This window comes from Malus sylvestris, chromosome 15, assembly GCF_916048215.2.
Source record: "Malus sylvestris chromosome 15, drMalSylv7.2, whole genome shotgun sequence".
NCBI classification, from domain to species: Eukaryota; Viridiplantae; Streptophyta; class Magnoliopsida; order Rosales; family Rosaceae; genus Malus; species Malus sylvestris.
Window position 1 is genome coordinate 2,037,294 of NC_062274.1, and position 69,491 is coordinate 2,106,784.

The following is a 69,491-nucleotide window of genomic DNA, read 5'->3' on the forward strand; positions in this document are numbered from 1 at the left end:
AATTACCCTAATTAACTAGCCAATTAATTCCAAAAACCACCAAAACATTCATTTTATGTTTAATAGCCAAATAAATTGGCTAATTAAACCTAAATCAAACACAAAAACCCTAGCTAGGCCGGCCACTCCTATCCCTATAAATAGATTCCCATTTTCACCAAAAGATCATTCCAATTCTCTTACAAAAAATCCCAAATACTCTAAACACTATTTCTCTCTAAAATTCTAACTTTGGCATCGGAGGTTCTTCGGCCAAAGCCTCCCCATTCATCATGGGCGCGTGAGGCTTTTGGCCTTAACCTAAGGTGCTAGTTGTTTTGTAAGTGCAAAATCGTCCAAGATCGAGGAGGAGAAAATTTGCATCCACAGTAAGATAAGCCATAATAGTGAATGACGAGCCCATTGTGATTTCAAAGGTTGTGGTCTCGCAAAGTGATTTGCTACTAATTTGAGAGCATGGCACCTACTAATTTAAGAGCTCATGACGTGCTTAATTTGATCTCAAAATTAGGTAACAATAAATCATTTATCCACTTAGCTTATTAATCATGTAAACAATTACTTTAACGCTATGTTTAATTACAAACTCATGCTATTAGGTTTGACGAGAAGCCAATTGTGTAGAAAATGGAAATAATTAAAAAAAATTAAAAAATTAGAAAAGGGAAATTAGTAAAAATTAGTCATCCATCCCATCGTAAGACATACCTTAAACATCGCCATTATCCCGTGATTTTATTTCAAGGAAAGACTGATCTCCTCCGCGGGAGAGATTATCTAAAACGAGGAACTATTCAATATATATAAATCCCTTTTCGGTTTCGTTTAAATTTGCCCTATCTCTCTCCCCTTTCTTCTCTCATCATTCTTGACGGGAGAAGGTGGAAGAGAAGAAAAGGAAAGGAAAAAAAAGATAAAATCTTTCAAGGGGTTTTACTTCCCCACGAAGATTTCTTTCTTTTCATTTTCCCGGAAAATTTTCTCTTCCTCCCCTCGTCGATCAGGCCTAGTGAAAATCTTTGATCGTCTGCAATTCCAATTTTGATTTTTGGGTTTGAGAGAGATACAGAAATGGAGGACGATTATTACGTCAGTAGCGAGGACGAGGAGTATTACGACGACGAGGATGATCGCCAGAACATGGAGCTGTTGGATTACGTCGAGAATGACGACTCTCTCCCGCCTGAGGTTCCGAGGAGTAAGGTAGCGATGATTTTTAATTTCGTTGTTAGGTGATCGTAATTTTGTGAATTTCTTTTCCCGGGATTTTATTTGTTTTGCGAATTTCTGAGATTTTCGGAGGAAATTTCCTTTCTTTTTTCTCGAATTCTATCGCTAACCACAAAAGGGGTGTGCTTCCTGTTTGGTTGCTGAGAATGTGGTTTATTGCAGCTGTGTTTTTGTCCTTGTTAGTGAAATTTGGGTTTCTTTCGGGGTTTCGGTTTCTTAATTTGATGCAGAGAGTGAGAAACAGAATCATATTCTCTCAATTTTTCTGTGTTTAAAATCAAATTAATTTCTTGTTGCCTGCAATTTAGCTTATCTGCATCATGATTTTTTCGATACTTTGAAACTGTGAAAGTTCTAGTCCTGAATTCAATTACTGATGCCATCTTAATTTGTATTTACAGGTCATTCCGAAAGAATCTCTCTTGGCTGCACAGGTATGGAGTTCTGTAAATTATTTTTGGATAATTTTGTATGATGTTACGGTGGTTATGTATTTGTTAATAGAATTATATCAAATGTGGCATTAAAATGTGCAGAAGGACGACGTGCAGAGGGTAATGGATGTGCTATCATCGAAAGAAAACCATGCCCGAACCTTACTCATCCATTATCGGTGGGATGTTGACAATCTGCTTGCGGTGCTTGTAGATAAGGGGAAAGATAGATTGTATGCTGAAGCAGGTGTGACGTTGGTGGAGCACAATAGCAATGTCTCACAACAGTTGCCCTCTGAGGTTATGTGCGGTATTTGCATGGACGAAATTCCAGCTGGTCAGGTGACACTCATGGATTGCGGTCACTGCTTCTGCAACGAATGTAAGTACTCTCCTTTGCATCTTCTATACTTTTTCACGCAATGTACGCATTTTGTGATTATAGTTTCCTTTTAATGGAATCCGTTTTGTCTACAATTGTGCTTAGGTTGGACAGAGCATTTTATTGTGAAAATAAATGACGGGCAGAGTAGACGCATTAAATGCATGGCACATAAATGCAATGCTATTTGTGACGAATCCATTATCAGAAATCTAGTCAGTGCAAGAGATCCTAATCTAGCAGAGAAATTTGAGCGTTTTCTTCTCGAATCATATATAGATGATAATAGAATGGTGAAATGGTGCCCAAGTGTTCCCCACTGCGGAAATGCCATACGCATCGAGGAAGATGAACTTTGCGAGGTTGAATGTGCATGTGCGCTTCAATTCTGTTTTAATTGCTTATCTGAAGCACACTCCCCATGTTCGTGTCAAATTTGGAAACTATGGTGTCAGAAGTGCCAAGATGAATCAGAGACGGTTAATTATATTGCAGTCAATACGAAGCCTTGCCCAAAGTGTCACAAGCTGGTTGAAAAGAATGGAGGATGCAATCTAGTTACTTGTGTCTGCGGACAACATTTTTGGTGAGTGTTTGTATATATTTTCTGCATTTTGTTTAGTCTTGTGCCCTAACGTTTATGGAACTGTGGGGCTGGTTTGGGGAATATTTCGTACATTTAGATGGTCGGGCAGTGTTCAAAACTCTACCGGGGTAGGATCCTTTTCTTAGGATTTGCTTGCTAAAGGTGAATTTTATGTTGATGTGTGACTTTTCGTAGACTGGCTGCTTATAGAGTAGGGTTTGGACATAAAATTATTGGTTTAAAGCATTCAGTAATGTACATGTCATCTTCTATAACATTGCGATAAGCAGTATTGTAAGACAGAGTGTGGCTCAAAATCTTCATTGAATCAAAATGGAGCTTCCATAATTCTGTCACTCTTCTTTTTGATGAATCGTTGCTGCCATTTCTTTTGAATGGAGTGCATTTGATAATATTATAATAGTGCCTTAAAGTTTGTTTCTATACGTGTTTTGACAGTTGGCTCTGTGGTGGCGCAACTGGTTACGAGCATAATGCGGAGTCCATCGCGGGTCACAGCTGTGGGCGATTCAAAGAAGACGAGGAGATGACTCTTGAGCAAGCCAAGAGCGATCTTGTTCGTTACACTCACTACTACAACCGTTATCAAGCTCATATCGATTCTCTTAAGCTTGAATCAAAGCTGAAACAAAGCATACAAGGAAAAATATCGCATTTGGTAGAAAGAGAATTTACACGTACGGATTTTAGCTGGGCAACCAATGTACTCAACAGACTCTTCAGATCAAGGCAGATTATTTCATATTCCTATCCGTTTGCATATTACATGTTTAGCGAAGATCTATGCAAAAATGAAATGACGGCAGAAGAAAGGACCATAAAACAAAACTTATTTGAGGACCAGCAGCAGCAGCTTGAGTCAAATATGGAGAAGCTTTCTAAGTTTATAGAGGAGCCCTTCGACGAGTATTCGCCGGATGAAATTAGGGAGTTGAAAATCAGGATCTTAAATCTTTCTACGCTTGTTGATAAGCTCTGCGCAAAATTGTAAGTTTCTTTCAAGACTTGAGTTCTCCCATTTGGTCTTCAAAAATCTTGCTGGAGATGGTGTTGCAAACCTTTATCTTAATGTGGAATTGACGCGTATGGATTATTTACAGGTACGATTGCATTGAGAATGATTTGTTGGGTTCCCTCAAGTGGACAAGGCACAGTGTTGCTTCTTACAAGTCGAACGGTGTGGAGAAAGCTTCAGAACTTAACGGTTCCTAGGGACACCATGACCTCTAACTTCGAAATTGATTTGGCAACCAAGGGTAAGCATTTTTTCAACGGTCACATTTAACCTCATAAGTTTAGATTTAAAACATTACTATTTAGAAACCTATTTTTTTTTATCAGATTTAAAACATAACCGGTCGTGTTCAAATTTACTTATTTATATTTTCTTGTGTTTTAAGTGTTGAGACCTGTCTAAATGCATGATTTGAAGTCCTGCAACGTGTCGTGTAAAACATCAAATTTGATTATAATTTACTCCAAGTTTCTGGTGGGTGCTCATCTCCCTCCTAGTAGTTTGCCAGGTGTCTTATATTAACCATGGTTAATTTTTGTTTTAAATGCTCTTTAATTTTTGTACGGCAACTTTCATGAAAAAACGACTTAGTTGGATGAACTGCATTATTGATATTGTCCCTGAATATTTTATGTACCGTGAACAATATACTTGAATCATTTGTGACGACCTTTCCAAACAAGCACAGACGTATCGACATGACTATTCTATTACGAAGATCACTTGGCGACGAAGCTTATTGATTTAAGAACGAGAGAAAGAATTAATGCCCATAATGATATTTTTCGTAGAAATAGTATTCTTACTTATTTTGATGATCCTCATTAAAGATGGACCCTCCATTAAATCTTGAAATTGGCTCTTTATCTATTGGTACCTCATCATTCATACATAATGAATTGGTGTGGTATATTTCTACTATTCCAGCCTATTATGGTATTATTGATAGGGATTTCAACGATGTTGAATTTAGAACAAGTTGAGGGAATAGGCATTGTTGTATGTGCCACATTTGCACTATATTGAAACAAAAAAAACTTCCCAATTAATTTAGATTTAGATGTTTAGAGGCAAAATATATAAATTAATACACTTTCAAAAGCTCCAATACGAGGAAGTTCGACTGAAATGCAAATAGGAATAAGAAATATGATCAATATTACGAAGAATAAAGAGATACCGTCTTTACCCAAATAAAAATTGATGTTTTCATAAGGAAGATATCGAAGGCTTTCCACATATTGAGATTTGACTGTAGAAGGATCAAATTGTATCTGAGGAACAGAGGCAGGTGCCCATGGGTCATAACGAACTACGTGCACAACAAATCCACTTTGAAGTTGACTTATTCGCTCGGCTAAACGATAGACCAAACATTACAAAGCTAATAACTCTTTAATCAATATTAAAAGAGCAAAAAATTACAACGTACTAAACAAAATTAAACATAGAAGATTAACTACTCAAAGCACCCTAGAAGGCTAGAACCCTCCCAAAACCCCATTTATCCGCAAAACTTAGATTAAGCACTTGAAAGGGAACTTTATAACTCATTTTGAAAACCAATTCAAATTAAAGCGGTGTATTATAAATTTATCGTTTTACGTGTTGATCAATTTAAACACAAACACGACATGAATGTGAATGGTACATTTGAGCTTTGGTTTAGCTTATTGTTTTCACAGTTTTATAAGTTTCATACTTGCGGCCCAGTGAGCTTGGTAAAATCACTTTTTTCAGACAACAAAATTGATCGGATCCGGGTTGTTGAGCAGCCCGGTTTACAATGATTTTTGTCCTTTTTCATGTTCTAGTTTTTTCTTCCTTCCCACAAAAGAAAAGAGAAAGTTTCTTCGCCCTTATCCACCATGTCCAACAACACATAAGATTTTATCTCTCTTGATAAACTTTCCAAACCACACTTATCTGAGTAGGTATGTGTGTGGGAGGCAGATTCTCTGCCCTCCCACTTCCCGTATCTTCACGTACTCTCCTGTTTTGTATGGTCATAATTAAGCTACGTCAAACCTATCAATATATTTATTACATATAAACATAATTATCAAACCTATCAAAGTTTTGATCCTAAAAAAATCATCAATATAATAATAATAACGTGTAGCAATGACAAGGGAAAAAAACGTGTAGGAAGGAGTCATAGTCCAAAACATGAACCTTACCTCACCACAAAAGGAAATTATTACTATATATTTTGGGAAAAAAATCAATAAATATTTTTAAAAATAAGAAAAGTTGCGTTGGTTTCAAGTCGTAAATAACCGGCTTAAGCGAAACCGTGTTGACAGCGAATCACTTACCCCTTCTACCTTAATATCCACCGTCCATTGTTTCCATCACGGTTTAATCTCAGCCGTTCGTATTCACTCACTATACATATAAATACCCCCTTAGGCATCTTCCCAACTCGCTTGTTCGGATGGCGTCCTTGAGGGGTGTGGCGTCAGCGATCAGGTTTCATCGCTCTGTGCTGGTGTTGAATCTGCGTTTTTAGATTTCTTTATGGTTGTGATTTTAGGGTTGGCTGGATTCCTGGCGATGACGATTTCTCTTTCCAGGTTAAAATTTTTCGATCCCAGTCATCTGACGATGATTGAAGGTTGAATTCCCTTTAAATATTTAAGTTCTCCGGGTTTCGACTTACTTTTTGGGATTGATTAATTCTGCGTTGTAGTGCTATTGGTGTGTTTTTAGGGTTTGGCTGGATTGTTGGCGATGGCCTTTTTTCTACCAAGTTAATACGTTTAAAGGTTGTGAATTGTTGGGATTTTTATACCGATCGCGGTCTCCCGGACAAGATTTTGTGATGTTGGTATGATTTCCAATTTGTTGGATTGAGGTCTCGTTTTATCTTCTTGATCTGCTTTTGCGGTTTTTTGATTTCTTGTCCCAGGGCGGTCTGGATCCAGTAACTGGTTTAGTTTTTGTTTCGATTCGGAGGGAAAGATCATCAATTTTACCTATGCGTTTGCACCACATCGGTTACCTCTTCCGTTTTCTTTCTTTCCAAAGTTTATGACATAATAATTTAGAAATTCGACCCCCCATCTTTTGGAATAAGTGGAACGTTGTTGTTAAATTTCAGGCCCTGTTTACCAGATATCGTGTCCCTAGGGTTTTGATTCGGAGCGGAAGATCATTAATTTTACCTTATACGTTGGGGGTTACCTCTTCCATTTTTCTTTCTTCCAGAAGTTCATAATAACTTAGAAATTTCGATCCCCATCCTTTTGAATAAGTGGAACGATGTTGTTAATTTTCAGGCCCTGTTTACCAGATTGAATCAGCATCGACGAGCAGAAGGGTTAGGTATCTTACTCGACTAATATTTTGATGGTTTTGAGGTCGGATCATATGCTATCTAAATTTAAAAAAAAAAAAAAAAAATCTTAAACTCGTAAATTTTTGTTTAAAATCATGTTATGTTTTTCCTCTTGTTTAACCCTTCTATTGACAGATACTAAGGTCAGTAAATTTGGAACGCGTATGGTATTATCCACCTTCTTACTTGTAGTCTTCTTTCAGATTCTGTTTTTTGTATGTCTAATTCCCATGTCCTTCCTTTAACCCTTCTTGGTTTATTGTTTCTGTTAAATGTCCTTCCTTTAACATTCCTCTGCTTTTGTTCAATCTGCCTCTGCTTTTGTTCTTCAATGAAATTTAGTTTATAGAAGTATCTTTGTACAGCCGACCCCACTTAGTGGGAAAAGGCTTTGTTGTTGTTGTAGAAGTATCTTTGAGCTCGTTACAGTCTGTAACGCCTTTTTTCTACCAAGTTAATACGTTTGAAGGTTGTGAATTCTTGGGATTTTTATACCGATCCCGGTCTCCCGGACAAGATTTGATGATGTTGGTATGATTTCCAATTTGTTGGATTGAGGTCTCGTTTTATCTTCTTGATCTGCTTTTGCGGTTTTTTGATTTCTTGTCCCAGGGTGGTCTGGATCCAGTAACTGGTTTAGCTATGGTTTCGATTCGGAGGGAAAGATCATCAGTTTTACCTATGCATTTGCATCACATCGGTTACCTCTTCCGTTTTCTTTCTTTCTGAAGTTTGTAACATAATAATTTAGAAATTCGATCCCCATCCTTTGGAATAAGTTGAACGTTGTTGTTAATTTTCAGGCCCTGTTTACCAGATATCGTGTCCCTAGGGTTTTGATTCGGAGTGGAAGATCATTAATTTTACCTTATACGTTGGGGGTTACCTCTTACATTTTTCTTTCTTCCAAAAGTTCATAATAACTTAGAAATTTTGATCCCCATCCTTTTGAATAAGTGGAACGACGTTGTTAATTTTCATGCCCTGTTTACCAGATTGAATCAGCATCGATGGTTTAGGCAGGAGGGTTAGGTATCTTACTCGACTAATATTTTGATGGTTTTGAGGTCGGATCATATGCTATTTAAATCTAAAAAAAAAAAAATCTTAAACTCGTGAATTTTTGTTTAAAATCATGTTATGTTTTTCCTCTTGTTTAACCCTTCTATTGACTGACAGTAAATTCAGTAAATTTGGAACGTGTATGGTTCTTTCAGATTCTGATTTTTGTCCTCAAGGTCTGTTTTTAGTTCTTCAATCAAATTTGGTTTATAGAAGTATATTTGTACAGCTGACCCCACTTAGTGGGAAAAGGCTTTGTTGTTGTAGACGTATCTTTGTGCTCGTTCCAGTCTGTAACGACTTTGTTGGTTTCTGTATGTATTCAGGTGATTATTGCGTCTTTTAGGAGCAAGATTGTTACTTAAGATGGGTTTGATGCTTCTTTTTTCACATTTATTTATTTATTGGCTTATGAACAATGTTTTACGGATCAAATTTAAATTGACTGGTAGTTTAAGGAAAATGGATTGCTCCAATTTATGTCTTAATATATATATATATACACACACACACATACGTATATATCTTGATTTATTATTTTTGGGTTTGAGCAGTGTTTTTGGCGGAATAGCTCATGTATGTTCATGCAGTCTCTCTTTGTTTTCTGAGAACAAGCTGTTTTGAGGGGGGTTTTTATGCTTGTTGTCTTCTGACTTATTTTTCTGTTTCTTTACTTTGGTGATATATTTGAGTAAGTTTATTCATGCGGACAGCTTCCCACTTCTGTGTATGTTGATGTCTTAAGTGTCTGTTGAGGAGTCGCATTTTAGAGAAGTGCATGCCGATATCTAAGAGGGGGTTCTCTTGTCTTATAATCCTGTTAATTTGTTTTTTAGTATAGATTTTTCTACGTTGTCTAAGAATAAAATGCTTCTGTATGCAGACACATTCTTACCTTGTTGAAGGAAACAGCTTTGTACAGTGGGTTTGGGTGGTTCTTGACTTGTTTAATTTTTTATTCTTGAGATTTATGCCATCTGGAATCATTATTTGATCAAAGATCACTGTTTTTATCAGATGCATCCCAAAATTTTCTTGTTATGGAGTTTCACTCAGTCAAAGGAAAAAGGGCTGCATGATTGTATACGAGGGTTTGGTGTTTCTTGGCTCATGGGTTATTATCTTCTTTTTCAAAAGCTTTTACCATCTAGCACCATTTTTGAGCAATGATTTTTCTGCAGATGGTATGTTTTTTGTTCATGGAATCTCACGTTTTGAAGGAGAATGCGCTGGTTTTAGTTGGGGGTTCAAGTTCTTTCTTTTTGCTTCTGATTTAGTTTTCTATTCTTGGGCTTTGTTTGGTTCTATATTTGAGCAATTTGTGCCTACCCAGTTGCTTGTTTGCAGATACGTTGAAGCGCCTTGTTTTTGGAGTCCTTCCTTGTTAAAGGAGAACAGTGAATATTGACGGGGGTTCTGTTGCCGTATGTTTTTGTTTTCTTATCCTAGAGTATGGTTTTGCGCTATTATTTGAGCAATGTCTTTGTATGCAGACACTTTCCAACTCGTCTGTAAATGAGGTCCAACTTTGTTGAAGTAGAACAAGCTGCTTCCAAGAGGGGGTTTGATTAGTTATTGGATTATGATTTAAATTCTTATTTCTTGGGTTTATGTTATCTTTAGTATTATTTGATCAATGATCAATGTTTCATATCAGATGCATCCCAAAATTTCGTGGTTATGACGTCTGACTCGGTCAAAGAAAGATGTGCTATCTGCTTCTGAATGGGGTTCCGTGGTTATTGGTTTAAGTTTTCATCTCCTATTCTCAGAGAGCTTTTGAAATTATTTGGACAATATTCTTTGCAGATGCATTTTAAATCTAGGTTGGATATGGAATCTCACTTTGTTCAAGGGGAAAGGGGTGCTTTTAAGGGGGATTTCCTTTATCTTTTAAATGTCCATTCTTAGATGTTGTATCCAATCTTGCGCCATGAGTTGAGCATTGTTTCTGTATGCAGACACATTCTATCCTCCATCCGTATATGGCAAGCAGAGGAAGGAGGGCAGTCTGAGGGGGTTTGAGTGGTTTTTGCTTTTTGATATAATATCGTACTCCTGGTTGAGATCTGAAACAGTTATTGGAACAATGTTTTTTGCAGATCGATTTCAAAATAACCTGTTTATGAAGTCTCAAGAGTGTTGGATGACAACGGTCTGCCTGTTTTTAAAGAGGGGTTAATACTTCTTGGTCTATTTCTTGATCTCGTATTTCTTAGAGCATTGCGAAATTGTTTGAGGAGTTATTTGTGCAGATGCCTTTCTATTTTGGATCGAGTCAAACTCATTAAAGGGGAGCAGTTGACTTTTAAGAGGGGGTCTTTTGTCTTACTGTCTTCTTTTCTTTGCTTGGCTTCAGTTGTTTGAGCAATGTTTTTTCTATGCAGACACGTCCCGACATTAGTTTGTACGTGGTGTGCAAGTTTAGTGAAGGAGAGTGGGGCTGCTTCTGAAAGGGGGGTTTCCAGAGTTCCTGTCTTATGAATTTGTTTTTGGTTTTTGAGATGCTGAACCATTATACGGTCACTGTTCTATTGCAGATGCCAAACTCTTTTGTCTCACTCAGTTGAATGAAAAACGGGGCTGCCTGCTTTTAGGATGGAGTCAGATACTCTTTGGCCTTTTTTTCTATTCTAAGTTGTTCTTATGAGATCTTTATGATTTTATTTTATTTTTTTAGTTTATAAATTTGCTCTATGTTTGAGAGTACTTTTTTTATGCAGAGACATCCCAACTTCTGTCTGGGTTCAACTTTGTTGAAGGGGAGCATACTGCTCTTTGAAGGGGTTTGGGTTCTTGGCTTATGATTTGATTTCGTATTGCTTGGGGATTGTTTGCCGTGCAGATTTTTTTAGCTTGGAGTCTATCGTATGTCTACTTTATGGAACCGTCCTCACATTTGGTTTGCTATCCATCTGTTATCCTTCACTGTTTTCATAGAAAGATTTTCTTCAGTTTACGCTTCTTTGCTTCATTGTCTTCTGGCTCTGGTTTTATGCATCTTGGCTTGGTTTATGTTCAAGTACTGCACAGCCTGATGTACGACTGATGGGATTCACAACTATTTGAGAGATGCTGAAGTTTGTTTGGCTATTTAAATTTAAAGAATTTTCCTTGGATAAGATCCGGCATTTTCATTTCAGATGCAGTTGTCTTTAAACACAGTTACCCTCCTGTGGTTTGATTTCAGGAGGGAGTATGATGCTTCTTTTCTTGTGAGTAGTTTTTTCTTTAAACCGCTGTAAGATGTGATTCTAAATGTATGCAGTGATGGGGCGGAGCCTTATTTCATTGGATCCTAGAGGAGTATGGACTGCTTATAAAATGGAGTTTGTTGCATCATGGCTTTGATTTTCAAGATGGCACTATACGTGGACCGAAGTGATGAATTCTGGTTTTGTTACATCAACTGTCGTGAATTTTGGTTTTGTTTCAACAACTATGTTCTCTTGCAGTGGTCTTGTGCTGAATAATCTTAATTATCGTGGAGTTTGGGGTTGGACTGACTCATTGTCTTCTACTTAGGCCGGCCAGAATTCTTTTGGGAGTTTAAGACAGATTAAGAGGTTCATGCTTTCTGGCTTATCAAGTTATCGTTTTATTTGTTATCTTGTCAAAGTTCATACGTCTGGCAGCTATGTGGAGATGCATTCCTGCAGAGGGCCCTTGCTAGAAACTCATAGAGTTGGTGTTTAAATGTGAACTATCTGGCAGTATTTTTTGGGATATGATTATGCAGTATGGATTTTACTTTTCATGAATGAGTGCAGTGTGTCATATTCATGTTGATGGAACTGCTCTTTGAAGATGTCGTGGAGTTCGGTTCTTTTCTATAGAGTTCATTGTTTCCCTGTTTTTCATTGAAGATGTCGTGCAGATGTAACTTAGGTGATGTCTTACTTTCTATCGTTAATTTAATCACTATCCAATTTGGCTTTATATCTGGTCTATTGGTGACGTTGTTGGTGTGCAGGTTGTATTTCAAAAAGTAATGTAAATGTCATGTCATTTTGTATGTGCAACGTGAAGATAGGGATGAAAATGTTCCTGGATTAACATTTTAACTAATCAAAGTGATTAATATTTTTAATTGTGGGTTAACTCTGAAAGGAGCCGCATGAAGTGCATCAATAATTTGCAGTGAATTGATGGGTGTCTGCAATTGGCGTCTAAAGACATTGAATTGGAATATAAAGCTAAAATAAGGTCAAAGCACGTAAGGGGAATGAAGGAATGCTTGGTTCGCATTGTAAGTTAAAGCCATTCTCTGATTTTGTTTTAATTGTTATTGCTAAATGACATGCATGATATTTTGCTACATCAAAAGCACTCTGTTTTATTTCGTGTTCTAATTGTCGGTCCCATTGTTTGGGTTTATTGCGGTGAATTCATACTACGACATTTCTCTTGAACTGGATTTTGTTGTTTGTTTTTAACATTGTTTTCCGTCATGCATCATTTGATCGTTTTGAAGATTTTCACCGATCAAGTTTTGTACTGCCTGAATAGGTTTAGCCGCATGATTTGTTTTGTCTCTCATCTCTTGGGTGTTTTTTAAAACATGGATAACATGCAAAAAAGAAAAAAACGGTGAATAACAAAGTGTTTGATTCGTTTCATTACTTGTGTCTATACTCTGCTGTGTGTGCATTTGTTGTTAGGTTAGGTTAGGTTAGGTTAGAGGGATGTAGCTCAAAATGGTAGAGCACTCAGGCTTGTAATTTGTAAAAGTTACAAGGTGTACCTGAGAAGATCAAGGTTCGAATCCTTGCGTCCCTGCATTGCTCTTTGTTGCATGAACAAGTGATGTGGAACTTGTAGTGTGTATAATGCATCTGTTTGTGTTCTGCAAGACTAAGATTTGAGCCGGATATTATCCTATACAAGGTGTTTTCATTCACTAATGAATTCTGGATGTGAGCTTTGCGTTCTCGTGTTTAAGTAGCTGAAGTGATGAAATCTTGAGTATGTCGAAATTCTGCGCTGGAAAACCTGTTTCAGCATTCTGTGCAAACGGGAGAGAGCTAAAGCTTGTGTCTTGGGGCCGTTGGGGGAAGAAAAGGATTGGCATCCCAGGCACACTGAAAGCTGATGGCCTTGGAGGAAGGAAACATCAACGTCAAGTATGAACAAGTAAACTGGTGCTGCTCTTAAGCAAAATCTAGACTGGTTTTCTTAGTTTCTGTAATGCTCACTTTTGCAAGTTTTTGTACATATGAGTGTTGTCTTTCGGTTTATTATTTTGGGCTTCCAAGAAGTTGTACACGCTTTACTTTCTTCAGTAACAATTTGATCCAAATCGGTAATTGCGCAAACATGTTGGCCCAAATATTTTCTGGCAACTCACGGCGGCAGCAGTTAGGGATTCAGTTTTGGATAGGGAGAATAAGTTGATGAGAATCAAAACATTAATATCAGCAATTGACAAAAAGGAAAACTCCCCATATGTAGGAAATGGGGAATATCGGTGGGAAAGGGGATCGTTTGAAAATGCTTTTAAAACGTTTATGGTGAAATCAATTTTCGATTTAAGTGTTTTTTTGGAAGAAGTTTTAGATTTGTACTAAAAATTGGTTTCAAAATATTTTCACCAAAGACAATTTAATCATTTTAAAAAGTACTTCTAAACGAACTCATAATCATTAAGTATGATTTAATGGTATTCTTTTATATCTGTAAGTGAAATGTAATAGTTTGAAATATTTTGAATGACAAGTTGAATGAATATGTTTTTTTACGTTGCATCATTATTTCAAAGAAAAGAGAATTTAGCTTATCACTTTGTGTATATGATTTCTTGGTAGTTCCTTAACCTTCAATCATTTTGTAACTTCCCACATCGATCAGGAGTGTGGATATCTATACCTTATATGTATATTCTCATCTTTACTTAGCACGAGATTTTTTTGGACTTCACTGGCTTCAGGTTCCGTAGGAACTCCGAAGTTAAACGAGTTCACACGAGAGTAATCTCATGATGGGTGACCTAATGAGAAGTTCTCGTGTGAGTTCCTAGAAACAAAACCATGAGGGCGTGGTCGAGATCTAAAACGGGCAATATCGTGCTATCGCGGAGTCGAGCCCAGAATATGATGAGGGCTCTGACCGGGATGTGACACATTCAGTCCAAAGTTCAAATTGAATCAGATTCCATTTATGCGAAGTAAGGGGATAATTTGGCTGTAACTAAAAAGTAAGGGCTTCGACCAATTAAAAAAAAAAAAATATATATATATATATATAAGGGCTTTTTGGTAAAAAAATAAATAGTAGGGGCTTTAACGTGCCGACACATTTATTATTACCGTTTGACGTTCGACCCGTACCCGACGCATTTCGGGTCCTCTTAGTCCAAACTCGAAACTTCCGTACACCCAGCAGACCCAGCAAAGGTTGTGCAGTGCCAACTTGTACTTTCGCATTTTCGTCTCGCACCTTCTTATTTTATTTGTATTTATCCGGCAGTCTTTTATTTTACCATTAAATTACAGCAGAGTCCGATTGAGATCCACCCAGTGCAGCACCACCACCGGCGATGGCGAAATCGAGCGCAGACGACCAGGAGCTGCGGCGGGCCTGCGAGGCCGCCATCGAAAGCACCAAGCAGAGCGTCGTTGTGTCCATCCGCGTGGCCAAGAGCCGTGGGATCTGGGGCAAGACCCACAAGCTCGGCCGCGACATGGCCAAACCTAGGGTTCTCGCACTTTCCGGTACGCAGTTGAATTCTATTTTCGTCCCTGTACTTTCAATCGATTAAACTGTATGCGCTGTGGAAAATTGCAAGGGAAATTAAGCTTTTGTAAAGATTCACACTGCAGACTTCGTTTTCACTTGTCTAATTGTTAGAATCTTTTCTTTTCACTCTTTTGGATTGATTATAATGTCTCCAGATTGCGAAAGATAATCGGAATGGGGTTGAATGGATGGTAATGTATTTAGGTGCTTAGACTAGGGTTTAGGGTCTCCAGATTGCGAAAGATAATCGGAATGGGGTTGAATGGATGGTAATGTATTTAGGTGCTTATACTAGGGTTTAGGGTCTCCAGATTGCGAAAGATAATCGGAATGGGGTTGAATGGATGTTAATGTATTTGGGTGCTTAGAGTGGACAATTTCAAGAAATATAACTTTTGACTGATGTGTTTTATTCACAAGATTGTATGCATTGGTCAATCTTACAGGGAAGATAATAAATTTTTGAACTTGCCGAGTCATTTATCTGCTTTAAGGATGTAGCTAGAACTAGGTTTTACTACGATAATGTTGCAAATCAGCACGGTGGGTTGTCGGACGAAGACTTCAAAGCATTGTCTTAGTGCATATTTTAAGGGTTGGAAGATAACTTTAGTTACTTCTCGCAGAATCATTAAACAGGACTGTACAAGGCATGCCGAGCATTAGATGGTGCAGTAATGATTTTTATCAGTGAGGTTGATTCGAGAATTGTGAGCTGACTTGTAGGTGTTCTAGGGGTTAGTCTACATTTTTTTTCTTCTCTTACTACACTTTTAATAACTCGAATTTTGCCACTAATGTATCACTATGATAATGGATAATAGATAGTGAATAATGGATAATGGATAGTGGATACTACTACACTTTTCTTCTCTTACTACACTATCTGATTGTTCTAAAATGTGACAGCCATTCAATATCACATGAGGGGAAATTAAAAGACTCGTCTTTCCTAGCTTAGGTCATGGCCTGTATATGTGTGCATAACTACAAATTCCCACTCTAGTATAAATATTCAGGCAGATGCAGATCACTGTGGGCACCTTAGTCGTACTTAATTTGTGTTGGTGACCACCCTTTGTTGTTTGTGCAGTAAAAACCAAAGGCCAGAGGACTCAAGCCTTTCTCCGAGTCTTAAAATATTCTACTGGAGGAGTCCTTGAGGTGAAGTCCCTAACAGATATGTCTTATTTTGTGCTGTAAAGTTGGGCTTAATTAGGGACTGGGATTATGATTTTCAATTACTCAGAAATTTTCTTTTACTGCAGCCTGCAAAGTTATACAAATTAAAGCATCTTTCAAAGGTGGAGGTTTTAACAAACGACCCTAGTGGGTGTACTTTTACTCTGGTAGGTAGTGCTCCATCTTCCATGTGTCTATGCTCTATATACATGCTGGGAATTTGTGCAAAGAAATAGGGTTCGGTCAATTAAGAAAAACAAGAAACAATGTTTGAGAAAAGTTTCAGTCCCATCCTCCATTTTAGTCTGACTGAATTTCTTGTAGGGTTTTGATAATCTTAGGAGTCAAAGTGTTGCTCCTCCTCAATGGACCATGCGAAATATTGATGACAGGTATGCCATGGAGAATAATACCTATTTGGATGTTATCCTCCAGTAAACAAATTGATAAGATTCTGATAATTGGTTTTCTTTTTCTTTTCTGTGTAGGAACCGGCTTTTACTTTGTATTTTAAACATATGTAAAGATGCACTGGGTCATCTTCCTAAAGTTGTTGGTATAGATGTGGTGGAGATGGCTCTTTGGGCTAAGGTGCATATGATGAATTTATACACCTGTATTGGTTTTTATGTACAGATTGGATTGCATGATATTTGTAATTGAAGATTTCACTTCCTTTGGAATCACTAATCATGGTTACAACTTTATGATGATAATTTTCTGTCAATGTGAATTTCTTTTTTTTTTCTTTTTGTTTTATTTTATGTCACTACGTAGAATTATTAGTACATACACTTCTCCTAGTTTTGGCTTCATGCTGTTGAAACTCTATTTATTAGTTGTTAGTTTGTTAAATTATTATTTGCAGTTAATTTTTGCCCAACTTTTTGTAAACAATGATTTAGGAAAATACACCGGCAGTCACTAGTCAAGGAAAGGAGCAAGTGGGACCTGCTGCATCAACAGTAACTGAAAGTGACTTGAAAGTAACTGTTGAAAAAGAACTTGTCTCCCAAGCTGAGGAAGAGGACATGGAGGCACTTTTGGGAACGTATGTACCATATCCTTATTTCTGATGTTACAAAGAAAATGTTTGTGCTTCGTTTCATTGTCCTTTTTGGGATATTGGTACCATAAGATTTTAATTGAAGTGATGCCTGTTTGCAAAAGTAGAATTATTTGATTGTTTTGAAGATCTTCTGTAATTTCTTTTATCAGAAAACATAGCTATATACTATATTTTCCTTTGTTTGAGGTGGTCTCCCTATACTAAGGTCTTATGTCATTTCCTGATTAGAAATTAGACTGATAGACAAAACTTTGGTTTAGTACATGCTTAGTTCATGATACCTTCTGCATTGATGCCTGCCAAGAGTTCAATGACCAACTGGGGAATCCTAAATTGTCCCACCCTAGTCGATTACGGCTTTCTGTTTTTGAATGTTATCTATTGGTTGGGTTTGACAACTTCCAAATGGCAGGCATCAAATGCCATGTATTTATAGGGTGCTCTTAGTCACTCCTTAGTTGAATTACGTTGGAAATATCTTGATATAGTTATGAATTCTTTTGATTGTGGGTGTGTTATGCAGTTATGTCATGGGTATTGGTGAAGCAGAAGCATTTTCTGAAAGGTTGAAGAGGGAGCTTCTGGCTTTGGAAGCAGCAAATGTGCATGCCATTTTGGAAAGTGAACCTTTGATAGACGAGGTGACTATTGCTATTCAGTTTTGTTGAATACGATGAAGTTTGCTGCATTTCTTCTTTTTTATGTTTTTAAGTTAATGTCCTTTATGTTCTTTGTTTGTTGCTTGGTTTCACTCTTCCCAAACAAAGTCAAGATTTTCAATCTTCATTTTTTACCTCTCAATATCAATACGGTCAAAGTCTATTGTCTTGTCACCCATGTTACTGTATGATATAAATGGCTCTCGACAGGTCTAAGGATGCTAGTTATTGATTTTTAGCATGGATGTTTTTGCATTCATCTTCTGACCTTGTCCTGTTTACATTCTTCAACTTGCTTTTGCATAAAATGTGTTGCTATTTTACTCTTAGAAACTTTATTCATCTGTTTCAGTTACTTGCATACATTGCTTTAACATTGTCAATGTGAGATTGCTGTGCATGCTACTTTTACCTGCTTCTAGGACATTGATTGGTGGTTGTCTATTTCTTTGAAGATATGTGTTATTTATATATTCCATTATGGGCCTTGTAGGTATTGCAAGGGCTTGAGGCAGCAACGAATTGTGTCGATGACATGGACGAATGGTTAGGAATCTTTAATGTGAAACTCAGACACATGAGAGAAGACATTGAATCGGTAGGGACTCTAGCTACCTTTTAAGTTTTTAGATTTTCCTCTTTTATGGACTACAGTATTATTTCCAATGCAGTTCAGGGGAAAATTTTCTTTTTTTTTAAAAATATTTTTTTCATCTTATTCTTATGAATAATGGAACAAACATACTGTCTAAGTCGACGAATTTAGCCATGTACATCTAGTCAAAGCTTCCATTTGCTTGCTTATGGCATTGTATGTAAAAATATTAACGATAATTTCTGTGGTGATTTTAGTTTCCTTTACCCCCTTATACTTTTACCATATTACATCCAATATAAAGTTGTTTAATTTAATTTTTTTTCCCAAGAAACTTTCTGATGGTATTTTGTTTAGTCTTGTTGATTAAAAGTGTATTGATGCTAGTTCTGTGTTCGTTTCAATTTCCTCACGGTTCTGACTAATAAATGGTTGTTCTGTATGCCATGACATAACATAGTTTTATGATACTAGTGCTGGATGTATAAATGTTTTTTATGTGAATACCTGTTAACTTTTTTCTGTTGCAATGTCCAGATAGAAACCCGCAATAACAAGTTGGAGATGCAATCTGTAAATAATAGGGCACTCATTTATGAACTCGATAAGCTCCTTCTAGGTTTGCGTGTTCCTTCTCAGGTATGTTTTCCATCTGTTTAGCTGTGAGAGATAACTGGTTAGTTTTAACTTTGGCAACTTGTTTAGGCGTACTGTCTTTCTAATGGCGTTTCATTTGTGTAGTATGCAGCATGCTTGACAGGAGGTTCATTCGATGAAGCACGTATGCTTCAAAACATAGAAGCATGTGAGTGGTTGGCTGGTGCTTTACGCAGTCTTGAAGTACCTAACTTGGATCCCATCTATGCAAATATGCGGGCTGTATGCATTCTGCCCTTCACATTTGTTTCATTTTTTTTCAACAATTTGTGGCCAGATGTATGAACTTTAGAGTTCCCTCTCATTACTGAGGTGCTAGATTGATAGCTGTTTTGATTTTTGATATTGGAAACCCCATTGTGTTTATAGTTGTAATTGAAATTCTTAAAGGTTAAAGAGAAGCGAGCAGAACTTGAAAAATTGAAATCTACATTTGTCAGAAGAGCTTCTGAGTTCTTGCGAAATTACTTTGCTAGTTTGGTGGATTTTATGATAAGCGACAAGAGCTACTTTTCTCAGGTGGACTTATCGTACTTGGGCTTTTATAAATATAATCAAAATTGTTCATTTCCGGTGTACAAGTCTTAATGCTCACTATTGTGCTTGTTTTAAATAGCGGGGGCAGCTGAAAAGGCCTGATCATGCTGATCTACGGTACAAATGCAGAACGTATGCTCGCCTTCTGCAACATTTGAAGGTCAAATTTTAGCTTAATTGCATTAACTATTAGGATTTTTGTTGTTTCTACTTGTGCATATGTACCGGTGTGTTTTTCCCTAAGTTTATTCTCCCCGCTTTGCATTTTCAGAGTCTTGATAACAATTGCATGGGCACTTTGAGGAAGGCATATTGTAGCTCCCTCAACTTGCTTCTTCGTCGTGAGGTGAGAATCACAACCTTATATTCTATTCTAACATATATATGTGTTAGAAATGTATTATTTGGTTGCTGCTTTTATCAGTTATCTTTAATTTTGTCTCATATGAAAAACCTTCTCATGAGCAACCAGATTTTGGTTTTCCATCTGATCACCAGACTTTCTGATAAGATTGTGATATGGTTTGGTCGTTCAATGTAGAATAAACTTGTAATAATTTAAACTAAAATGGTGGTGTATTCAACATTGCATCAATAACCTAATCAAATAATTCTTGTTCTCGAAATAAACTTTTGTAATCCTCAGACAGTTAAGTAGTTTGATCAGTTTGAAAGTTTGAGTATATAATTTGATACCTACAGGCTCGTGAATTTGCAAATGAGCTTCGTGCTAGTACAAAGGCAGCAAGAAATCCAACCGTCTGGCTTGAAGGGTCTGGTCAAAATGCGAATGCTGCAGACACTTCTACTGTTTCTGAAGCTTATTCCAAGATGCTTACAATTTTTATCCCACTCCTTGTAGATGAGGTTAAAATGGAGTTATATAATGGTTTCTTTAATCTACATAACGCATATTTACATAATGCATATCTCCGTATTAAATGTCTATTTTGCAATGGCTCAATTGCAGAGTTCTTTCTTTGCGCACTTTATGTGCTTTGAAGTTCCAGCACTTGTTCCTCCAGGGGGTACTGCTAATGGAGATAAATATGATGACACCAATGACGATGATTTGGGAATCATGGACATTGATGACAATGACAGCAAAGCTGGTAATTTACACTACCATGCTGTAATTCCCTATGTACTTTTGATCATATTTTACACTGTCTGCAATGGGATGTTTCTGCTCTCTCTCTCTCTCTCTCTCTCGCATTTTATATGATTGTCTAATTTTGTAGGCAAAAGTTCAGGAGAGCTTGCAGCATTAAATGAATCTCTTCAGGACTTACTTGATGGAATCCAGGTAATGTGCACAACTTGTTGCCTACTTTTTTGCAGCTGCTCGTGAATTTTTTTGCTTGGGCTTCATTTGCACACACCACCAGTTCAACTGTTCTGGTCATGGCTTGTTGCATAGCAGCATGCACTATTTGGTAGTCATTAAAGTTCCTTGTTTTTCACCAATAAATATGGTTTTCAGGAAGACTTCTATGCCGTTGTGGACTGGGCATACAAGATTGATCCCTTACGCTGCATATCAATGCATGGGATTACAGAGCGCTATCTTTCTGGTCAAAAAGCTGATGCAGCAGGTTTTGTACGTCTCTTGCTTGGTGATCTGGAGTCGAGAGTTTCTATGCAGTTCAGTCGCGTAAGTTTGTGTGTTAGTGATTGTGGTCATATATTTTTTAGGTTACGTTCTGAAGATTCTGAACCCATGTAATGTGTATGCTTCTTGCAGTTTGTTGATGAAGCTTGCCACCAGATTGAAAGAAACGAGCGCAACGTTAGACAAGTGGGTGTCTTATCATACATCCCAAGGTGAACTGGCATGTCTTGGCCACATTTACCATCTGTGTAAAACAAAGCAGTTGCTTATGTTTGTTTAACCTCCCTTCTACTTAGATTTGCTACTCTGGCAACACGAATGGAGCAGTACATCCAGGGACAATCTAGGGATTTGGTTGATCAAGCGTACACAAAGTTTGTGAGTTTTTTTTCTTCTGAAGATTATTTTATGGTGGTTCAAACTGTATGAGGAAGCTTTCTTAAAATTATGATTCAATCATAATTCATACACCGTGCTAGTATTCGTCCTATGTACTATGCCTTTAAAGCTTATTATTTAGTTATCACAGTTTGATTACTCAAGTTTGAATTCAGAAGGCAACGTTCTTTTTCTTAAACCTTGCAGTCTCTTGGCCGTGTGAAGATAGATGATGATAACATTTGATTGTCTATCAGATGTTTTACCAGAAATGCATCTCCATTTTTCTTACGGTAGATCAATTGTTTGACAGGTTAGCATCATGTTTGCGACTTTGGAGAAAATTGCACAAACAGAGCCAAAGTATTCTGATCTTTTTCTATTAGAGAACTATGCTGCGTTTCAGAATAGGTATCCTTATGTTTCCTTTCTACTATGATCAATGCTTTCTTTTTTCGTGTGACTTCACCTTTGAAGTTTGCTTGCAGTTTGTATGACCTAGCAAATGTTGTGCCCACCTTGGCCAAATTTTATCACCAGGCAAGTGAAGCTTATGAACAAGCTTGCACACGCCATATCAGCATGATCATATACAATGTAAGTTATCCCAATGCTGTATATGATTTTTTTCTTCCCACCCTATCCCCTGTTCCTTTTAGAATCATGTTCATATACACTGCAGTTTTCTCAAGGGCAGATCTAGCTTTAGGATATTATATGATAACAACAACAAAGCCTTTTCCCACTAAGTGGGGTCGGCTATATGAATCCTAGAACGCCATTGCGCTCGGTTTTGTGTCATGTCCTCCGTTGGATCCAAGTACTCTAAGTCTTTTCTTAGAGTCTCTTCCAAAGTTTTCCTAGGTCTTCCTCTACCCCTTCGGCCCTTAACCTCTGTCCCGTAGTCACATCTTCGAACCGGAGCGTCAGTCGGCCTTCTTTGCACATGTCCAAATCACCGGAGCCGATTTTCTCTCATCTTTCCTACAATTTCGGCTACTCCTACTTTACCTCGGATATCCTCATTCCCAATCTTATCCTTTCTCGTGTGCCCACACATCTCACGAAGCATCCTCATCTCCGCTACACCCATTTTGTGTACGTGTTGATGCTTCACCACCCAACATTCTGTGCCATACAACATCGCTGGCCTTATTGCCGTCCTATAAAATTTTCCCTTGAGCTTCAGTGGCCTACGACGGTCACACAACACGCCGGATGCACTCTTTCCATCCAGCTCGTATTCTATGGTTGAGATCTCCATCTAATTCTCCGTTCTCTTGCAAGATAGATCCTAGGTAGCGAAAACGGTCGCTTTTTGTGATCTTCGCTAGATTGCTCCGGTCATTAGTGTGGATAAGTATATAAATGGATAGAGATAGGAAAGCAAACACAAGATGTACGTGGTTCACCCAGATTGGCTACGTCCACGGAATAGAAGAGTTCTCATTAATTGTGAAGGGTTTACACAAGTACATAGGTTCAAGCTCTCCTTTAGTGAGTACAAGTGAATGATTTAGTACAAATGACATTAGGAAATATTGTGGGAGAATGATCTCGTAATCACGAAACTTCTAAGTATCGGAGTGTGGTATCGTCTTGACTTGCCTTATCTGTCTCATAGGTAGATGTGGCATCTTCTCTGGAAGTCCTCTTCCTCCATCCAGGGGTGGTATCTTTAACTGGTGGAGATGCACAAGGTAATGTATCAATTTCACTTGAAGCTTACTTGTAGTTTCAGGCTTGGTCAAGCGCGATACAAACCATGTAGTAGGAGTCCCCCAAGTCGCCGAGCTAGGGGGTCTGCTGAAAGAGGTGACAGACAAGGTAAGCAATCAGAGCTTCGACTGATTGTTCACCTTCTCCCCATCTTGCAGCAGCATGAAGGATAAAGAGAAGAAAAATGAGAAGAGATGATATGAGATACTTTTGCTTTTGAAGAAGTAACTTTCCACAGGCTTATTCTTGAACTGAGCTGGAGGGTTTTCTGGTTTCCTCCAGAGTATAAGGCCGACTGAAGAATTTGAGGGTCAAAACAAGTCCATCAAATCTAGAGTACGTTCCACCCTGCTGATATGGGATACTTTTGCTTTTGACAGAGTAATGGATGTATCAGCACGTGTGCTGTTACGCTTGTCTCCACATGCTTCCTTGTATCCTTCGCACTTGCCCTATCTGTTCCTCAAGCAGATGCGGAATCTTCCCTGGAAACATAAGATGTTGAAGATGAGTACTCGAGAGCAATGCCAGGTAAGTAATCAGGTAAGGAGTTCCAGGCAGTCAGTTCCTGGCTGGAAGCTTGATTCCAAGTGCTGACTGATTGCTCTCTTTCTCCTTGTCTTACAGGTAAAAACAAGGCCAAAAGAAAAGACAGGGAAAAAGCATGATATGAGATACTCTTGCTTTTAACCCTGATGATATGAGATATTCTTGCTCTAGTATAGCTTGTTTGCAGAGGTATTATCGGGGGGAAAGAAAGCTGAATATTTCGAAAGGCTTCGTTGGGAGTGCCCTCTCAGATATGATAAAGGGTTGAGCATTTTTGCAGGTCTGCCTGTCCGTTGGGGATGGAGGTCGACATATATAGGAGTCTCCCTAACAACAAGTAGTAATGCTATTCCTTTACCCTGCTTGGTCATAGCACGGTAGTGGGAGCTGCCAGTTTCACATGTTTTAACTCTGTCAGAGCACTTTGAAAAAGTGGTCTGTGGTATCTGGCTCTCGAGATTCGGAGAACGATGCCTCTTTGATTTTTGAGAAAGCAATCATGCTGGGGGTCTGACTCTCGAGATTCGGAGAGCAGTGTCTCTTCGATTTTTGAGGAAGTAATCATGTTGGGAGTCTGGCTCTCGAGATTCGGAGGGCGGTGCCTCTTCGATTTTGGAGCAAGCAATCTTGTTGGGAGTGTTGTCTCGAATGTGAGTAAAGGTTGGGCATGTTTGCTAGTCTACCTTGCCACGAAGCACAAAGGTTGACACACAGGGACTTTCCAATTATCCAGCAATGGTACTGTTCCTTTACCCTCTCTTCGATTTTGAGAAAGTAGTCATGTTGGGAGTCTGGCTCTCGAGATTCGGAGGACGGTGCCTCTTCGATTTTGGAGCAAACAATCTTGTTGGGAGTGTTTTCTCGAATGTGAGTAAAGGTTGGGCATGTTTGCTAGTCTACCTTGCCACGAAGCACAGAGGTTGACACACAGGGACTTTCCAATTATCCAGCAGTGGTACTGTTCCTTTACCCTTGTGGGTAATAATATGGTAGCTAGACCTTCAAAATTTATGTGTCTAAACTTTGTTAGTGCTGTTTCTTTGCTATTCTTTTACCTTTCTTGGTCAGAGCGATGCAGTGGGAGCTGCAAGCTTCACGTGCTCAACTTTGGCAGAGAACTTTGGCAAAGTTATCTGTGGTACCCATGAGCTATTGTTGAGTGTGGGAAGTGGGTGATTGAACAGTAAGATTCATGTGCTTTCTACTTCACTAGAAGTCTTCGACAGAATGCCCATAATTTCTGCAAAGCTGAGTGTGCGTGTGACAGGTGTTGACAAGGCTAGAAAAGTAGGTGCCTCTTCGATTTCTGAGATCGGCCCTCGTGGTCTCTGGGGAGCCCAGCTTTTGAGAAAGCGAGCGCCTCTTCGATTGATTCGGAGAACGATGCCTCATCGATTTTTGAGAAAGCAATCATGCTGGGGGTCTGGCTCTCGAGATTCGGGGAGCAGTGTCTCTTCGATTTTTGAGAAAGTAATCATGTTGGGAGTCTGGCTCTCAAGATTCGGAGGGCGGTGCCTCTTCGATTTTGGAGCAAGCAATCTTGTTGGAAGTGTTTTCTCGAAATGTGAGTAAAGGTTGGGCATGTTTGCTAGTCTACCTTGCCACGAAGCATAGAGGTTGACACACAGGGACTTTCCAATTATCCAGCAATGGTATTGTTCCTTTACCCTCTCTTCGATTTTTAAGAAAGTAGTCATGTTGGGAGTCTGGCTCTTGAGATTCGGAGGACGGTGCTTCTTCGATTTTGGAGCAAGCAATCTTATTGGGAGTGTTTTCTCGAATGTGAGTAAAGGTTGGGCATGTTTGCTAGTCTACCTTGCCACGAAGCACAGAGGTTGACATACAGGGACTTTCCAATTATCCAGCAGTGGTACTGTTCCTTTACCCTTGTGGGTAATAATATGGCAGCTAGACCTTCAAAATTTATGGGTCTAGACTTTGTTAGTGCTGTTTCTTTGCTATTCTTTTACCCTTCTTGGTCAGAGCGATGTAGTGGGAGCTGCAAGCTTCACGTGCTCAACTTTGGCAGAGAACTTTGGCAAAGTTATCTGTGGTACCCATGAGCTATTGTTGCGTGTGGGAAGTGGGTGATTGAACAGTAAGATTCATGTGTTTTCTACTTCCCCAGAAGTCTTTGACAGAATGCCCATAATTTCCGCAAAGCTGAGTGTGCGTGTGACAGATGCTGACAAGGCTGGAAAAGTAGGTGCCTCTTCGATTTCTGAGATCGGCCCTCGTGGTCTCTGGGGAGCCCAGCTTTTGAGAAAGCGAGCGCCTCTTCGATTTCGGAGATCGGCCTTCGTGGTCTTTGAGCAGCCCAACTTTTGAAAAAGCAAACGTCTCTTCGATTTCTGAGATCAACCCTCGTGATCTCTAAGCAGCCCAACTTTTGAGAAAGCAAACGCCTCTTCGATTTCTGAGCAGGCGCCTCTTCGATTTCTGAAGCTCCGTCGAGTGCAGATTTTTATAGGGGCTGGCATTAAGTTCCAAAGCACACTTGAATCTCCACCAGTAGAAGCTTCATTCTTGCACTTCTAAGATCTTGATTTATCCGACCTCTTCTCTCTTCAACACATTTGAAAATGTCTGGCCCCTCCGACCGTCGTTTTGACTTGAACCTTGTTGAAGAGGCAGCCTCGCCTTCTCCAGACAACATATGGCGCCCATCCTTCGTCTCCCCTACTGGTCCTCTTACCGTTGGGGATTCCGTGATGAAGAATGATATGACCGCTGCGGTGGTGGCCAGGAACCTTCTCACTCCCAAAGATAACAGACTACTTTCCAAACGGTCTGATGAGTTAGCTGTTAAGGATTCGCTGGCTCTCAGTGTTCAGTGTGCAGGTTCTGTGTCTAATATGGCCCAACGCCTATTTGCTCGAACCCGCCAAGTTGAATCATTGGCGGCTGAAGTGATGAGTCTCAAACAGGAGATTAGAGGGCTCAAGCATGAGAATAAATAGTTGCACCGGCTCGCACATGACTATGCTACAAACATGAAGAGGAAGCTTGACCAGATGAAGGAAACTGATGGTCAGGTTTTACTTGATCATCAGAGATTTGTGGGTTTGTTCCAAAGGCATTTATTGCCTTCGTCTTCTGGGGCTGTACCGCGTAATGAAGCTCCAAATGATCAACCTCTGATGCCTCCTCCTTCTAGGGTTCTGTCCAGTACTGAGGCTCCAAATGATCCCCCTCCGGTGCCTTCTCTTTCTGGGGCTCTACCGACTGCTGAGACTTCTCCTAAGCAACCTTTGTGAAGGCTCCCTCTTGTGTGTTTATTTTGACTCATGTATATGTACATATTTGTAGCTTATCGGGGATATCAATAAATAAGCTTTCCTTCATTTCAACGTATTGTGTTAAATACACCAAAGCCTTCTTCGCTAAGTTCTTTGAATTTTCTTTTGTTGAAGCTTGTATGTTGAAGCTTTCTGAGTGGAGCATGTAGGTTGGGGTAGTGTTCCCTTAATTTCCCGAGTGAGGAAAACTTCTCGGTTGGAGACTTAGAAAATCCAAGTCACTGAGTAGGATCGGCTATATGAATCTTAGAACGCCATTGTGCTCGATCCTGTGTCATGTCCTTCGTTAGATCCAAGTATTCTAAGTCTTTTCTTAGAGTCTCTTCCAAAGTTTTCCTAGGTCTTCCTCTACCCCTTCGGCCTTGAACCTCTGTCCCATAGTCGCATCTTCTAATCAGAGCGTCAGTAGGCCTTCTTTGCACATGTCCAAACCACCGTAACCGATTTTCTCTCATCTTTCCTTCAATTTCGGCTACTCCTACTTTACCCCGGATATCCTCATTCCTAATCTTATCATTTCTCGTGTGCCCACACATCCAACGAAGCATCCTCATCTCCGCTACACCCATTTTGTGTACGTGTTGATGTTTCACCGCCCAACATTCTGTGCCATACAGCATCGTCGGCCTTATTGCCGTCCTATAAAATTTTCCCTTGAGCTTCAGTGGCATACGGCGGTCACACAACACGCCGGATGCACTCTTCCACTTCATCCATCCAGCTTGTATTCTATGGTTGAGATCTCCATCTAATTCTCCGTTCTTTTGCAAAATAGATCCTAGGTAACGAAAACGGTCGCTCTTTGGTATTTCTTGATCTCCGATCCTCACCCCTAACTCGTTTTGGCCTCCATTTGCACTGAACTTGCACTCCATATATTCTGTCTTTGATCGGCTTAGGCGAAGACCTTTAGATTCCAACACTTCTCTCCAAAGGTTAAGCTTTGCATTTACCCCTTCCTGAGTTTCATCTATCAACACTATATCGTCTGCGAAAAGCATACACCAAGGAATATCATCTTGAATATGTCATGTTAACTCATCCATTACCAACGCAAAAAGGTAAGGACTTAAGGATGAGCCTTGATGTAATCCTACAGTTATGGGAAAGCTTTCGGTTTGTCCTTCATGAGTTCTTACGGCAGTCTTTGCTCCTTCATACATATCCTTTATAGCTTGGATATATGCTACTCGTACTCCTTTCTTCTCTAAAATCCTCCAAAGAATGTCTCTTGGGACCCTATCATACGCTTTTTCCAAATCTATAAAGACCATGTGTAAATCCTTTTTCCCATCTCTATATCTTTCCATCAATCTTCGTAAGAGATAGATTACCTCCATGGTTGAGCGCCCTGGCATGAACCCGAATTGGTTGTCCGAAACCCGTGTCTCTTGCCTCAATCTATGCTCAATGACTCTCTCCCAGAGCTTCATTGTATGACTCATTAGCTTAATACCCCTATAGTTCATGCAATTTTGTACGTCACCCTTATTCTTGTAGATAGGCACCAAAGTGCTCATTCGCCACTCATTTGGCATCTTCTTCGTTTTCAAAATCTTATTGAAAAGGTCAGTGAGCCATGTTATACCTGTCTCTCCCAAAAGTTTCCACACTTCGATTGGTATATCGTCTGGGCCTATTGCTTTTTTATGCTTCATCTTCTTCAAAGCTACAACCACTTCTTCCTTCCGGATTCGACGATAAAAAGAGTAGTTTCTACACTCTTCTGAGTTACTCAACTCCCCTAAAGAAGCACTCATTTCATGTCCTTCATTGAAAAGATTATGAAAATAACCTCTCCATCTGTCTTTAACCGCGTTCTCTGTAGCAAGAACCTTTCCATCCTCATCCTTGATGCACCTCACTTGGTTTAGGTCCCTTGTCTTCTTTTCCCTTGCTCTAGATAGTTTATAGATATCCAACTCTCCTTCTTTGGTATCTAGTCGTTTATACATATCGTCGTAAGCCGCTAACTTAGCTTCTCTGACAGCTTTCTTCGCCTCTTGCTTCGCTTTTCTATACCTTTCACCATTTTCATCGGTCCTCTCCTTGTATAAGGCTTTACAACATTCCTTCTTAGCCTTCACCTTTGTTTGTACCTCCTCATTCCACCACCAAGATTCCTTTTGGTGTGGGGCAAAGCCCTTGGACTCTCCTAATACCTCTTTTGCTACTTTTCGGATACAACTAGCCATGGAATCCCACATTTGGCTAACTTCCCCCTCTCTATCCCACACACATTGGGTGATTACCTTCTCTTTGAAAATGGCTTGTTTTTCTTCTTTTAGATTCCACCATCTAGTCCTTGGGCACTTCCAAGTCTTGTTCTTTTGTCTTACTCTTTTGATATGTACATCCATCACCAACAAGCGATGTTGATTAGCCACGCTCTCTCCTGGTATAACTTTGCAATGCTTACAAGTTATACGATCCCCTTTCCTCATTAGAAGAAAATCTATTTGTGTTTTTGACGACCCACTCTTGTAGGTGATCACATGTTCTTCTCTCTTCTTAAAGAAGGTGTTGGCTAAGAAGAGATCATATGCCATTGCAAAATCCAAGATAGCTTCCCCATCCTCGTTTCTCTCCCCAAAACCATGGCCACCATGAAAACCTCCATAGTTGTCTGTCTCCCTGCCCACGTGTCCATTAAATCTCCTCCTATAAATAACTTCTCCGTCTGAGCAATTCCTTGCACCAAGTCTCCAAGATCTTCCCAAAATTTCTCCTTCGAACTCGTATCCAACCCTACTTGAGGTGCGTACGCACTAATCACATTGATAAGTTCTTGTCCTATTACAATCTTGATTGCCATGATTCTATCTCCTACCCTCTTGACATCTACAACATCTTGTACCAAGGTCTTGTCCACGATGATGCCAACACCGTTTCTCGTTCTATTTGTGCCCGAATACCAAAGTTTAAACCCTGAGTTTTCTAGATCCTTTGCCTTACTACCAACCCACTTAGTTTCTTGTAGGCACATAATATTTATCATTCTCCTCACCATAACTTCCACTACTTCCATCGATTTTCCCGTTAAGGTTCCTATATTCCACGTTCCTAAACGCATTTTGCTCTCTTGAACTCTACCCTTCTGTCCTAGCTTCTTCACCCTCCCCGTCTAATAGGATCAAAGTACTTCTTTTGTGTGTCCCGGGTAAAGTTGATAGGAGCATATGCTCCCAAACAACTTTGAGTGGAGTCGTTCGAAAAGAAGTTTCTATGGCCCCCTTGCTCATTTAACACTGCATCCGGGTGCCGATGGAGATACAGCGACCCTTGCTCACTTATCACTGTGCTCGGGCCACACAGCGCGCCACTTACGGGTGACGCCCTAGCTTTAGCGCGATTTTGTTCTGGATTCATTTTCATAAGGATTCGACGTGATAGAACCTGTATGAAACATAATATTCCAGGTGAAAGCTAAACAGTTATGTTCATAGGAACACTGAAGTTTTCACCAAGGCATGTAGCCTGTGAAGAATCAGCCATTTTAGCATAGATTTCTTGCTTAAGCCTGACATACAGTTTGGACACATTTTTGGTTACATATGCCCTCATTTGCTTTCTTTTCGCAGCAATTTGAACGGCTTTTCCAGTTTGCTCGAAGAATAGAGGATTTGATGTATACAATCGCACCAGAAGAGGTTAGTGTGTTGGTATCTCAATTATCCATATCTGATCTAACTGGGAAAAATGAAACCTCTGTTAATTACGTCATATTCCTGGTTAATTTGAAACTATGTCCAGTGATTTGCACATTGATATACTCCATGAAGAGTATCTTTACCCCATCCTGAGAATGAACTGTTATAATGTAGTTGCCCGAATGATTTATGTGGAGTTATTTATCTTCAAAGTCTTAATTTTCTGAATGTAATGGCTGATAACAGTTTCCTTCATTGCAGATCCCCTTCCAGCTAGGGTTGTCAAAGATGGATCTGCGGAAGGTGATAAAATCAAGTTTATCCGGGGTGAGTTGATTTACCCATCCGAAATTTTCATCTGTGAATGTTCGTTTCTAACACTATCGTGGATTTTCCTGGTACAGCTTGACAAGTCCATCGCTGGAATGTACAAGAAGTTGCAGAAAAACATGACTTCAGAAGAACTGCTGCCTTCTTTATGGGATAAATGCAAGGTACGTAACAATAGTTTCTTCTTCGTAAGCATGAAGAGTTTCTTCGCCTTCGCATCGAAAATATCTGATGGATGTCATGGATTTTGACAGAAGGAGTTCCTTGACAAGTATGAAGGTTTTGCGCAACTCGTCGCCAAGATTTACCCGACAGAGACCATTCTTAGCGTAACAGAAATGAGAGACCTTTTGGCTTCCATGTAAAGTGAGAGTTTGTATTGTATATCTTGATAGCCTCTATTGAGGGATGTATTTAGCTTGCCGTAATCTTTTCCGTCCATTCTTTCTGTTTCATCTTCCGTAAACGTTGTCCTGTAATTTGATTTATTAAAAAATGTAGATTTTTCGAGTGTGTCCCGTCGATGTTGATGAAAAAACATCTGTAACATTGTCACCCCAGATGTTCTGTTGCTATATTTTTCTGTTCCCACGATTTGTCGTCCCAGTGTGCCGGTTTTTTTATTTTAGATGATTTCAAGGAGAATATTAATCACCATTTCAAGTGTCTTGCAAGAAGCTTCTGCAGCAGATAAAATGACATGGAAGTAGGTTGGATAATGGTTTTTCGGAAGAGCTTTTGTATGTGCGGTAAGAAAATGTTATTAGCCATTTTGAAGCTGACTTACCATTTATTGTGGCATGCTCTAAAATATCGACATTATTCCGATATTTTTATCGAAATTTTTGTGTTTTTGGGCTACCGATATTTCCGATATTATCGATATTTTAGACCTTGATAGGAATTCTATGTGGTACCAAGTCACTCATGTATCTTACCATGCAATGTATGAAGTGTAAAATATTGTATTAATTCATTATATATAAATGATTATGGTGTGTTTAAACTTCTTTCATTAATTACTACATATTTTCTACACTCACAATGTTTGCCAGCTCGCTATATAATCAATTTAAATCAGTTAAATCCATCATGCAATGCATTTCCTTCCAATTTTTTTTTGTGATAAACTAATAGATAATTAACTAAATAAACATCCTGTAAAGTTTCAATAAAAATTTTCAAGTTTTTCTTACAATTTTCATGTTTTTTATTCAATTTTTATCGATATCGATAATATCTCGATATTTCCATCGAAATTTTCGTATTTTTGGACTACCGATATTTCCGATATCATCGATATTTTATACCTTGTACGGCATAAAGCATAGCTAGAACGGATTTTCGTGACTTCTTTTTAATGAAAGGATTAGTTGTTTTCACATATGCTTGTTTACTTATCCAAAACGGTAATTTTAATGTCATACAAGTTGCTCTCCTCCGTCCGTTGAAAGAAGGTGTCGTATAAGCAAATGAAAAACCGAGAAGAAAGCGCATATACGGATATACATTGCACTTTTATAAAAGTCAGTCGTCACTCGTCAATGGCCCGGTCAACCCGCAAGTTCGTTGCACCATCGTCCAAACTGTCTCGTTCCATGGAATTATTGGTGCTTATCTTCCAGTTCTTGCCCTTACCTCCAACTCCCCCATCATGGATTCTACTCACCACTCCAACAGCTTCCTCAGAGACGATCAAACGGCGTCGCAACAGCTTCACTACACAATCTTGAAACAAGCAGACATCAGCCAGCGCCAACTCCATGAAATCACAGAGGTCTGCTCGACACTTTGCGTGTCCAGAGCCGCCGCGATCATCTTACTCCGACACTGTAATTGGAACACCAGTAAGTTGTTTGACAAGTGGTTTGAGGAGGAAGACGAGGTTCAAAAAAGATTAGGCTTGTTTAAGAAAACAAAAACAAGCCCACTTGTTCGAACCTCGTCTTCTGATGTTTGTTCGTTTACTTGTGAAATTTGCTTTGAAACATTTGTTGGTGGTGATCGTGGAATTAGCTCCAATTTTTGTAGCCATTTTTATTGTGGAGGATGTTGGGGAGGGTATGTCAGTAAGTCAATTAACAATGACGGTCTTGGATGCTTGTCGCTGAAATGTCCGCATCCGAGTTGTGGTGCTGCTGTCGGGGAAGATATGATCTTTCTGTTGGCGGACATTGACTCCGATAAGGGTAAGTTTTCGCGGTACCTTGTGAGGTCTTACATTGAAGAGAGTTATCGGAAGACGAAGATAAAATGGTGCCCTGCTCCTGGTTGTGATAATGCTGTAGATTTTGTTGGTGGCAATAAGACTAATTATGATGTTTCCTGCCTTTGTTCGTATATATTTTGTTGGAATTGTTCCGAAGAAGCTCACAGTCCGGTGAAATGTGAAACTGTGGCCAAGTGGATGTCGAAGAACAAGGATGAGTCCGAAAATATGAATTGGATTCTTGTCAACACCAAGCCTTGTCCACAGTGCAAGCGACCCATCGAAAAAAACCAAGGATGTAACCACATGAGATGCAGGGCACCCTGCAGGTTCGATTTCTGCTGGATATGCCTTGGAGAGTGGAGCCGTAGCCATTTGTGTAATTCTTACCTGGAGGAAGTGAAGAGCAATGCGAGTGAGAAAAGGAAAGAGATGGCAAAGATGTCTTTAGACAGATACGTCCACTATTACGAGCGTTGGATAGCCAACCATGATTCCAAGCAAAAAGCTCTCCAAGATTTTCGGCTTGTGCAAGCTGTCCATCTGAAGAAACTTGATAAGAAGTATCGCCAAACCAATCCGATTCTCAGTTTTGTAACCGAGGCATGGCAAGAGATAATCCAGTGCCGGCGGGTGCTGCAATGGAGCTACGCATACGGGTTCTACATCCCTGAAAATGAGGATGGTAAGAGGCCGTTTTTTGAGTACTTGCAAGGCGAGGCAGAGTGCGGGTTGGAAAAGTTCCATCGATGTGCAGAAGTGGAACTAGAAGAGCATGTCAACGCAGATAGATCCATTGAAGATTTCATCAAATTTCGGGCTAGGGTAGTCCAACTGACCGTTGTGGTTAGGAATTACTTCAAGAACTTGGTGCGAGCTATGGAAAATGACCTTTCGGAGATAAGATCGTATGGGGATTATTGGTCTTGTGATCTCTGCACCTATGTCAATGACAGTTCTGCTACCATGTGTGTTATGTGTTCTTCAGAGTCTCCATTGCCTGCTGAATTTTAATCAAAGAAGATGAACTCTTTGATTATGTGCTACTTTAAGCTTCGTGTTGTTCTCTGAATCTACAAAAACTGAGAATAAATGCTAAATCCAATACTTTTGGTTTTGTTTACTGTATATACAACGATATATTTATACGAAGGGGTGAGGGATTTTGGCTTAGCCGCACAAGTATGAACAACAACAATTCTTATCAATCTTCTCTCATGATGAATCCCACATTGATGAACGATGGGCAAACAATCGATCTTCAAAGCAAAAAGCAATCGAGGATTTACATAACGTGCAAAGCGTACAGATCACGAAACTTGCCGGCACACAATGCCAGTCAAGATTGTATGCTCAGGTTCATTATAGATGTGTGGGCACGGACCGTTGAGTGTAGGCAGGTATTGTGATGGACTTATGCGTACGGCTACTTCATCCCCGAAAATGGGCGTTTGAAGGTGCGGTTGCTCGAGCATTCGCAAGGCCACGCAGAGTTTGGTCTAGAGAGGCTTGACAAATGTGCAGAGAGCGAACTGCAGCATTTTCTTGTCTCGGATGGAGAGGCTTCACATGAAGAAGAAAGTACACGAAGCCATCGGTCAGAGTCAGGAAACCGATATAAAGATCGCTATCAGATGAATTGGTCATCAGAAATCCGAATGACGAATAACCGTATGAACTTGGGCCGGATGTATACACTTTTGTAGAAAGCCGATCGAGTCTAGACTCTAGAGTGAGTATATAAACCCTTTTGTATATAAACAAGTCAAGCTACTTCAGGTGATCGGCTAGGAAGCTCGTCTCTTAACTGGAACGAGAAGAACTAACACGAGGCATGTCACACCCCGGATTCAGGATCGGTGGGACGAGAAGAACTAACACAGAGTTTCACAAGGCATGCACTATTTTGTTTTGAGAAGGCTACAATATGCCGTAACTACAAATTTACAAATTAAATGTTAAAAATATCAACTTTTTTCCCGATGAGATTACAACTTTGCTCTTTCTAATTCCCTATGATTATTAATTAATAGTAAAAATCTCACCAAATTAGAACAAATTATGTACAAATTGATGTGTCCTAGGACTAACAATGCGCCGGGAGGCCAGGGGGTTGAATTTTTCATCAGTCAAGAGAGAGAGCTGTGGCCCGTGGGTGTAGGATGGAAACCGAGTCACCGGAGGTTCTTTTACAAAAGGATGGAAAGCAGCCCCCTTCCCTCCTCCTTTCCAAGATCCCAAATCGGAGTGACCACCTCCTCCTCCTAAACCCCGCCGAACCCTACTTGACGACTCCCCCACCCCCACCACGAAAAAAAAAAAAAAACCCCTAATTCAATAAGAAATAAATCTTGAATGAGTTCAAATCATGTCGATAGCTAATCTAACATCTAATCTAATAAAATCTATGGTTTGAAAAAAATAAAAATAAACCCTAATTAGATTTCTTTAAAAAAAAGTTATTTTTAAATTAGGACTTTAAGTTAATTTGTTTTATTGAATTAGGGTTTGATGCCTATATAAAGGCATAAGTCTTATGTTACCGAAAAAGAAAAGAAAAAAAGGCATAAGTCTTACTTGTTTGACCAGAGTTCCAGTCCAATTCATCCTATGATTATGAAGTTAACCTAGCCCTAAACCCTAAACCCTAATCCCTTTTTTTATTTTATCAGAGTTACCCGTAGCTCTATATATACCCAACCAGGCCTCCACTATTTTATCGATTTTTCTCCCAAACCAAATTATCTATATCTAGGGTTTTCCCATACCATGGACAAGAAGGACAATATACGAGATCAGAACAATGACGAATCAGAATGGATGGATTACAGCGACCAAAGTGTTTATGATGACGAAGACACTGGCTTTGTTGAAGAAGAAGATGATGACGACAATGAGGCAGCCAATGAATTTGGTAATGTCCAAGAAGACAACATCGACACAGATGATCAGCTGAAGCAAAAGAACTCTCTTTTGAAAGAAGACGACGTTTGGCAACAACGTCAGGAGGAGGATATTGCTGGGGCTTAAAAAGACTTCATTACTTTGGAGATGTTAATCTCACAAAGAAGAATGTAACGCAGCGAAATTGATAGGCAAGAGAAAAAAGAACACTTAGACTATTACACAAAATTTTTTATTCTCACACAAACGTACAAGAGGAAACACTCAAACACTCTCACACTTCTTAGCTCTTCCTCACTTCTTGCTTCTTTGTTACACAACACCACACACCTATTTATAGGTGGTGTTCACCGACTATCCTTGTTACCACCGACTTGAGCATTGCAGCAATGACCACATGATTTGCTGCCTCTAGATCTTTCTTTAGCTTGGATATTTTTGGTGATAACCGACTGAAATTGCTGGAATTTTCCAGCTATATTACCGACATAGATTTTCTAGCATTTGCACATATTGGCTTTGGGTTGGATCACTTGTCTTGGGCCGAAGACAAGATTACCTCTTAACAGATATCACAAGTATCTCTACCGTTCTTTTGATAACAAAATCTGCTGCCTCCATCCTTCTCCCTCAGTTCAACTGGAGCATTAGTAGACTCAACGACGAGTGGTTCGCTAATGAAGACAAAACCCGAGAAAAGGTAGGGTTGTTGAGGATGTTGGGGCTTAAAAAGACTTCTCTATTTTGGAGATGTTTATCTCACAAAGAAGAATGTAACGCAGCGGAATTAATAGGCAAGAGAAAGAAAGAACACTCAATGTATTACACAAAATTTTTATTCACTCACAAACTTAGTACAAGAGAAAACACTCAAACACTCTTACACTTCTTCACTCTTTTCTCTCTTGGTTGGTTGGTTACTTAGCAATACACACACACCTATTTAAAGGCATGTTTGCCGACATTGGACATTGCTAGATCATTCTAGCTATTTATTATGCATGCAACCGACATAGGCTTTGCAATATCCATACACTACCTTCTAGTATATTCTTTAGCTTAGATATTTAGGTGGATAACTGACTTAGATTGCTGGAATTTTCCAGCTACTTTTGCCGACAAAGATTGCTAGAATTGTCTAGCATATTCAAGCATGCACCATCAATTAGCTTGTGTTGCCTTTTCGGCATGGGCTGGACTTGGCCCAAGACTGGATTAGAATTCAACAGAGGAAGCCTGTGGTTCAGTTCAATGCTGCAGATTTAATCACTTGTAAAATATGTTTTGATGAATTTTCGTATGGATGCGGGAGTGTTTTGTCCGCTGTTTGTGGTCATCCATATTGTCGAGAATGCTGGACACGTTACGTTAGCACAGCGATCAATGACGGTCCTCCGTGTTTGCTGACGAGATGTCCCGAACCATCCTGCAAAGCAGCAGTTGGTCCGGATTTAATTGGTGTGGTTACAGCCAAAGAAGATCATGAGAGGTATAAGCACTTCCTATTAAGATCTTACATCGAAGTGGTGTCCTGCTCCGAATTGTCAGTACGCTGTGCAATTTAATGCTGATGGTTCAGGAAACTATGATGTTTCGCCTTTGCTCGAACAGTTTCTGCTGGAACTGCACTGTGGAGATTCATCGTCCCGTGGACAGTGCGACGGCGGGGAAGTGGACTGCGAAGAACCAGGATGAACGTCACAACGCAAAATGGATACTTGTGAACACCAAGCCATGTCCCAAATGCAAAGGACCGATCAATAAAGACGGAGGGTGTAATGTTATGAGATGCAGTGTTTGTAGGTTCCAATTTTGCTGGTTATGTCTCTGCGAATTCAAAAAATGTCATTGCCACAGTGATAACCGTGGTAATTTTGTGGCTGAAGAGAGGGGAAAGAAAGAGGCAAAGAAATATCTGGAGAAGTACATTTATTACTATGAACGTTGGGCAAACAATATATCTTCAAAGAAAAAAGCTATGGAGGATTTCAATAGGTTGCAAAGTGATGAAATTCAACTATTTCTGAATACAATGTCAATCAGGTCTTGAGCTCAAGTTCATTATCGAGGCCTGGCAACAGATCATTGAAGGTAGGTAGATACTCCGGTGGAGCTATGTGTTGGTGTATAATCCTTTAGCTGAAGCTTGGCAGCAAGAATCAGGTTTCTATGTTTTGTTTCAGTTTGAATGTGAGTCATTGGATCATAGTCCACATGGCATTTTAATCTTGTATCTAGTCTAAGTAATAGAATAAGCCAAGTGGCATCATCTCATAGGGTGATAGCAATGAATGGCTAAGATTGTGTTATATGTTGAAGAGTGAAGGATCTCCCTTCCTTTCTTCATATAACGGTTAGATTGTATTATGTGAAATATGAATGAAATTCGAAGAGACATCTTTGCAACTTCTTCTCTCTGAAACTCTCTCCATCTTTGAAGACAACCTCCATTGAAACACATACTGAAAACACACACACAAACACTAACACTATGCATATGGGTACTATATCCCCGAGGATGAGCTGTTGAAGTTGAAGTTATTTGAGCACTTGCTAGGGCACGCAGTGTTCAGCCTCGAGAGGCTGACAAACGCGACTGCAAATTATTTTGACAAGCTGGTTAGAGCGTTGGAGAGTGACCTCTCGGAGATAAACCCTAATTATGGGAACTATTGGGCTTGTGATCGTTGTACCTACATCAACCAAGGTTCCGCCACCACTTGTGCCGTGTGTGCTGGGAATATGTCTGAGCCTGAGTTCTAAATCTGTTTGTGTTTCAACTCGATGCTTTTCTTACTGTGCCATGCTCTTTGTTTATTTATCAGTATTAATTCTTTAGGTTTTTGGCACATCTGTCGCTAAACTAATTATTACTTATTAGTTACTTGCTGTATGTCGATTGCAAACACATTAAATATAAGTATTGGCATCACTGTGGTATGACATGTTTTCCCCTTTTGTTCTTGGTTGAATGTTATATTATCAACTCACAAGGTTTGATCAGTTTAAGAGTGTTGTTATCTCCACTCACATTTATTATTTACCGTCTACATTATTATAGTTAAAATATAAACGACAAATCAAAAAACAAAATAGAACATGTGAGTGGCATAATAGCTCTCCGAAAACACCATACAAGAGTATTGGACGAAAAAATAAGAACATAAGTTAATCCAATATATATAGTTGATAAGAACGTACGAAAATAGAATTGAGGCCAACAAGGGAAGATAAATATACATATATTAATGGAAAATCAATAATACATGAATATTTTTCTGACCATCAACCTTATACTTTCATCATGGTTGAATTACAATATCTATGTCTTCCATTTCTGGCTGAAGTACAATTCTTTTTTCGGTTGCAGAAGTATAATATTTCGATCTAAGTATTGCTACGTATCGGTATATATTGATCAGTACATGCTACAAAAATAATGGGGTTATAAATTAATTAATAAATCAATGCAGTAGTTTGTGGACATCATCATCAGTTAGCTGTATGATCTATCTTCCATGTACACTGGTTGCAGCGGGGCTTGCAGTGGCAGAGAGTCTGGAAAGAAGGAAGATACCAGCAGAGGAAAGAAGCACAGATCCAGCAAAGCAAGCAAGATCGAGCGGCGTAACTAGAGGTATGCTCTTGAACTTTTCCAGCAGTCCCACTTGCAGTATCATTACCACTGCATGCCCTATTTTTGATTTCGCTTGCGAAACTGATTGTATGTTAACCCATGCTGGAGGTGCCTGAAATGTTTATAAATTACGTGAATTAGAAATGATGTCTATGTTGGTACAAATATTAGAAGATATTTACATCATGTAAAAAGTGACTGAAAGGTACCTTCATGTAGAAGAGACCAAACAAGTTTGAGTCGGAAAACCGCGGTCCTCTTTCTTTCGCGGCCTTTGACCCGACGAACATGGCATACAACCCAACTGCGAAAATAAGCATGGCGGTTCCTACCAGGAACATATCTGTAAATTACAAGAATTAATCATAGTCAAATATAATTAGGCATAATTAGGATGAATATCACATGTAGATGTGGGTGCTTTACTTACCAATGGCTTCAATAAGAAGATGCACCATATGGCCTTGATCCGTCTTGTGTGACAAGGCATGGAAATACTGGAAATATGACTCTAGAACAATAAAGCAACCCTGCATTCATATAAACGTTGAACATAAGCACGTGTTGATTATGCTAAACTAGTTTTGATGTTCGATTCCCTCCAATGTAATCAAATAAAAAGGGAAAATGGAAATTTCACCTCTACAAAGCACAGTACTGAACCGAGTAAAGATCCCGCAACTGCAAGTAATGTAAAGAATCGACAGTCTATTATCCCCTGCACAAATGAAGTATGTATAACTAACTCATTCAAAATTTTTACCCTAGATCACCACATAAAATTAAACAACTTTTGACAAATGAAAACATGCATGTAACGGACGTATTTACCCTTTCAATGAACATCTGGACTTGCTGTCTCAAAGACTTTGGTCTGAGAGCCGTTCTCAGTAGAATGGGCAAAGCACGGTTGGCCTTTCCGACCAGGGAAGCCAATTCTACGAGTAATCCTCCCCGATTCTCGACTTGTGGTTCTGCCAACGTGGTTGCCGACGCCTTCACAGCTACTGCATGCATTTGCTTCCTCTCGTGACTATCATTATCGTTCCTAGTAAGTCCCTTCTCTCCGTTTATTCTTCTGCCCTTGCTCAAACACTTCAGGGCCGTTGATGGCGGAGAAGATGAAGAAGAAGAGGAGGAATGAAAAGTCATTGGCTTAAACGTGCGCATTAATCTAGTGGCTGCCATTGCTCCCTTTGATAACACCACTGAAACTTTCTGGTTGGTTTTGGTGGGGTTTATATATAAGTTTGTAGCTAGTGTGGTTCGTGGTGTGAAGGAAAACAGAAGATTCGTGGCATCTTAGCTGGTCTTTGTCTTTGCATGGAGTAACCATTTCGCTTTTTGCCTATTACTTGGCCAGGTTGGTTTTGAACTTTGAATTCTTCCCCAACAATTTGGACGTACCAAAACCAGTCAAAGACTATAATGTAATGGCTCACCGTCGGCAAGTGCTCTGCGTGTGGGCACCACTCCGATTCGAGGGGACCGGACACGTGTGGACCATGTTTCGTGGGATAATTTTCTCGCTGGGAATTTAGGAACGAGGATATTTTCTCCCTCGACGGCTTGTGGAACTTGGAAATTTGGAATTAGAAGGCACGATGCAAGTCGGATGGAAATTTTCTCGTGTTTCATATTCCATTTGCTTGTGTTGTGGGTTTCGACTTGTGCTTTTGGGCTTTCGGCTTTCGGCTTTCGGCTTTTGGTGGATGGAACAGTAGGCGGACCATGCGCGCAAAAAGACGAAGCAAAAGCAACGGAAAGAAATAGGTTACGTGGAAAGTCTCAGCGCCACATGAAACAGACAGCCAGAAAATTACCCGTCTGCGGCTCTGCCTTCAGAACATTCTGAAAATTACCGGCGGTAAATCTTTCATAACGTTACCTGGAGCTTAAGGCCCGAGCACAAGTAAAAGTTGCGAATACGACTCTCACCTCAATGCATTCCATGACATGCCGCCCAGTGCCATACGGAACATAAGAAAATCACAACAGATGCATTTGCAGTTGTGGAAACACAAAAAGGAACCAGAAATAAGGCGGAGACGCCGGAGAGGGGAACAGCGCAGACAAGCAAGCAAACCATGCATAGCCCGAAAGAAGCATGCCAGTTGCCTATAAGCCAAGACTTGCATCATTTGGACTAAAACTACACAATAAACACTATTCACTGTTGTAACAACAAAAGCAGGAAATCAAATACGAGATAAACCAGAGTCACCAAAGTTAACGTCCAAAATTACTCAAATCCAATCACAGGAGAATCTCTAAAAACTTGGTAAACGTTACCGTTGCTCAATAGCCTTTATTCCCCCGAATCCTAGCCCTCATGTCAACCCGCCCTCTTTTGCAATTGAAATACTTTTCCATCAGACCAATACATTCGCTTGATATTGGTGGACTCTTTTCCCCAGCGCACTCCCTATAAGACCGCTTCTCAACCTTAATGCAGTCACACTCACTTAGACACTTGACCAATTCCGTTGCTTGAACCTGCAATCGACTTAGATTGAACCTCATCTTCTTTATATTGGCAAAATTTGAAACATACAAGTAAAATTCGACAAATCTGGTAGAGAAAACACCCGCAACCGTGATTGTCCAAGAGTAAAATCTAATTAAACCGGAATCAAGTACAAGGACGATCAAGTTTATGATTACACACAACTTAAACGAGCAAAGAACCCAGAATCAGAATATACAGCGTCGGATAAAAACATCAGTATTTCTCTGCAACGGGTCTGGAAGGAAACAGCCTCAAAAGAAATGTCGTCAGTGACCAGAGGCACACCAGGCTGACAACTCGGAAGGTTACCATCATAGCAAATAGTGCACCGCTTTTTTCTAGCAGTTCAGGGGATGTAGGAAGACCGTTCATGGCAAACATCAAATTCTGGATAAAGGAAGTAGCTTTTGTCAACTGATATAGTCGATAAACCTGCACATAGATGCCAAAATATCAGCTTAGGAAACAGAAGAATTCCAATAGATGCCAAAAGCCTTGGATTCAACTCCAAAACAAACATCATTAATGGATCTCAATAAACTATATCTACCTCGAAAATAATGGGAACTAGAGGCCAGCAAGATGACTGACGCTTTTCAAGAACCGTCTCAAATGCAAGTTGAGCAACACAGCCAACTAGAAAGGGAATGACAGAAATCAAGGCCGGAAAGCCAAGCAATGGCCAGGTTACATAAACAGCAAACAGAGGAGCCATCACTTTGAATCCCGTGGTGAGGAAAGCAGATGTCAAGTATCCTCTTAGGCCGGTAATGAGACCCCATCTCTTTGGACTGAACTGCAGATAGGGCCTTTGCACTCTATCAGTTACAAGCAGGAATATTGCAAGACCCACATAAAATACAGCCTCGTACGATAATGAAGTCACAATTTCTGCATAGCAAGAAAAATAAATATTAGTTTATTTTCTCTTCTGAGTAAAGTATAGACATATCATAGCAGCCGCTTTATGCTATGCAAATAAAACCACAGGGGCGTGGATATCAAAGTCAAGAGATTGAAGTGTTAGGTATACAGAAGATTCATACAAGTAGAAACTTCACCAAACAATTCAACTTGTCCATAGAAATCGAACTCCAAAAAGCTTTCATTCCCATAAACATCAATAGATACAAAATCAGGAGAGAAAGGCTCTTTGCTATAAATTGGACGAATATACTTATCAAAATATCTATCGGATCACTGCAAATCAATTCATTGATAAAATATGATCTATCTTTCGGTAAGATGTTTCCAGGCTGCATTAAGATTTAAAACTTGTCGTCACAAAAAGGCAATCAATCAGGATCAAGAAGAAAAAAAGGAAATAGTGAATCAAGATCTAGATGGATCCCTATCTTTATCTCTACCCACGGAGATATCGGATAGAAATCTATCTATGAATCGATCTAGACCATCCTCTATGGCACCGACAAAAAATTGTGATTTATCTTCTGAAACAAAAATCACGTTGTATGGTGCAGGCACATATAAAACCAAATTATTCCTACCAACTTATATCATTTGCTAACGGCTGTCATACATTTCAGAATCAAGCACTTGTTAACCACTATCACACGAGTAAAAGTCCAAACCTAATCAAATTAAACAAAAACTTGGTCCAGTGAATACCTACGATAGTCTCGTCCTTCAAGAAGGCCTCAACTGCATTACCAATGAAGAACTGTGGAAGAATCAACGATGAAATCAAAGCAACAGGGGCGATAAACCAAATAAACGAGCCCTTCTCTTCATCAAAAGGGGCCGAAATCAATTTCCCTTCCTCTGCCAACTGGTGTGTCAAACCGTAGAACGAAATTGAACCCGATTTACCCCGAAAAGGCTCCACCCCATCAATTTTTTTAACAGGAACATTAAAACTATCCCCACCTGAGAATTCCAACTTCGCATCCCGACTAGAATTTGAAACACATTGAATAGCTCCTCTGTTCAAATATGCTGAAACAATTCTTCCAGTTAAAACACAAAAGCAAGACTATATACTTTTTTTTGTTTGGTTACAAGCAAGACTAAGGGCCCATTTGGGGCTGCTTCCATAGAAAGTACTTCCACTTTGAAGCACTTTTACTTAGTGTTTACTAAAATCACTTCTCCATTAAACACTTCTATGACTCAAAAGCACTTTTAAGTTTATCTACCAAACGTAATCAAAAGTACTTTTGGTCGTCACAGAGCACGTTATCCTTCCCAGAAGAAAATCCCAAACAGGCCCTACTTTAAACATAAATGAAACTCCTGTTTGGCCGCTGAGAAAAATGAAAGAAAACATTCCGAGCCAAATAAATTGAGATTAAGGCGAAGAGTAAGCGTACATTTGGCAGAAATTCCGCTACGGTGGAGCTTTTCATCCCTCCGCCCGGCGTGGCCTGCGAAAACCTGAGGAATTTAACAGCACAAAAATCGGTGATTAAATTAAAAACATGGCAATGTTGACAAAATTGAAACAGAAATTTTCATTTGGAAGTAATTATGAATCAGAAATTTGCTTACGATCTGAGCAGGGAGTATGCGGTGGTTGGAGAAACCGAAATTTGAAGTGGGAATCCCGCGACAGACTGATTGCACCTCCATTTTTCGGGATTTAGGGTTTAAGCAGTTTCCCTGGTTTGTATTTTGTTTTTGTATTAATCGGCTTAAACCCTCCATGTCGAACGGTCGAAGAGGTGAGATGGGCTTTTAGCCCAATTATATTAACAAATTTTAAGGTAGGCTCAATAGGTTGGGTTTGATGAAAGCTTGGCCCAATAATAATCACACTACTCGGCCTACGACCTACAGACCCATAATTTATTTGAAGGGTTTTCAACCACCAAGTATGACATTGTAGCGGTAACTCAAGTCATCACACATTTTATGTGAAAACGGGTGGTATGGCCTTACCGGTGTAAGGAAGTTTCTCTGTAATATTGTTGACCCTAGAAATTACAAAGCCTACGTGGTGCGCAGGCCGAATATATTCTAAGCTAACTACGTCCTTCGGTGATTGCGGGGCGTGCCAACTCGTCGGCCGAGGCTCGGCTGAGGAGTAAATTTGATGATGCTGCGTTGGGTCGCGCTACTGACTTCTGCGTCTTGCGATTGCGGCCGAGAAAGGAACGCGTCTCGGCCTCTTGGGTTCTCGAGCCTGAAGACAAGGCTGCTATTTCTTACAAAGTTCACGAACCGAATTCGGCTTACAATGTGCCGAATGTAATAACTGTAACACCTCACCTCGCCGAGAAGGCTAATGAGATGACCTCGACCAACAAGGATTCGAAAACCCTTCTCGACCGAGACTTGGATAGGCAATCGACCGTTCTCGCCGCAGTGCTGTTGATGCCAACGGAAGATACTGCGAGACCGACCGACTCTACGGTGACAGAGCTATCTATGCCGACTTAAGATATCACCGGTTGCTTCCACAGTGCTGTTGATGCCAACGGAAGATGTGTCAGCGAAAAAGGAAAAGAAAAAGATCTCAAGTTGTGAGAGTTTGCGCAGGGCAATTTTGTATTGATTTTTGTGAGGCCTTTTCCATTGCTGAATGTCTTGTATTTATAGAAGCAGAACACCGAGCCCGAGTTCTAATCCTATTCGAACTAGGTTTCCTTCTCCGGATTAACGTTACCTCAATCAGTCCTACCTCTGCTAGGACTACGAATCTAGTCCTTTACTGAGCCGGATTCGCCTTCTAGTTTTACTGATCTCGTCGAGGGTCCCTATTGTATTAGGACTCGACTTGCACTCTGATTTAACCGATCTAGGCCTAGAAGCCCATGAGCTGAAGCCCCCATGACTTTCTCGCCGTAGTCTTCCCGGGCCGAAAGTAATACCTCCCTCGGCCCAAACTGCTATTTTGGGCCTAAACATTGCCCCCTCGCTTTTGAGGTCCTCGGCCTGAAACCTTCGGCCGAGTTTCGGCCTTGAAGAAGCGAATCTACCACTCAGGATCCCAATACCCGAGTTCCAAGGCGTATTTATTGAACATGATCGCACGATCTTGATCCTGCTAAACCACTCGCCACGTGGCATCCCCTAACATGGCCAATCCCCGATGATGACGTCTGAAGCGTGCACCTGCCCGAACCGTCTCGTCATTATGACCACCATCTCAATCCGCGAGCCATTTCATCAGTCCGTGAGCCCTCCTGTCATCGTGCAGGCGTCGAACCGTCTTTCGTCATTAACTTCGCCGTCACACGCGATCGTGCGCCCCCAAAACCTAAAACCGTCGGTCTTCTCAACCGCATTCCCCAAATGCTCATCATGATCAACGATTCCTCCGGTCGATTTTGCCCTTTGTTTTGAATTTCGAACGATTGCTCTTCCTCCCATTACTCTATAAATACCGAAATTTCCTCATTTGTACTTTACATTCTCAAACTTCCTGAAATCCCCTACTCTTGCTCTCAAGTGCATTCCTCCATTCCAAGCTTTCGTCCTCAAATCCCCAACCCAAAAAACCTCCTTACGCTGTGCTTTTACAATGGCCTCCTTCATCTCCAAGCTTTCCCGGGAATGCGACCAGCATCAGAAGATCCTTGATCGGAGCTCGATCAAGAATATACGGTTCGAGAACGACATGAGCACCGTCCACCAAATCCTGGGTCCTCTCTTCAAGGCAACAATCCCGCCGACCATCACTGGTCTTCTCCAGGAACACTGCCTTACACCCTTGCTCCAAGGGTTTGAATGGTCGAGATGGGAGGCGGCAAAGCCCCAAGGCTCCTGGCCCTCGACGACCACCACCTGGGCGACCTGGGTTGTCCGAATGGAACGGCTCTTCGGTGAAAAATGGAAAATCCTGGGCATCTACGACGCCATCCTCCTTTCGTCGATGGACATTGTCCCTGACAAGGAGCTGCTCCTAGCCGCTCTATGCTTCTGGTGCTCAGCCACCAACACAATGGTCCTTCCCCTTGGTCCCATTGGTCCCACCATCCTGGACATCACCGCCATTTTGGGGACCTCGGCCACCGGGATCCCTATCGACGCGACCCTCTCCGGGCACCCGTCGAATATCGATCTGAAGACGCTCTTCGACCGTCGAGCCTTCGAGACCCTGAATAGTGACGGTCACATCCCGTCGAGGGATGAAATACAGAAGCTCCACAAGAACTTTCTCAACTACAACACCCTCTACCTTCACTTCGCCGGTCGAGGGGAAGAGGACCTGCGAGAAGGAGAGCATGAAGCCTTCCTCTTCTACTGGTACAATAAATACATTTGTTGTACCAAATCAAACAAATGTTTGGTCGAGAATATGCCAGTGGCCGAAGCCCTGGCCAGTGGTCGCGTCCTGGCGCTGAGTTCTAATATTCTTGCCCACCTCTTCCGTTGCCTGGCCGAGGCGACTCTCCACACGGTGGACCCCCACCAGAATGGCCCTCTCTGGGTCTTCCAGCTCTGGTTGCAGGTGTACTTCGCCTCCCTTCGGCCGGCTATAGCTGATTTCTCAGCAACAGAAGCTCTTGGTCCTCAGCTAGCCTCCCGACCAACGCCTCCTCATCAGGCCGAAGAGGTGTTTAGGTACCTCTTTGCCCTTGACGATCTCACAAGCGACGAATTCCTGATTTGTCGTCGTCGTGATTACCCCCAATCCATCAAACTGCCTACCTCTACGTGGGCGGCAGAGGAGGACGCCGCTCTTCGCCGAACCTGGGGGTCGTTCGTGCTTGCTCGCGACCTTCCTCTCGGCTGCGACGGGAAACGGTCGGGGTGGGAAGTGTACCATCCGAACTTCCTTGCCCGTCAGCTCGGCTATCTTCAGGGCTGTCCCGTCCCCCTTCTCTCTTCCCGCACAGTATTGAGCCGCGGACGCGAGCCTCGCTCTTCAGAGAACGAGTGCAGGACTGCCGCGAAGGAGTTTCAAGAGTACTGCCAAAGATTTCGCCTACGACCGGCCACCCCAGAAACCCATTGCACTGACACCTTCGGTGAGTGGTGGGAAAATTACACTCAAGAGTTCTTCGGTGCGCCGGTCGAGGATGTACTAAACAGGCTCTTCGGTAACCGACCTAAGAAAGCCCCGGCCCCCCATTCTCAAGGTAGTTGTTCAATTCCCCCTTTTTCTTCAACCTTGCCTGTTGTACGCCTTACTGAATTGTCTTTATCCTTTTAGGTAGTCGGCCTTTGAGAAAGACAGAGGTAGTCGCCGCTGCTATGGCCGGGAAAAAATCGGTCGTGGCCAAAAAGGACAAACCTGCTGGTAGGGCCGGGCTGACCAAACGGCCTCGCCAAGAGGCCGGGCCGGCTATCAAGCCTTCCCCGCCTGCCAAGCGGGTCAAGCAACTGGCGAAGAAAGGTGCACGGGAGATCCACGTTATTTCCAGCCACACGACGACTCCCAGTGCTTCCCCTTCTCCCGCCGCCGGCCATTCTGGTGTCAAGAAACAGCCGGCTTCGGCCATAGAGACGATCCCAGCGCGGCCTGCTTCTGTGGCCGGCGAATCAGTCGTACCTCCCTCCGTCGAGAAGGCACCTGTCTCACACCAGGCGGTTCCTACGACCGAGGAAACCTCTCCCAAGAATCCAAAGCCCACGGTCTTCGTGCTGGAAGAGAGTGAGGGAAGCGACGAGGTCCCGCTGGCGCGTCGTCCTCCTACTCGTCAACGAACTCCTCCAGTATCCGAGATGGCGGTTCAACCCGGCCCCTCCTCGGCTAATCGTGGCAAGCACACGGTCGAGGAACCGACCCCGGCGGCCGAACCTCTCGTTCCTTCTCAAGATCAGGACGTCCCTGCCTCCACTGAAGCAGCTGCGCCAATCGGCCCATCGGCAGCCGACCGTGGCAAACGCCTGCTCGAGGAACCCGAGGCCACAGCGGAATCGCCGATCCATCCTCAAGACCAAGGCTTCCACATCCCTCCACAAGAGGTTACCTCGGCTTTTGTAAGTACCTTCAATTTTCCTCCCGATTGCTTTTCTGCTTTAGAATTCTAAACAAGGAAAAACTAAATGTCAGGTGCCTGTACATTCTTTTCACCGTCAATTCTATGCGCCGAAGGGCGTTATCTATATTTCCTGGCCGCCTCAGTGGCCATCAAACGTAGATAACTTCCATCGGCCTCGTGAAGTGAGAAGCAATCTGAGACACTGGGCTCGGCCATTGAGTTCTTTAGGTTCGAGCAACGACCCTGGGGACATGGCCGAGGTCTCCTCTCAGCAGGTTAAAAAACGACACCTTCTTGCTATTCTTGTCATGACTTCCTTTAAGCTTAACCTTGTTTATTCGTGCAGGCTTCATGGGAGGTTGAATTCAAAGCTCTCCTCTCCAGTACGACTGCAGAGTCCGGCCCTTCGGCCGCTCCAACTGAGGCTGCCGATCCAAGCGCCCTAACCCAGTTGCGAGAAGTCCTGTCGCTCTCTTCATCGCAAGTACTTGAGCGCAACGGTCTTGATCTGCTCGGCGTGTGTCTGAACGACCTTGGGGCCGACGGTCGCCTAAGCGGAGATGCCATTGTTCGGGCATCGTCTGCTTTGGAGCGCGTTCGGGAGACATTTGGCATCTTCCAGACTGCTCTGAAGGCCGAACAGGACCTGCAAGCCGCCACGGCCGTTCAAGACACCCTCCGTCCGAAGATTGACGATCTACGGGCAAAAGGAGAAGCGTTAGCCGAGCTCGACCGTCAGATGGCCGAACTAACAAAACGACGGTCGGTCATTGCTTCTAAACTTGCGAGGGACTTCGAGTCAGGCGGGAAGGATCGCCTAACTGAGTATGCGGCGGCCAAAAAGCGGGTCGAGCGCCTGAGGCTAGACAAAAAGAATCGGCAAGCCGAAGTCATCATGGCCGACGTGCGGTGGTTGGAATTGAAAGCTCTGCTCAGCACTCTTCTTCCCTCGTCTCCTTGAATGTATTAGACCTACTTATTTTTGTAATACCTGTCAATTTTAATGGAATGACTTTTCCTACAACAAACTTTTTATTCACGCATTTCCCATGTGACCGGATAGTATTTCTTCAAGAACTTCCCATTAATTGGTAATTTGTGAACTACTCCAGTCCGGTCTTTGAGATGATACGCCCCTTTACCGTATACCTTATGCACAATGAACGGCCCTTCCCAATTCGGCGACCACTTGCCGAACCTAGGATCTTTTATTCCTACGGGCAACACCGTTTGCCACACCAATTCACCCTCGCCGAACGTTTTCTGTCGTACCTTTTGGTTATAGGCTCGCTCGGCAATCTGTTTCTGTGCCACCAGTAAGTTATAAGCGTCAAGTCGCGCTTCTTCCAAATCTTCTAGTTCCTGTCTCATGGACTGATTATATTCGGCGCTAAACAAACTACTTTGTTCAATTAATCGCAACGAATTTATGCTCAACTCGACTGGTAGCACCGCATCGTGTCCGTAAGTCAATGCGTACGGGGTTGTTGCAGTCGCCGATCGGGACGACGTTCGGTATGCCCATAATGCCTCGTTCAACTTCAAATGCCACATGCCAGGCCTCTCTTTTATTATTTTTTCGAGGATGCCAATCAACACTTTATTACTTGCCTCGGCCTGCCCATTCGCCTGTGGATAATACGGTGTGGACTGTTCCAGCCGAATTTTCAAATTGGCCGTGTATTCCTTAAACCTTTCGGCTGTGAAGATTGTTCCATTGTCGGTTATGATCGTTTCTGGCACACCGAACCGGGTCACAATGTGTTCCTCCACGAAATCGCAAACTTCTTTAGACGTTAATTCGGCATATGATTTTGCTTCGACCCACTTAGTAAAGTAATCAGTTGCGACTATTATCCATGCATGCTTAGCAGCTCCAGAAGTCGGCGTGATTTTGCCGATTACGTCCATGGCCCATCCTCTAAACGGCCACGGCTTAATGACCGAATGTAGCGATTCGGCCGGGACCCTTTGTATAGGCCCATGGATTTGGCACTGCACGCATCCTCGTGCAAACTCGATACAATCTTTCAGTATTCTCGGCCAAAAATAACCGTGTCGTCGGAGTAGCCATCGCATTTTTCGTCCAGACTGGTGAGCTCCGCATACCCCTTCATGAACCTCTGCGATCGCTCGAGTACTCTCTTGAGGGCCGAGGCATAGCAATAACAAACCATCTTCGCCCTTTCGGTACAACTCGCTCTGGTACGTGACATAGTTCGTGGCGTGAGCCCGTGTCCTGCGACTGTGTTTTCCGTTAGGATTGTCCAGATACTGCATAATGGGCTTTCTCCAATCATCTAGTACTGCCTCAGCCGCGCAAATTTCTATAGAGTCCTGGTCCTGCCGATCCAACAACGAAGGCAAGGACATGACCCTGGTGCGTATCACATTGTCTCGACGGAGGATTTGCTGATCAACCAAGGCCGGGTATAATTGTTGTAATATTGGTATCTCCCGGCCTAGCTTGCCCCCCAGGAGTTGTGCACCGGAGGCGATTTGAGCCAACTCGTCTGCGTCGGTATTATGAACCCGAGAAATATGCTCGAATGTAATGCCGTCAAAGGACTCGGCCAAATAGCTGGCGATCATGTGGTAAGGCGCCAGAGTACAACTCATGCAGCGAAAAGACCCATTAATTTGGTTAATTACTAGTTCAGAATCCCCGCGGACGAGGACACGAGTGGCATGTAGGTCAAGAAGGAGGCCTAGACCAATGACCAGAGCCTCGTACTCGGCCTGATTATTGGTACAGTCAAAATCCAATTTGAGCGAAAAATACCAACGATCGTTGTGAGGAGACTGAATGACGATGCCTGCACCGGCCGAGGACGAAGTACTGGAACCATCGAAATACATCGTCCAATAGTTGTCGCGGGTCACCACCATGCCAATCTCAACATCAGCACCCCCGAAATCATAAGGCGAAGGGTGCTGGGCAAGGAAATCGGCCAACGCCTGTCCCTTCACAGCTTTTTGCGGCACGTATTGCAAACTAAACTCGGACAACGCCATCGTCCATTTCCCAATTCGGCCCTTCACAATTGGCCGGGTAAGCATGTACCGGATAACGTCGGTCTGGGCAATGACTTGGGTGACCGACGGGAGCATGTAATGCCTAAGCTTGGATGCAGCGAAGAACACGGCGAGACAGAGCTTCTCAACGGCGGAATAATTGATCTCCGGAGGACTCAGATTACGGCTTAGGTAGAAGATAGCCTGTTCCCGGCCGGCATCATTGTCTTGCGCGAGGAGGCAACCGATGGACTCGGCGGCCGCCGAAATGTACAGCTTGAGAGGCTTACCGCGCTGAGGAGGGACCAGGACAGGTGGGTTTGTAAGGGAAACCTTGATCTGTGTGAACGCCGCCTGGTGCTCCTCATTCCACATGAACTTATCGGAGTCCTTGAGCTTCAAAAGTGTGGAAAAGGCTTTCATTTTACCTGCCGAATTAGCAATAAATCGGCGTAAAAAATTGATCTGGCCGAGTAAGGACTGTAATTGTTTCTTCGTTGTTGGGGGTGGGGCGGTGATGATTGCGCGTGCCTTGTTCTCATCGACTTCAATCCCACGATGATGTACGAGGAAACCAAGAAAATTCCCGGCCGATACACCGAAGGCACACTTGGCAGGATTCATCTTGAGGTTGTGCTGACGCATACGGAGAAAAGCCTGTCGGAGATCGTCCAGATGTGTCTGTCGGCGTTTAGATTTGACGACAACATCGTCGATATAAACTTCGACGATGGTGCCAATTAAATCGTGGAAGATGGTGTTCATCGCCCGTTGGTACGTGGCGCCGGCATTCTTGAGGCCGAATGGCATGACAACCCATTCGTAAGTGCCGAGTGCCCCCGGGCACCGGAAAGCAGTTTTGTGCACATCGGCTTCGGCAATAAATATTTGGTTATATCCGGCATGTCCATCCAGAAAAGATAAGATCGCATGATTCGCCGCGGCATCGATTAACAGATCTGAAATCGGCATTGTATACTCATCTTTGGGCGTTGCCAGATTCAGATTGCGAAAATCGGTACAGATGCGCAGTGCACCACTTTTCTTTAATACAGGAACAATATTCGCCAACCATTCGACATATCGAGCTGTCCGAATGAACCCGGCTTTCAAAAGCCGAACTAATTCGTCCTTAACACTGAGTTGTACTTCGGTCGAGAATCGACGAGGTGGCTGACGGAAAGGCTTGAATCCGGGCTTAATACGTAATTCATGCTCGACCAAAGCACGATCTAAGCCGGGCATTTCATGATAACTCTAAGCAAAACAATCTTTGAATTCCGTAAGCAAAGCCCGCAACTCGTCCTTCATTTGTTGAGGAAGTAACGCACTAATAAACAAAAGTCGTGGGTCATCGGCCGTCCCAACATTAATCTCTTCCAAAGGGTCCTTGACAAGGGGCCGATAATCTTCGAGCTTGGCCGGGGCGGCTCGAATTTTATCAAAAGATAATACAGGCCCATTATCTCCCTCAGCAAGGAACTCGACGAGGTTGACACCCGAATTTGGTTGTTTGGATATCGTATACCAATGGGCCAGCAGTCGTTCCATAGTAGATGAAACCGCGGCCCTACGTGCTTCCCGATCGGCGTCAAACATCGGATTCGGGGAGAAAGTTAGCTAATCCGAGTCTCGCCGAATCCTGCTGGACAGTCTCGGCGCCAACCTCGATAGCTTTCTGAACGGAAATCCGAGTCGGCCGTCCTTCTTCATTGAAGCCTTGCAACGTAATATAGCCGACGTGATCGTCATAATACCGTGCTTGAATCATGTTGGCTTCGAAGGGCTGGCTATCGGCCGGATGAACAGTGACCGATTTGCCGTCCCAAAAGACAAGCACTTGGTACAATGAGGAAGGAATACAGCTGGTTTGATGAATCCAATCTCGGCCGAGCAATGCATTATACTCGGTTTTGGAATCAACCACAAAAAAGGCGGTCATATGGGTGCGACCGGCAATATTCACAGTTAACGGAAGCACACCTTTGGTGTGGGACTTGTCGCCGACAAAACTGCTCATTGTGATCCCGGACGGAATAAGTTCGTCATTGGAACGGCGTAAGGCCTTCATGATGTTCAGGGGCATGATATTGACAGTAGCTCCACAATCGACAAAAACCTTAGAAACCGGATATCCCTCGATGTGTGCCGTTACATACAATGGCTTTAAATGGTGAAGCTTGGCCGATGATAAACGAGGGAACAATTCGGCCAAAGCGGCCTTTAGGCTATCATCTCCTGCTGTTGACTCGCCTTCAGCAATCGATATAAAATCAACATGGCCAGGTTCCTCGACAACCACATCTCCATCGAGGAAATTTGGTTGAGCCGTGCTTGATTGAAAATCGGCAGGTAATACATGAACCATACTAATTTCCATATTATCCAGGACGGACGGGCCCATCAGGTCGAGACCCTCCTCGTTCGGTTGGTTAGCGACTACGGACTTGGTTGTCGTCAGAGTCGGACAACGAGATTCTTCCGTCCCTTCAACAATGGCACCCGGCGGAGCTGCTTCGGCCACTTGTTGGCTCCGCGTAACCGCCTCAGGTAAGGTCGAGATTGACAATGAGCTTGGGGTCAAGTCCTGAACCTGCTCCTGGTAGTGTAGCCGAGCATCCCTAGTGTCGAGATAAGCATCAAGACGGGCAATACGGGCGATTTCATCGGTCGTAAGGCCGAAGAGAGAAACTGCTGAAAATACTTCAAAGTGATACCGTAAATACTGAAGGTCCTCTAGCGAGAAAGGAAGGTCAGCGACATCGATATCGGTATACGGGTCAACTTCAAATCCAAAGACACGAGCTTCTCGTATGTGCTGGAACCTTGCTTTCAATCCTGGATCTGAGGTCTTCTGGATGATCCGCTCAGCATCCGGACAAGCCAAGACAAGATCAATGGTGTCCTGACATGCCTTCGGCAAACCATACAAATCGTTGGCCGAATGTTCCTTATGAAATTCTCGCATATATTCCAAAGACTCCCCAAGGAACGGGGGGTGCAAATTCCGTCGAATTTTGACCAAAGGCTCTTGTATAGCTATCGGGGATAATTTGCTTTCGGCCTTTTGCCTGAAATGTTCAACACGTGCCTTCATTTCCCCTGGTCGAATGAGAAGTTTGATCCGCTTATCAGCTTCTTCAAACATGGTCTCGACGTCTTGACCGACCAGCCGTTTTCCCTGAGCCAACTCTGTCATAATTGGTGGAGGTGGTCGCTTTTCATTAGTGGCAACTGTATCCTTCGGTCGCCACTTAGGGGCCGAAGTTTCTTGGGCTGCTTGTCGGCGAGCCATGCAATCCATCCGTTGATGCCGGCGTTTCTGAGATTTGGACAACGCGGTATAGACGCCCTTCGAAGAATGGTACGTATACCAACGTTGATCTCTAGGCTCAGGTGGCTTGAAGGTCTTTTGACTCCGTGATGATCCTGAACTGCTAGAATTACGCTTATAGTAATCATCGTCATAAAATGAAGCATCAAAATCGAGGCGCCGCCTGACCGGGGGTGTCTCTTCCATCCGTACTTTAGGACCGAGCCTCCCAAAAACCCCATGATGTTGGTCTTCATTGGCTATCTTTTGCCGAGTTACGGCCACGGGTTGCGAAGAAGGTTTCTCTTCTGGTTCACTGTCGACCTTCGCTTTACATTTTCTGCACAGAACCGCTGTCCCACTATCTTCATCGGCGCTGTACTCCGTCAAAGATTTGACAATAGCGGGCCCCGTTAAGGTCGCAGATAGTTTATCTGAACGCGAATCGGCCATGAACCGTGGCCGAACATTCTGATTCCGCGGGCGTTGTGTCTCAACCACTTCAGCCTTGCCTTTCCCTTTGTCCTTGGGTAGGTACGCGTCGACCATATTTACTGTTGCCGTGGGGAACGGATCAGTATCAACACTCATCCTCTTCTCGGGGAACTTCAGTTTGCCATTATCAATCCAGCTTTGGACGTTATCACGAAATACGACGCAATTGTTTGTCGTGTGTTTGCTCGAATTGTGGTATTTGCAATACACCTTTCCTTTAAGCTCCTCGGCCTTAGGAATGTTATGACCAGGCCGAAGCTTAATGATTCTTGCTGATAACAGTTGGTCAAAAATTGCGTCAGCCTTGGTAATATCAAAAGTATAAACCTTTGACGGTTTCGATGTTCCTTCAGTGGCCGAGCGACTTTTGGCTTCTCTAGAATCAACCTGAGTTAATGCCTTGCAAATGTATGGTTTATCTATTACTATCTCAGCCGCATCCACACTAACACATTCATCCTCGGTTGATGCATAATTGACAGTAGGGTTCTTGTAAATCGTTCCCCGAGTTGGAGTCTTCGAAGTCTTTTCCTCGCGGAGCAAATAATCGTACTGCTCGACATGCTGGGCCAATTCGTACATGTCCCGAAAATTTGCCCCCAAGAATTTCTTTTTGTATTCGACGTCAAGACCATTCAAAGCAAGTCTGACAAATTCGACTTCGGGTAAGGGCACTCGGCACCAATTCCTAGCCGATTTAAACCTAGTAAGATAATCCATTGGTGACTCATCAGACGCTTGAGCCATCCGTGCTAATGAAGAAACTGACATCTCCATCCCCGGCCGATAAAATTGCTCGTGGAACTTCTCGACCAACTCCTCCCAGTTCTGGACGGAATTAGGCGGGAGATTGATGTACCAGGCAAATGCCGAGCCGGTCAATGAAAAATTGAACAGCCGTAACTTGTGGAAATCACTATTCACATCTCCACATTGCGCGGTGAAACGAGCCACGTGCTCCAACGAAGACAGGGACGATTCACCAGCAAAAAGACTAAAATCTGGGATCTTGAAGCCCTTCGGGTATCCAAACGTCTCAACATAAGCTGGGTATGGATGAATAAACTTGGGAAACTTCGGCCCTTTCTTCATAGCGGAGTCGATCATCCGCTGAACTTCGGTCATATCAACAGATGCTGCTTCGATCCTTTGGTCGGTCCCGTCTGACCTACTGTTCGACCCTCCTCCCTTCTCTAAGTTAATTGTTTTGAGCGGGGCAAGAATAGGCCCGGCCGGTACAATCGGTGCCGGGTTGTTTTCTGGTAAGCAAGTTTGGCGAAGATCGAAAGGCCTGCTGCCACCAACTTGGCTAACCAGCATTTCGAGCAGTTTGGTTTGCCGATCATTGGCACTGAGTATCGCGTCCTGCAGCTTGTCAATGCCTCGACTGAACGTCTGCTCGACTGACCGAGACTGCTCGTCCAGTCGCTTTCGGAGGAACGACCTCGTTGGTGGGTCTGTTCCTTCACCACCATCCTCATCACATTCCTCTATTATCCCTTCATTGAGAACGCATGTGTTTCTGTTTGGGATCTCTGAACCACGGAGTTGACCGCCGAGATTAAGTTCTCTCTCTCGGCGAGTCGCGCTCGTGGACTCAGGTGTACCAACGCTAAGGGGATTCTGCGCCTGTGGCACACTCTGTCCTATGCTCTGACTCGGTAAATCGGCTGTCGACTTTCCCATAGCTGTTTTTTTTTTTACCGATCGTGTTTCAATTGGCATGAACTTCGTAGTTTAGCACTGGGTCCCACCGGGCGTGCCAAAATGTTGACCCTAGAAATTACAAAGCCTACGTGGCGCGCAGGCCGAATATATTCTAAGCTAACTACGTCCTTCGGTGATTGCGGGGCGTGCCAACTCGTCGGCCGAGGCTCGGCCGAGGAGTAAATTTGATGATGCTGCGTTGGGTCGCGCTACTGACTTCTGCGTCTTGCGATTGCGGCCGAGAAAGGAACGCGTCTCGGCCTCTTGGGTTCTCGAGCCTGAAGACAAGGCTGCTATTTCTTACAAAGTTCACGAACCGAATTCGGCTTACAATGTGCCGAATGTAATAACTGTAACACCTCACCTCGCCGAGAAGGCTAATGAGATGACCTCGACCAACAAGGATTCGAAAACCCTTCTCGACCGAGACTTGGATAGGCAATCGACCGTTCTCGCCGCAGTGCTGTTGATGCCAACGGAAGATACTGCGAGACCGACCGACTCTACGGTGACAGAGCTATCTATGCCGACTTAAGATATCACCGGTTGCTTCCACAGTGCTGTTGATGCCAACGGAAGATGTGTCAGCGAAAAAGGAAAAGAAAAAGATCTCAAGTTGTGAGAGTTTGCGCAGGGCAATTTTGTATTGATTTTTGTGAGGCCTTTTCCATTGCTGAATGTCTTGTATTTATAGAAGCAGAACACCGAGCCCGAGTTCTAATCCTATTCGAACTAGGTTTCCTTCTCCGGATTAACGTTACCTCAATCAGTCCTACCTCTGCTAGGACTACGAATCTAGTCCTTTACTGAGCCGGATTCGCCTTCTAGTTTTACTGATCTCGTCGAGGGTCCCTATTGTATTAGGACTCGACTTGCACTCTGATTTAACCGATCTAGGCCTAGAAGCCCATGAGCCGAAGCCCCCATGACTTTCTCGCCGTAGTCTTCCCGGGCCGAAAGTAATACCTCCCTCGGCCCAAACTGCTATTTTGGGCCTAAACAAATATACACAAATACTAGATTCCATTCGACGTAAAGCGATACATAGCTACCATTAATTATGTGCTGCTTGTGGAAAGAACTTCAAGTAATTTTACAATCCAAAAATAATTTTTCCTAAAAGCGTTTTCAAAAATTTTATAAGCACCTCTAAACGAGCCCATAATTAATTATGTATCATCTATCACCTAGCTAACTAATTAAGAATCACCACAAGAAACTTAGACCAACAAAATGCAAGAACTCTTATACCAAAAATTGAAAACCTAAATTGCATTTGATAGTCTTTAATTATTGTTATCTTTTTATTGTCCACCAACGTAATTGGCCAAATGAACCTTCAAGTCACAAGGAAACTCTTGTCGACCTCTCCATTTCACCTACCGATAGATTAGGGAATAAATATATACATAATTTCAGCATTATCTGATTTCATATTTTGAAATCGTTCTTAAATGAGGCAAATTAAATTTGTCGGAGGTTGTTGATACAACGCGGATGAATGGGAGAAATTTTCCAAACTGACCGGTCTCAAGCGGGTGACACAAAAAGTTATCATTTTCTCCACTTGTATTATGATATGTGGAATATCACTTGACTACTCAATACTTGAAAAAAATCTCTCCATAAATGAAGATTTTTTTTTTTTTTGGTCAAAGGTTTTCTTTATTTATAACACAACAAATGACATAAGAAAATGTCCAAATACAATAAAAACACAAACAAAAGATGGACACCTCCATAGTAGACTTGGCATTTTGGACCCGACCCGTTAATATTAGTATTTGGGTGGATGCTTAACGGGTCGAATCGTTAACGGGTGAACCCATTAACAACCCGTTAAATAACAGGTCACTTTAGGTCAACTCGTTAGACCCGTTAACATCCGTTAGTTGAGGATGTTTTAGTAATTTCAATAAAGTCTTAACAACAAAATATAAACTCTATGCAAAATAATAATAATAATAATAATTGTTAACGGGTCACCCGTTAACTTAATGGGCCTGGTTCAACCCGACCCAAACCCAATAAACCTGACCCGTTTACATGTCTACTCCATAGTAACCCAATAACCCAAAACATAGTTTTGAGCCCTAAACTGAAAACTCTATGCAAAATAATAATAATAATAATAATTGTTAACGGGTGAAACGAGTGACCCGTTAACTTAACGGGTCGGGTTCAGATGACCCATTAACTTAATGGGTCTGGTTCAACCCGACCTAAACCCAATAAACCCAACTCGTTTACATGTCTACTCCATAGTAACCCAACAACCCAAAACATAGTTTTGAGCCCTAACCTGAAAAAACAACAAAGCAAACCCTAACAGCTTCCTACATCCGCTGACAACCCGTTTGCTGAACGAACATCCCATGTACCTATCTGAAATCAAAATAACCAGAGCCCCAAATCTAGATGAAAAATGAGCCATAACAGGACCCCAAACTCCTCCATAGAGCACCATAGCAGTAGCCACCACAAATCGAAGGAAGCCATTTGGAAAAAATCCACTAGCAACAGTGCCAACAAAGGCAAACCAAAGGAAGGAGGTGGTGTGACCACCCGAGCCAAAACTCTACTCACCTTCTGGGAAAAGCACAATAAATCGTGTTGAAAAAAAGTGGGAGCCGATCCGGATAGTGGAGTCGAAGAAGGATGGAGCTGATCCAGATTGGAGAACGTGGGCGAAAAGAGGGGGAAAGGGTGGAGAGAAATAAGGGGAAAAGGTGGAAGGAAGACCAAAGGAAACAGAGGGGAAAAGTGGAAGGAAGGAAGAAATGAGAAAAGTTGGAAAAGGGACTGAAATCAAAGAAAGCAGATGCACAGGGGGTTAAGTGGCAAACATGCCACTAGGTAGAGGAAAACAGAAGATGAAGGAAATGGGGGAAAAAAAAAGAAGAAGAAATGAGAAGAGAAGGACTGCCCCGACCCTGGCCATAGCTAGGGTAAGCGGCTACGAGAAAAACGAAGTGGAGGACACTCACACATCGGTGAGAAAAGCTCTCATAATGAGAGAAAATTTCTCACAAGGAGAAAACTTAAATTTAGTGTTTGTTGGGACTTTGTTTCCATAAATGAATATAGTTGTTGAATCATGTGTTTTAATTCCGTGGCTCTTAAATATCCTTGATTGAATAACATTCATATTATTGATCAATTAATTAATGAGGGTTTTAATTTAAATATCTTTGATTGAATAACATGCATATCATTAATTGTTTAATTAATGATGATTTTAACTCCATAGCTTGTGTTACATATCTACATATATTAAGCACGATCGTCATACCGTTACATAATTTATTACGAATTTACATATTATACATTATTTGAATGAATGATCGTAGTTATGTTTTACGACGACCCTAGTGTAGGAGGACATGGTATAGTTACATTTGACTTGTCCAAATTCCAAAAGTAAAATGAAGATCGTCGATGACCAAAGAAAGTGAAAGAGAATCCAATCACTTGGGAGGCAAAGCTCACATTTTCCCCAACCGGCCAAACTAGCGCAAGTGAATAAAAGGGTCGCTGTACAGTTGCTAAATGGACGGCGGTCACGTGACATGCGCGTGCAATATTGGCCGGCAGTGAGAAACCATACCTCAGGTATCGCGTCCTCGGAAGTAAAAATGAGCATTCACTTTGACTTTCAAACACACAATTTGATGGCCATGACTTTCAAACACACAATTGGATGGCCATGACTTTCAACTCCGTCCTCGGTTTGTGGTTGACAAAAGTAGAGTTGTTAGACCCACGCGCAATATTCACATATGAGGACCGAGGAGCGGGCGCGTAAAAACACGCGCCACTTAGAGGGGGTAGCCTTGTTCAGATAGGAGGAAGCATAAGAAAAACGACAACTCAACTTTAACGTTGAGTGAATGTTGACGGATCGTAGTCCATGCAATGCTTTTTCTATTTGGCATGCTCCATGCAAAGTTTTCTTTCCTATTAGTTAACGTTTGGTAACAAAATAACTCTTCAAATGAGAAAACAAATTAGTAACAAGAACCATGATTTAGACCAAATACAATTCAACATAAAAGAAAAATATGCACAAACCTTAATTGGATGAATCGGTAGTTTACGTAAACGAGACTGATAAACGATAAACGATTTATTATTGACTTCGTGTTCTTCTAGTTTTACTTTTGATTAAGCATTTATAACTTAATTTGTTTTCAAGGGAAAATACTTGGCATTTTCTTGTCGAAGTACACACTCTTACATTCATGTAATGCATATATTCATAATTTTAAATGTGTGCAGAAACTGTTTTTCCTGTGTTTTTTACGATTTATTTTTTGCCTGTGCCATGTGATTTGCATAGATGAGAAATTGTTTCTTTTCCCTTGATGAGTGGATGCACTACATAAACAAACAAGTAAAGAAACTTGTTAATCCCAATTATATGCATTACTCGTACATCAAATTTGTTACGTGAAGAGTGTTGCAGACACATTACATCTTCAACTAAGGTTGGCACAGACAAGATGAATGTGTTTCAACCACAAACATTCCAAGGGAGCATTTTTGCTCACCACCATTTAGTATGGTGTATGCTTCCCACCCTATTTATCACTGTTAGATGAATTTGAATTTCGAGATTCGTGTAGTAGATAAACACAAATTTCAAAATTCAAACTCATCTAATGGTGATAAATATGACAGTAAGCATACACCACACTAAATAATGATGAGAAAAAATGCACTCAACTTTCCAATCCAAAGAACTGCTTCAATATTTTGTGACACTTGGTATTCTTCTATTTTTCAATGGGTTCCTATTTCGCGCCACTGGAAAAAATTTTAGTTGTGACGGAAATACGGATGATATATCATATGTTTTTATGCAAGTGGTAAAAAATTTTAATTTTTAAGTTATTAATCTTTTAATACACATAACCCACAATTTATATAAGAACACGTGATATAACACATCGTGTAACGAAAACATTAAAAAAATCTCTCGCGCCACTCAAACCAAAGCAACATATACAAGGTGCGTTTGGTACGTGGGACGGGACGGGACGGAACGGGACGAGGCGTTCTGTCCCGCGTTTGGTGCGCCAAAAATGGGTGGAACGGGCTGTTCCACGGGACAGATTTTGGATGTTTTTGCGTCTCACCTGCCCCCCTGGAACGGGTTTGTTCCACGTCTGTGGAACACAATGTTTTACCATTTTAAGACAAATATACCCCATGTCTTTTTCAAAAATTACACCTTCGTTCCGTCCCGTTCCGTCCCATCCTGTCCCGTCCCGTTCCGTCCCCTCTGCGTACCAAACGCACCCTTAATGCACGCATTCCACGACCCACCTTAATAATCTACACTGACTTTTGGGCTCCAATAACCCACCGTCTTCCCACCCAACTTCCCCACTATAAATAAAGCTGCCAGTACTGTGGCACCCAAACACCCACCATCTTCTACCCACCAACTGTCTCATCTTTTTAACCGACAGTCAAAGCCGCCTCCAATGGCTTCGACTTCTTTGGTATTCCCTTCTCTGCAACTACAGTTTCCAACCCAATCATCAAGAAAATCACCGCTATTCAACTCCTCCTCCAAGCGCCGCCATGTGCGTCCCATCTCCGCCTCTGTTTCCGAGAAATCCCCCTCCTCCTCTTCTGTTTCAGCAAACCCGCCCGAGTCCGACAGGACAAAATCCCTCCCCTTCAAGAAAATTCCCGGAGACTACGGCCTCCCCATCGTCGGCCCCATCAGCGACCGCCTCGACTACTTCTACAACCAGGGCAGGGACGAGTTCTTCAAGTCCCGCATCCAGAAATACCAGTCAACGGTGTTCCGAGTAAACATGCCACCGGGCCCCACTATCACCTACAAATCCAAGGTCGTCGCCCTCCTCGACGGCAAGAGCTTCCCGGTGCTCTTCGACGTCTCGAAAGTCGAAAAAAAGGACCTCTTTACCGGAACTTACATGCCCTCCGTGGAGCTCACCGGCGGCTACCGCATCCTTTCCTACCTCGACCCATCGGAGCCCAAGCACGACAAGCTGAAGCGGGTCCTTTTCTACCTCCTGAAGTCGAGTCGCGACTCGGTGATACCCGAGTTTCACTCGTCCTACACGGAGCTTTTTGAAACTCTCGAGGCCAGTCTCGCCGACAAGGGTAAAGCCAACTTCGTCGCGGCCAACGATCAGGCTGCGTTTAACTTCTTGGCCCGGTCGCTGTACGGGGCCAACCCTGCCGACACTCCACTCGGGGTCGACGGACCCAAGCTTGTATCAAAGTGGGTCCTGTTTAACTTGGGCCCACTTCTGATCCTCGGCCTCCCGAAGTTCATCGAAGAACCCATTATCCATTCTTTCCGGCTCCCGCCATTTTTGATCAAGAAGGATTACCAGCGCCTCTACGATTTCTTCTACCAGTCTTCCGGTCACGTGCTCGACGAGGCCGAGCGACTGGGTGTCTCACGTGACGAGGCGTGCCACAATCTGTTATTCGCCACGTGCTTCAATTCGTTCGGCGGGATGAAGTTCCAATTCCCTAATATGATCAAGTGGATTGGGCGCGCCGGTGTCGGGCTCCACACTCGATTGGCCGAGGAGATCCGAACCGCCGTCCGATCCAACGACGGAAAAATTACGATGGGCGCAATGGAGCAAATGCCATTGATGAAATCTGTGGTCTACGAAACGTTCAGGATTGAGCCACCGGTGGCGTCGCAGTTCGGAAGGGCGAAGACGGATCTCGTGATCGAGAGCCACGACGCGGCGTTTAAGGTTAAAGAAGGGGAGTTGCTGTTCGGATTCCAACCGTTCGCAACCAAAGATCCAAGGATTTTCGAGCGAGCCGATGAGTTTGTCCCTGATCGGTTTGTCGGCGATGACGGGGAGAAGCTGTTGAAGCACGTGCTGTGGTCGAACGGGCCTGAGACGGAGAGTCCGACGGTCGTGAACAAACAGTGTGCTGGAAAGGACTTTAGCGTGTTGGCTTCGAGGCTTTTGGTGGTGGAGTTTTTTCTCCGGTATGATTCGTTTGAGATTGAGGTGGCGCCGTCGCCGTTGGGTGCTGCCATTACTGTGACGTCACTGAAAAGAGCTAGCTTTTGAGTTTTTTGTTTTTTATTTTTTTTGGGATTTGTAGATTTTGTTTCTTTTGTTTATTAGTGGATAAGTGGGATATTGGACCGGCTTTATATGTGACTTTTCTGTATAGTGATGATCCGAATAACATGTGAAAATTGGAATATTATGTTTTGTAAGGTGGATTGCAGAAATATAATTAAATGTGGGAATTTATAATTATTCTTCTTCCTAATATATTTTCATTGGCACGCAAGAAATAATCAGGTTTTGAGTGAGGTGCTTGTGTGCAAATATATTTACAACGATATTAAGAATTACGAACGATAACAAGAAGTCGACAATCTTAATATTCTACTATTTCGCCTAAAAAAAATCGTATTATTGATCAAGACGATTGAAACGCTTAGAGGTGGATATATATGAGATGACACCCCACAAGAATTTACAAATTTTTTTGGTGAAGTTGGAGTTGTGGGTGTGGGTGTGGATGTGGATGTGACTAGTTAATGTATGTTTGTCTGAAAAGGCTGAATTACAAAGGTAAAAGCATAGTCAGATTGCAATTGAAACTGATTTGCACATAGACTATCACCACATGTCTCATAAAGAAGGGAAATAATTCATCACACTATTTGCTAGATTGCTGTATATAATTTTCTATCATATACCAAACAACATTAAGATACCTTTTTTTTTTGTCTTATAAGATACTTTATACTTTTTATAAATAAGTAAATAGCGCACATGGTAAAAGTGTAGATTTTTTTTTAAGGATAAACTGGTGGTATCATCGCAGCAGTATATCTTTTTTGATGTTAAGAAGATACACAATCACAAAGGCATTTTAGTCTTTCCTAGCCACCAACGTGCGAGTAATATAATATTGTAGACTACATGGTTTATCTGTCTCATTTTTAGAAAATATTAAAAAAATTACACAAGTTACAGTTTGAATGAAATTACAACATCACGCGACGGTGTTTCGATTTAATGAAAACTTTCTTGTAAAATGCTCATTCTTGAGTATTTTGCATCTTGTATTTGAGAAAATTGCAGAACGATAGTTGCTTTACTGTTTTAAATTAAGTTTAGTGAAAGCACCGCCAAAGAAGAAAATGGAGTGTTAACAATCTTCTCTTACCTTTTCATTTTTAACTTTTATTCATGCCTAGGGGTGCAACTTGAGTTAGGCCAACCTGAACCTGCTCATGTCCAACCCGACTTTAAACCCAAACAAGTAAGTTTTTTTTTAGTTATAACTCGCCCGAACCCAACCCAATTTCAATCCGTACATTGATTGGATTGAGTTGGGTTGATCTTTTGCCTATCCATCCCCAAACCAACTTGACTAACCAAACTCAATCTAACCAGATTGTAACTCATATCAATTAATGCTCATACTACACTGTGGGGGCCAAAAATTACTCCTCCACTAAACAAGCCACTAGCATGCTAAACATGAGGAGTGAGGCTAAAATAAAGGAGCATAATCAGATACTTCATGGAATGTGGAATGTGGAACATGGAGAAATAGAAGAAAAGTGGGACTTGGAGCCCAAGACTTGAATGCCTATAAAAGGCTAATAATCCCACCAAAAAAAGGGAGAGAAAAGGGAGGTAGGAAATCGTTCTATATTTTATAAGCATTCTAAACAAATACCGAATTCGGCGTTGGAGTGTTTTCTTCCAGGTCCCCCCACTCTCATTGTTGACAAGCGAAGATGGTGTCCAAGGCTTCTCAACGTGTTCAAAATTACTTATTGGTGGAGAATTGGAGTACCCGAAATTTTCCGCTCCAACAGTTAGCGCTGTTTGTGGGAATTCGTACAAAATAGCCGTATCGAGAAGTCATGGTTTCCACCCAAGCCACAAGGGGGGCACGGGCCAAAAACCCCAAACAGGGAAGCTTTCTGTTCACTCTCTATTATTTCACTAAAGCTTTCAATCACTGGTTGGAAAACATTTATACAAAGCGAGGAGCAAATATTTCCAGTTATGCAGTGGGGTCACGAATTCATACCAAATATAGAGAAGAGCTTATTTCCTTTATCTCTTTTACGATTTATTTCCTCTGTCTCTTTTACGATTTTGCATAAAATACAAATTCTATCAGTACATATTTTCGTCATAACAAGTTAAAGAGATTGTGCTTACCAATCCTCTATCGCTTTATAATTTGACAAAGAAAAATCTTTCAACGCGTTTAAATTCTACATGAAGAATATTCTTATCTGAGTTCATAATAGAATGTGTGTAATCCATATTACGTTTTGGATGGAACTTCTAAACTGTTTCTGTTTCATGAATTGGCCAGGAAAGAAATTATTTGTCAGTCATTATTGAATTAGATTCCTTGGAGCTTGTCGAAGGATTGAACATCTAGCTTATGTTGACTCAACTATCTTTCCATACTTGGATACAATACGATCTAAACTTTTTCAAGTGCTTTTATTCAGAAGTAAGTTCCATGATTAGTGAATCATGCAGAGTATGCACACTGAAAGTTGGGCTTGGAGACCCCTACTCTCGATCTATATTATTGGTGATGAGACCTTGCATTCAAATGGGATAGATTTACACTGGTCAAACTATACTGGGAGGAGGGGTTGAAGTTGCAGACCTTAGACCATTCTGAATTGTCTCGTTATTCTACTATAGAGAACCAAACATAGGAAGAAATACCATTGAAGAAAGAGAACATTGAGTAACATGTGAAGACACAAGACAAGGTTGGACAAGAGGAAATTTCAACCCACACGAAATTATCGTCATTGCGTGGTGGCTAGTTTCAGTGTGCATCCTTTGGCTGCATACCAAAAGTTTGAATGGTGGGATAAGCCACGATTTAAAATGTTAGATTTATCAAGGTAACGTTTGCTCATGATCCATATTTGGCAAAATTGACTAGGAGATGATTCACAATGTAGAGGTACGTATGAAAATTGATGTTAGACTGCGAGTATTGTTAGTATAGAGGCTATAGACTCAGTAATGCTAAATATGAAGGTGTAGTGTATGTCAATTAATTCGAGATTGATGCTTAATTGGAATTGGAGTGGCCCAGCTGTGCTTTTCCTTGTGGGATTCAAAGCTCTTATGTGAATACACATGGAAGATAAGCCCTTATGCCTCATTTGAACCCCATCACATTTGATAGTTGAATTGCTCTTATATGGACGAGTATGCATGATTCTCATGAAGGGACAAAACTTTTGCTTGACCAAGTTGAGTCTACAAAAAAAAAAAAAATGTTGAGACCAGTCGCATGGTCAAGACATGGGCTACGGAGAAGATCGAAAAGCCACTTATATGGCTTAAGTGAAGATGGTGTCACGTGTGCATCTCAACAAAGCTTCAATATTATTGCTGGAGGAGACAAAAATTTATATCTTCAATTTAGCTAACATATTATACACCAGTTTGTGGTCTCCACAACATGAATTTCTCTAGTGAATTTATTATTCTTTATATGGCTATGACAGTTAGAAAAGTACGGAATTGGTAACTCGTGCAAAGCCAGATATGAATTGTGGAGCAATATGAGTACTCAATCGCTAGGGGAACCAACTGCTTGCACACAAAGCTTCTAAGCAAAGAGATTGCAGGGTAAATTCACTCTGACAGTAAGGAAGTTGCCTGCTAGATAAGAATTTTTATCCTATATATGCTCATTGGTAAGACTTCCGCTAATTTGAAATACAATTACTTTGGGGGCATGTTAGTCATACACAAATGTATGGTCAAATTCCAAACCTCATGATCGGTGATCGTTTGACCGAGTGTCGAAGACCCAAGACTGAATTATGGCTGAAACCTAAGAATGAGGGTTGAAAATCCAAAACCCATGGTCAAATACCATATGATCGTAGCCAAAAGCTAAACTTTGACCCTATGATCGTAACCAAGGGCTAAACATTGATCGTATGATAGTAGCCAAAGGTTAACATTCACCTATAATCGTAGTCGAAGGCTAAACTATGACCGTATAAACGTAGCTGAAGGCTAAACATTCACCTATGATCATGGCCGAATGCTGGATTATGATCGTATGATCGTAGCCAAATGTTAAATTATGATTGTGAGATCGTAACAGAAGGCTAAGTAACCAATTGATTGTGGCCGAATGATAATTTGACTATGTGATCGTAACCAAAGGCTAAACTATGATTGTAAACACAAGATAAACTATGATTGTAGTCGAAGGCTAAACTCATGATGATATCTCAAGTCAAGTGAATTTTTGCAAGAAAACGTTTTTCCTCTACAAACCCTAAATGATATATGTTTGCAAAGAAAAAAGGGGGCAATGTGGGAGCCAAAAATTACTCCTCCACTAAACAAGCCACTAGCATGCTAAACATGAGGAGTGAGGCTAAAATAAAGGAGCATAATCAGATACTTCATGGAATGTGGAATGTGGAACATGGAGAAATAGAAGGAAAGTGGGACTTGGAGCCCAAGACTTGAATGCCTATAAAAGGCTAATAATCCTACCAGAAAAAAGGAGAGAAAAGGGAGGTAGGAGATCGTTCTATATTTGTAAGCATTCTAAACAAATACTGACTTGGGCGTCAGAGTGTTTTCTTACAAGTCCCCCCCGCTCTCATTGTGTTCAAAATTACTTGTTGGTGGAGAATTGGAGTACCCGAAATTTTCCGCTCCAACATACACCCAAGTGAGCCAAGTCCAAAAACCAATACCCTTTCTAAT

At 41.8% G+C, this 69,491-nt stretch overlaps 6 protein-coding genes, 4 long non-coding RNA genes and 1 pseudogene across 11 annotated transcripts; 7 read left to right on the top strand and 4 right to left on the bottom strand.

Moving 5' to 3' along the window:
- The first annotated feature begins 766 nt into the window (after nt 1-766).
- On the top strand, nt 767-4,167 carry LOC126603790 (probable E3 ubiquitin-protein ligase ARI2). The gene is made up of 6 exons (XM_050270750.1): nt 767-1,203; nt 1,632-1,664; nt 1,767-2,046; nt 2,152-2,632; nt 3,092-3,640; nt 3,754-4,167. Exons 1-6 carry the CDS (start codon nt 1,072-1,074, stop codon nt 3,863-3,865), a joined length of 1,587 nt encoding a protein of 528 aa, XP_050126707.1. The 5' UTR covers nt 767-1,071; the 3' UTR covers nt 3,866-4,167.
- Nucleotides 4,168-6,083: 1,916 nt separating this feature from the next.
- On the top strand, nt 6,084-13,385 carry LOC126603801 (uncharacterized). Of its 2 annotated transcripts, none has more exons than XR_007616400.1 (3): nt 6,084-6,525; nt 7,567-12,319; nt 13,072-13,385. It is a non-coding gene; the product is annotated as an uncharacterized LOC126603801 (long non-coding RNA). The 2 variants fall into 2 exon arrangements; XR_007616401.1 differs by lacking the exon at nt 13,072-13,385 and having other exon boundaries at nt 6,120-6,159; nt 6,205-6,525; nt 7,567-12,160.
- Nucleotides 6,428-7,854, bottom strand: LOC126603802 (uncharacterized). Its single transcript, XR_007616402.1, has 2 exons — nt 7,714-7,854; nt 6,428-6,672 (listed from the first exon to the last, which is right to left on the bottom strand). It is a non-coding gene; the product is annotated as an uncharacterized LOC126603802 (long non-coding RNA).
- Nucleotides 13,386-14,502: 1,117 nt separating the features above from the next.
- On the top strand, nt 14,503-31,635 carry LOC126603787 (exocyst complex component SEC3A). Its single transcript, XM_050270745.1, has 25 exons — nt 14,503-14,780; nt 15,899-15,969; nt 16,074-16,154; nt 16,312-16,379; nt 16,476-16,578; nt 16,893-17,038; nt 17,580-17,697; nt 18,209-18,313; nt 18,848-18,949; nt 19,052-19,189; nt 19,358-19,486; nt 19,584-19,664; nt 19,776-19,850; nt 20,207-20,371; nt 20,475-20,616; nt 20,746-20,810; nt 20,988-21,158; nt 21,249-21,328; nt 21,413-21,494; nt 21,808-21,905; nt 21,983-22,091; nt 30,643-30,711; nt 30,973-31,038; nt 31,116-31,205; nt 31,296-31,635. Exons 1-25 carry the CDS (start codon nt 14,606-14,608, stop codon nt 31,404-31,406), a joined length of 2,640 nt encoding a protein of 879 aa, XP_050126702.1. The 5' UTR covers nt 14,503-14,605; the 3' UTR covers nt 31,407-31,635.
- Nucleotides 22,213-27,585, top strand: LOC126603804 (uncharacterized). The gene is made up of 2 exons (XR_007616403.1): nt 22,213-22,358; nt 27,402-27,585. It is a non-coding gene; the product is annotated as an uncharacterized LOC126603804 (long non-coding RNA).
- An 898-nt stretch (nt 31,636-32,533) lies between the features above and the next one.
- LOC126603791 (probable E3 ubiquitin-protein ligase ARI8) lies at nt 32,534-34,423 on the top strand. The gene has a single exon (XM_050270751.1). The coding sequence runs from the start codon at nt 32,696-32,698 to the stop codon at nt 34,262-34,264; it is 1,569 nt and encodes a 522-aa protein (XP_050126708.1). The 5' UTR covers nt 32,534-32,695; the 3' UTR covers nt 34,265-34,423.
- Nucleotides 34,424-36,019: 1,596 nt separating this feature from the next.
- Nucleotides 36,020-38,281, top strand: LOC126605941 (probable E3 ubiquitin-protein ligase ARI5; annotated as a pseudogene).
- A 1,098-nt stretch (nt 38,282-39,379) lies between these two features.
- On the bottom strand, nt 39,380-41,019 carry LOC126602352 (uncharacterized). Its single transcript, XM_050269191.1, has 5 exons — nt 40,623-41,019; nt 40,432-40,509; nt 40,222-40,321; nt 40,001-40,134; nt 39,380-39,903 (listed from the first exon to the last, which is right to left on the bottom strand). Exons 1-5 carry the CDS (start codon nt 40,977-40,979, stop codon nt 39,664-39,666), a joined length of 909 nt encoding a protein of 302 aa, XP_050125148.1. The 5' UTR covers nt 40,980-41,019; the 3' UTR covers nt 39,380-39,663.
- A 1,279-nt stretch (nt 41,020-42,298) lies between these two features.
- Nucleotides 42,299-44,958, bottom strand: LOC126602351 (uncharacterized). The gene is made up of 5 exons (XM_050269190.1): nt 44,809-44,958; nt 44,631-44,694; nt 43,930-44,256; nt 42,851-43,191; nt 42,299-42,732 (listed from the first exon to the last, which is right to left on the bottom strand). The coding sequence occupies exons 1-5, from the start codon at nt 44,887-44,889 to the stop codon at nt 42,514-42,516; spliced, it is 1,032 nt and encodes a 343-aa protein (XP_050125147.1). The 5' UTR covers nt 44,890-44,958; the 3' UTR covers nt 42,299-42,513.
- Nucleotides 44,959-59,657: 14,699 nt separating this feature from the next.
- LOC126602353 (uncharacterized) lies at nt 59,658-60,802 on the bottom strand. Its single transcript, XR_007616085.1, has 2 exons — nt 59,958-60,802; nt 59,658-59,753 (listed from the first exon to the last, which is right to left on the bottom strand). It is a non-coding gene; the product is annotated as an uncharacterized LOC126602353 (long non-coding RNA).
- Nucleotides 60,803-63,118: 2,316 nt separating this feature from the next.
- On the top strand, nt 63,119-65,000 carry LOC126602350 (allene oxide synthase 1, chloroplastic-like). Its single transcript, XM_050269188.1, has one exon. It carries the CDS (start codon nt 63,210-63,212, stop codon nt 64,803-64,805), a length of 1,596 nt encoding a protein of 531 aa, XP_050125145.1. The 5' UTR covers nt 63,119-63,209; the 3' UTR covers nt 64,806-65,000.
- Nucleotides 65,001-69,491: the final 4,491 nt, after the last annotated feature.

Coding starts and splice junctions, on each gene's coding strand:
- LOC126602351 (XM_050269190.1), bottom strand. CDS start 44,889: ATGGAGGTGCAATCAGTCTGTCGCGGGATTCCCACTTCAAATTTCGGT. Junction 44,695..44,808: donor GCATACTCCCTGCTCAGATC/GTAAGCAAATTT, acceptor TAAATTCCTCAG/GTTTTCGCAGGCCACGCCGG. Junction 43,192..43,929: donor GAAGGACGAGACTATCGTAG/GTATTCACTGGA, acceptor CTTGCTATGCAG/AAATTGTGACTTCATTATCG.
- LOC126603787 (XM_050270745.1), top strand. CDS start 14,606: ATGGCGAAATCGAGCGCAGACGACCAGGAGCTGCGGCGGGCCTGCGAG. Junction 16,155..16,311: donor GTGGGTGTACTTTTACTCTG/GTAGGTAGTGCT, acceptor AATTTCTTGTAG/GGTTTTGATAATCTTAGGAG. Junction 19,487..19,583: donor ACAAGAGCTACTTTTCTCAG/GTGGACTTATCG, acceptor TGTTTTAAATAG/CGGGGGCAGCTGAAAAGGCC.
- LOC126603791 (XM_050270751.1), top strand. CDS start 32,696: ATGGATTCTACTCACCACTCCAACAGCTTCCTCAGAGACGATCAAACG.
- LOC126603790 (XM_050270750.1), top strand. CDS start 1,072: ATGGAGGACGATTATTACGTCAGTAGCGAGGACGAGGAGTATTACGAC. Junction 2,047..2,151: donor TCACTGCTTCTGCAACGAAT/GTAAGTACTCTC, acceptor AATTGTGCTTAG/GTTGGACAGAGCATTTTATT. Junction 3,641..3,753: donor GATAAGCTCTGCGCAAAATT/GTAAGTTTCTTT, acceptor GATTATTTACAG/GTACGATTGCATTGAGAATG.
- LOC126602352 (XM_050269191.1), bottom strand. CDS start 40,979: ATGGCAGCCACTAGATTAATGCGCACGTTTAAGCCAATGACTTTTCAT. Junction 40,510..40,622: donor TCCAGATGTTCATTGAAAGG/GTAAATACGTCC, acceptor TCATTTGTGCAG/GGGATAATAGACTGTCGATT. Junction 40,322..40,431: donor CAGTACTGTGCTTTGTAGAG/GTGAAATTTCCA, acceptor ATATGAATGCAG/GGTTGCTTTATTGTTCTAGA.
- LOC126602350 (XM_050269188.1), top strand. CDS start 63,210: ATGGCTTCGACTTCTTTGGTATTCCCTTCTCTGCAACTACAGTTTCCA.